Raw genomic sequence first — 50789 nt, forward strand, 5'->3', positions numbered from 1 at the left:
AGCAATGGTAGGACTATGTTTAAAACCCTGTGGTAAGCCAGTCCATGTAAATGGCAGTCCCTGCCAGCCGAAAGCAAATCTCTCCCTATCTGTCCCTGATACGGGGAGCCTAAAAACCGTATCCTTCATGGCAAGGCTTGTTCGTTCAGACAACGGACTGCATCCATCAGACGGGGAGCAGTGGCAGTGAGCAGTTCATTGGCGGTGTTGAGGGCTCTGTAACCTACGGCTAGTCACCACTCGCCATGAGGTTTCTCTACCGGCCACGCAGGAGAACTGTAGCGGGAAGGAGGCTTGAGCACGCTTCCCCGTTCTTCCAGCTCTTTTATCAGTTCAGGAACAGCCCGGATGGCATCGGAAGGCGACTTGTATTGTAGGGTAAAGGGGCAGGACCTGGACCTCGTGCTGATGACCTGTTGGCAACAGGTCACGGTCAGGGATGCGTTGATGCGAGGTAAACGGTGGGGCAGAGCGCGTGGTGCCCCTATTTCCCACTTTCCCCACGAGTCCCCACCCACGACTGACCCTTGAACGCATCCATACCTAACCTATGACGGGGACCTAGAAGTAAGGCCGGACTGTCCGTCCATTAGCTAGAATTACTTTAGCCCTGAGCAGGGTGGGGTAGTGACGTGCCATTGCCACCTACAAGAGAAACGATTTGCTCGCTAAGTCTTCCATCACCTCTCCTGCTCAGTGGTGACTGAGGGTGCTCCCCAGTTTCCCCTTTCTGCTTTCGTCTTTTGCGCAGAGACAGGCTGGCGTTGGCTTTAGCTGAGGTTCTCCCTGGTTTTCTCCCGTGGGCTGTGCAGTGGTAACTAGCATAAGACAGACATGGACCTGCTTGAGCGGGTCCAGAGCAGGGCCACAAAGATGATGAGGGGGCTGGAGCAGGAGTCAGTAGCTCAGGTGTGGAAAGTTAGGTCACCTGCATGCTGTCAACCAGTCTGTGACAAAAGGGGAAGAAAGACTGCAGTCCTGCTGTTCTCTCAACAGGAGGATGGCATCAACCCCAAAGTCGGTCTAGCCTAGGGTCCCTTGCCTGTGGGTGAAGCCCAAGATGGCACGGAAGAGCAAGGCGAGCATGGGATAATTCCCCCGCGTGCTCTCCCGTGCCCCTGCGATCTACAGCACCGATTTTGTGAGCAGCGGAGGGGCCTGGGGACCTCTTGGCTGGCTCCTTGCAGCTCTCCACACGCTCTTTCCAGGCCACGTGCAACACCCCTCGCGGGGCGGACGGACCAGCGTACGGCCCCTCGGGGCTTTCTTACCGGGAGAGCTCTCCCTGGCACACAGAGGAAGCCCTCGCTGAAGCGCTGGAGGAAACACCATCATCCACGCCCCTCGGGAGCAGCGTTAAAACCCTCTCCCCCTCAACACTTTTACACCTTGTTGGCGATAGTGGCTGCCGTCTAAGCCAAGGCCTGAGAACTAACAACAGGCCCAGCCTCCCTTCAGTCCCAAAAGCCACGTGCTTCCTGTTGTACCCCCAGCCTGCCTTATCGGTACCAATGAGCGGCCTTGGGGTTGGTCCCACGCAGACACTTGTGCGACAGCTCTCTTTAATAAAGCTCCCTCTTTATTTGGTGAGAAATGGCTGATCCCCGAAGCTGTCGGTGGGGGTTCTGTCAGCACATCCCCAACCCCTACCCTGGCGGGGCCACCTTCAGCCCTCGCTGGCGCTCCGGACCAGCGGGCTTGTGGGGCGCGGGGGTCGTTTTGGCTGGGGCTGAGGCTGGAGGGCGCTGGGCTGGTTCCGCCGCAGCAGGGCTTCCGTAGCTGGGCTCGGCGGGCACGGGGGCCGTTTTGGTTGGGGCTGAGGCTGGAGGGTGCCAGGCTGGTTCCGCCGCAGCAGGGCTTCCGTGGCCGGGCTCGGGGGGCGCGGTGGCCGTTTCGCTTGGGGCTGAGGCTGGAGGGCACCAGGCTGGCTCCGCCGCAGCAGGGCTTCCGTGGCCGGGGTCAGGGGGCACGGGGGCTGTTTCAGTTGCGGCTGAGGCTGGAGGGTGCTGGGCTGGTTCCGCCGCTGCAGGGCTTCCAGGGATGGGCTCGGGGGGCGCGGGGGCCGTGGGGACAGCGGGCGCGCCGGTTTTCAGGCAGGAGCGGCGGCTGCTGGCGTTGGGTCCGGCTCGCAGGGGTGCCGGGGCGGCTGGTCCGGCTGTCCGGGCGCGAGGGCCACACGCCGCTTTCCGGCTGGGCTCCTGAAGCTGCAGAGAGGCGCCTGTGGAGAGAGGAGGCTGCTGAGGCCCTCGGCTGCAGATGGGACACAGGGCCTCTCCTCCGCAGCACGGCCCAGAGCTGGCACGGCTCCCCAGCACGGGCTGAGCTGCCGGCACACCCTGGCCGAGGTGGGCACCTGCCCCTCATGGCACCACCGAGCAGGGGCGTTCCTCTGGGCAGGTTCAGCGGTCAGGAGCAGGCGCTAGTGCGCGTCTCGCTTTCTGGGGCAATCTCAGGCCCCGCTCCTTCTGTTCCTGACCTTGCTGTGCCTATGCCTGTCGCTCCTGGGGGCTGCTCTTGTCCAGGCAGGGGCAGCTGGAGCTAACACTGCCTGCAGTCAGAGCGGGCTCCCGAGAAGGCGGCCCAGGAGTTAAGAGGCCAATTAAAGCACCTGACAGCAGCAGAAAGCTCAGCAGAGATCTTTGGCCAACCACAAACTCGGCACTCCACAGCAGCCTGACTAGAAATGCTTCGTGGCTCCGAGCAAGCCACCGAAGGGAGCAGTGTGGGGGCAAAAATCCACGACTCACTGTTTGCTCTTCCGCCGCTGGATCACGACACAGCACAACAGTATCGCAAGTGGCAGGGAAACCACGGTTGCTGCTGTGCCTATCATACAGCGCCTTCGCACGTCTTGGGGACAGAAAAGACTTGTGACGCTCTGGGGCTTGTAACCACTCGTGGTTGTCTTGCCGACCACATCTGGAGGAGCAATTCGGGACGTTAGTCCGTCCTGTGCACCACAGCTAAGCTTGCAGCACACGTTTGCTATGGCCAGGAAGTTCTCTGTTTCCCCCCCGTGCTGGTGCCTGGAGGCACGCTCCCACCCTTTGGGACAGGTTGTCCCACCGAACAAAACTCAGAAGGGCCAGAAGGAGAGCACGGGGGGAGCGCAGCTGCTTGACCAGTCGCTCCTTCGAGGCACACGGACAAAACCCATCCCTGCAGCAGGCAGTGCCGCCCCCAACTCTCCGTCCCCCCGGGCCAGCTCCCACACCCCGAGGGGACGGAGTCAGGCCTTCTCGAGAGACACCTGAGCCTTGCTCTCCCCTTCTGCCTTTTCTCCAGCATGGGCACCGCTTGCAGGTGCTCCCAGGGTTCGGGACGTGTCTGCCACCTAGGGACCCCAGCAAGACTGCTCAGTACCTGAGTCTGTTCGAATAAATTCATATACGTGGCCGTGGCTCTCTTCTCCGGGCTTTGACCGCACTGGCAAAAAGCAGAGACGACAGGTAAAGCCTCAGCACGGCTCAGGCACAGAGGATGCAGGAGGACGGGGAGGTTCCCTCTAAGCCCCTGCCCAATCTGGGAGTCAGGGCATCGCTCTGGAGCTCAGCTCACGGGAGGGATCCCGCTCTCTGCTGCTCTTGTGCCTTGGGCCTCTAGGGACTCACGGCAAGCTCTGGGATGCCGCTACAGCGGGAGGTACGTTCGTGCGAGAGTCACATTTCCCATCGTCTGCGCAACGTGGTCCAGGTGCCTCGACCCCAAAACACTTTCAGCTTTGGCTGCTGACGTGCCGTGCAAGAGCGGGCGCTGGGGCAAGAGCCTGCTGACGCGCAGCGATCCTGACGGGTGACACCGGCTGACCACGGGACAGCAATTACCGGCTTCCAGCATTAGGAGAGGGCAGCCAGCGTTGCCTGGGACCTCGCTCCTGCCTGGAACCGGCCCGGGGCAAGCAGTGCTGCGTGTGAGCTGAACACGAGTTCAGCACACGCCAGGCCCCCAAATGTGCCTACGGACGTCTGCACAAGCCACCTCTGAGCCGTACCGGTAAAACGGGGGCCGCAGCTGCCCCTGGCACTCGGCTTGAACCACAACTGGCAGCGGAGGCTCTGCACCATCTCTGTGGCTCGCCAGCACCTGCAGGGCGTGAAACCCGGCATCGCTGCTGCGAGGCTCTGATCGATCCCTTCCCGCTGCGCAGGCTACAGCGTGTCCAGCCGTGTATGTACGACCTCCGGGTACCGAGTCTCACGGCTAAGGCCGAGTGAAATATACCCACCGTGTCCTCTCTCCAGTTGCTCCAGCATTTGTCTTGGGAATTCAAATGGCTCCGGGGACTTTTTTCCTTCTTCAGCTTGGTACTTTGCTCTTGGAGGACCTTAACGGAAAGGATTTGGCTCAATTTCACATGAATAAATTAGAGAAAAACCAGCGCGCAGCCTGTGAGGTCAGCAGAGACAGACTACTCACCCCTGCGACGCCAGCCGGGCTGTGGCGCGGCATCCAGCCGAGGAGCTGCAAAAGTCCTCCCTACGGGCACATCTGTAACTAAACACCCAGAGGAGCTTCCGTCATCTACTGTGATCTACATCGGCAGAACTGAGGCGCAGAAGCGGTGAGGGGATCGCGCAGGGAGAGGGTGCACACGTAGAAGCGGCCGGCTTCTGGCTGCCCCTCGGGCTGTGAGCTGGCAGCTCTCCAAGGGAGGAAAAAGCCACGACGTACCCATGCCATCTCCCGGAGGCTCAGTCCTGGAACCCAGCCGGGAAGCTGGAGCACCTTCGCCTACGGGCACGGCTGCGAAGAAGCACAGGACGGAACAGCTCCCGTGACACAGTTCAAGATACTTCTTCCGATCGGAATTTGATTTGACTCACTGAGTGCAATTCAAAGACGGGATTACTCCACGGCACTCGTGTCTCCCTTCCACTCCGGAGCGCGGTGCAACGCACCACGCGCGGAGCTGCCGGGACAAAGGACTCCCTGGAGCTCACACCGGCTCTAAACTCAACCCCAACAAGGCCGCTGGCTTGGCAGCCGGCACCGGCAGCAGCTCAGGCTCCGAGGGGCCGGCAAAGACAGCTTTGCAAGGCAAAGCGCCCGGGGCACATCACTGAGCCCGACCCGTTCCCTCTCTGCTCTCCTCCATGTCTGCGCATCGGCCACGGAAGGAGCAACTTGCCTTTCACATGGAAGGAAGATTAAAGGTAAATGCTCCTTCCTCCCACTGACTTACCTGTGGGATTGCTCTCAGGCTCAAGGACAGGAAGAGGCCAAGACGTCGGGAAGCCGTCGACCTTGAGAGGATCTTAAGGAAAATGGCACGTGAATAAGCTCTTGCCTCATTGTCAATGGCTGTTCTTCCAAGAAGAGGGACACGGAGAACTCACCTGCAGGATGCCCCAAGGGCTCCAAACCAACATCCAGCCAAGAAGCTGGAGAACCGTTGGCACCACCCTCATCTAGAAGCAAGCACAGGTGAGAAACGTTTCCATTGCACGCTGGGATCCACTTCTGCCTTGGTGAACTGCAGGCACTGGAAGGGGGTCAGGGAACAACGTGGGAGCCAGACGTAGGTGGAGATTGCCAAAGCTGCAGAGGGGCCCGGTGTCCTCTTGGCTGGCTCCTTGCAGCTCTCCACACGCTCTTTCCAGGCCATGTGCAACGCCCCTCGCGGAGCGGATGGACCAACGTACGGCCCCTCGGGGCTTTCTTACTGGGAGAGCTCTCACGCACACAGAGGAAGCCCACGCTAAAGCACGGGGAGGGAAACACCATCATCCACGCTTCTCGGGAAGAAGAGCCCGCTGGCCCGTGAAAGGCTGGCTGCACCAGCGCCGCCTGCTTACCTGCTCCCCGCGCTCGCCACGGAGCAGCCCAGGCAGCCCTGGCATGCAGGGCCACCAGGAGGAGGAGGACGAGGAGGAGGCGGCGGGCGGGGGCCATGGCCCCCTGCGCTCGCACCGTGCTGCTGCTGCTGCTGCTGCTGCTGCAGTGGGGGCCGGGGGCTGAGCGGTCGGTGCTTATGGCCGGTGCGGCACTGTGGGGCTCTGTGACCTCAGAGCCCCGCTGTGACCTCACGGCCGGGCCGAGGCTGTGTGGGGACAGCTCTCAGGGCGCTCGTTGAGAGCCGCTGGAGCACAGCCGGGGGAGCTGCCCTCCCGGGGAGGGGAGCACGTCCCGTCGGGCGGCTCTGTCCGAGGGCTGGGACGCAGTCCCACCCGGGGCTGAGCCCACAGCTCTGCCCTGTTTTCCGGGCACTGTCACAGGGGCAGCGAGGAGCTCACAGTCCCCCAGAACAACAGGAAACCCCGGCCAAGGGATTTCTGACCTCCTCTGTGCTGTTAGCAACAGCTCCTGAGGCTGAAGAGTGAGTGATTTCAGTCTCGAGGCAAGTGCAAGACGCCCTCCTGGAGGCAGCTTCCAGGCTGGAGCCCAGTTTGGCGCCTTGGGGGACCCCAGGGCTACCGAGTCACTGTTGTTTTATGGGAAAGATGAAGCCTTTACTTTTCCACTTCTTCTTCATGTGAAATGTAAGGGAATACTTTCTGTCAGGGTCCTCAAAGAGCAAAGTCAATCAATAAAACAGAAAAGAAATTCTCTGAAATTCTCTGACATGCAAAAGGAAACCTCGAGAGAGCACACGGTGGGCATATGCTGCCTGTCCAACCTAGTGGCCTTCTATGATGGAGTGAGTACATCAGTGGACAAGGGAAGAGCTAGGGAAGTCACCTCTCTGGGCTTCTGTAAGGCCTTTGACACGGTCCCCCCACAACATCCTTCTCTCTAAATTGGAGAGATACGGCTCTGATGGAGGGACTGTTCGGTAGATAAGGAGTTGGTTGGATGGTCGCCTCCGGTGGGTAGTGGTCAACGGCTCAATGTCCAGATGGAGATCAGTGACGAGCGGGGTCCCTCAGGGATCCGTACTGGGACCAGTACTGTCCCAATATCTTCATCAATGACATAGCACGACCGCGTGCACCCTCAGCAAGTTTGCAGACGACACCAAGCTGAGTGGTGCGGTTGACACGCCTGAGGGATGCGATGGCACCCAGAGGGACCTGGACAAGCTCGAGAAGTGGGCCCATGTGAACCTCGTGAGGTTCAGCAAGGCCAAGTGCCAGGTCCTGCACCTGGGTTGGGGCAAGCCCTGTGTCGTGGTTTAGCCCCAGCCGGCAGCTAAGCACCACGCAGCCGCTCGCTCACTTCCCCCCCGGTGGGATGGGGGAGAGAATCGGAAGAGCAAAAGTAAGAAAACTCGTGGGTTGAGATAAGAACAGTTTAATAATTGGAACAAAATAATAATAATTAATAATAATAATAATAATAATAATAATAATAATAATGAAGAATTATACTGAGAAGGAAAACAACGGGAGAGAGAGAGGAACAAAACCCAAGGGAGGGAAAAAAGGAAAAAAAAAAAAATTATACAACCGCTCACCACCCGCCGACCGACGCCCAGCCAGTCCCCGAGCAGTGATCCCTACCCCCCGGCCAACTCCCCAGTTTATATACTGGGCATGACATCCTATGGTACGGAATAGCCCTTTGGTCAGTTCGGATCAACTATCCTGGCTGTGCCCCCTCCCATTTCTTGGGCACCTGGCAGAGCATGGGGAGCTGAAGGGAAAGAAAAAAAAAAAAAGTCCTTGACCAATGTAAATACTGCTTAGCGACAGCCAAAACATCAGCGTGTTATCAATATTATTCTCATACTAAAATCCAAAGCACTGCACTATAGCAGCTACTAGGAAGAAAATTAACTCTATCCCAGCCGAAACCAGGACACCCTGGTATCAATACAGGCTGGGGGATGAAGGGATTGAGAGCAGCCCTGTGCCAAAGGACTTGGGAGTCCCGGTGGATGAAAAGCTGGACATGAGCCGGCAATGTGCGCTCGCAGCCCAGAAAGCCAACCGTACCCTGGGCTGCATCCAAAGCAGCGTCACCAGCAGGTCGAGGGAGGTGATCCTGCTCCTCTACTCCGCTCTGGTGAGACCCCACCTGGAGTACTGCGGCCAGCGCTGGAGTCCTCAGCACAGGAAAGACATGGACCTGTGGGAGCGGGTCCAGAGGAGAGCCACAAAAATGATCAGAGGGATGGAACACCTCTCCTGTGAAGAAAGGCTGGGAGAGTTGGGGTTGTTCAGCCTGGAGAAGAGAGGGCTCCGGGGAGACCTTCTTGCGGCCTTTTGATCCTTAAAGGGGGCCTACAAGAAAGATGGGGACAGAGTTTTTAGTTATCGCCCCTGTTGCGATAGGACAAGGGGCAATGGATTTAACCTAAAGGAGGTAGATTCAGACTAGATAGAAGGAAGACGTGTTTTATGCTGCGGGTGGTGAGGTTTATGCTGCGGGTGGTGGGCCCAGGTTGCCCAGAGAGGTGGGAGATGCCCCATCCCTGGAAACATTCAAGGCCAGGTTGGACAGGGCTCTGAGCAACCTGATCCAGTTGAAGGTGGGCCCTGCTCATTGCAGGGGGGCTGGACTAGGTGGCCTTTAAAGGTCCCTTCCAGCCCAACCCATTCTATGATTCCATGATTCTATACTTCACTCTGCCTTAGGCGTGAGACTCGGCAACCGGAGGTTTTAGATACACGTCTGGACACGCTGTAGCCTGCACAGCGGGAAGGGATCGATCAGAGCCTCGCTGCAGCGACGCTGGGCTTCACACCTTTTGTCATGGTTACTGCATCGCAGTAACCTCTTGTGGTAATGTGAATGTTTCTAGCTCTGTAGCCAGTGGAGCATGAGCAATGGTAGGACTATGTTTAAAACCCTGTGGTAAGCCAGTCCATGTAAATGGCAGTCCCTGCCAGCCGAAAGCAAATCTCTCCCTATCTGTCCCTGATACGGGGAGCCTAAAAACCGTATCCTTCATGGCAAGGCTTGTTCGTTCAGACAACGGACTGCATCCATCAGACGGGGAGCAGTGGCAGTGAGCAGTTCATTGGCGGTGTTGAGGGCTCTGTAACCTACGGCTAGTCACCACTCGCCATGAGGTTTCTCTACCGGCCACGCAGGAGAACTGTAGCGGGAAGGAGGCTTGAGCACGCTTCCCCGTTCTTCCAGCTCTTTTATCAGTTCAGGAACAGCCCGGATGGCATCGGAAGGCGACTTGTATTGTAGGGTAAAGGGGCAGGACCTGGACCTCGTGCTGATGACCTGTTGGCAACAGGTCACGGTCAGGGATGCGTTGATGCGAGGTAAACGGTGGGGCAGAGCGCGTGGTGCCCCTATTTCCCACTTTCCCCACGAGTCCCCACCCACGACTGACCCTTGAACGCATCCATACCTAACCTATGACGGGGACCTAGAAGTAAGGCCGGACTGTCCGTCCATTAGCTAGAATTACTTTAGCCCTGAGCAGGGTGGGGTAGTGACGTGCCATTGCCACCTACAAGAGAAACGATTTGCTCGCTAAGTCTTCCATCACCTCTCCTGCTCAGTGGTGACTGAGGGTGCTCCCCAGTTTCCCCTTTCTGCTTTCGTCTTTGCGCAGAGACAGGCTGGCGTTGGCTTTAGCTGAGGTTCTCCCTGGTTTTCTCCCGTGGGCTGTGCAGTGGTAACTAGCATAAGACAGACATGGACCTGCTTGAGCGGGTCCAGAGCAGGGCCACAAAGATGATGAGGGGGCTGGAGCAGGAGTCAGTAGCTCAGGTGTGGAAAGTTAGGTCACCTGCATGCTGTCAACCAGTCTGTGACAAAAGGGGGAAGAAAGACTGCAGTCCTGCTGTTCTCTCAACAGGAGGATGGCATCAACCCCAAAGTCGGTCTAGCCTAGGGTCCCTTGCCTGTGGGTGAAGCCCAAGATGGCACGGAAGAGCAAGGCGAGCATGGGATAATTCCCCCGCGTGCTCTCCCGTGCCCCTGCGATCTACAGCACCGATTTTGTGAGCAGCGGAGGGGCCTGGGGACCTCTTGGCTGGCTCCTTGCAGCTCTCCACACGCTCTTTCCAGGCCACGTGCAACGCCCCTCGCGGGGCGGACGGACCAGCGTACGGCCCCTCGGGGCTTTCTTACCGGGAGAGCTCTCCCTGGCACACAGAGGAAGCCCTCGCTGAAGCGCTGGAGGGAAACACCATCATCCACGCCCCTCGGGGAGCAGCGTTAAAACCCTCTCCCCCTCAACACTTTTACACCTTGTTGGCGATAGTGGCTGCCGTCTAAGCCAAGGCCTGAGAACTAACAACAGGCCCAGCCTCCCTTCAGTCCCAAAAGCCACGTGCTTCCTGTTGTACCCCCCAGCCTGCCTTATCGGTACCAATGAGCGGCCTTGGGGTTGGTCCCACGCAGACACTTGTGCGACAGCTCTCTTTAATAAAGCTCCCTCTTTATTTGGTGAGAAATGGCTGATCCCCGAAGCTGTCGGTGGGGGTTCTGTCAGCACATCCCCAACCCCTACCCTGGCGGGGCCACCTTCAGCCCTCGCTGGCGCTCCGGACCAGCGGGCTTGTGGGGCGCGGGGGTCGTTTTGGCTGGGGCTGAGGCTGGAGGGCGCTGGGCTGGTTCCGCCGCAGCAGGGCTTCCGTAGCTGGGCTCGGCGGGCACGGGGGCCGTTTTGGTTGGGGCTGAGGCTGGAGGGTGCCAGGCTGGTTCCGCCGCAGCAGGGCTTCCGTGGCCGGGCTCGGGGGGCGCGGTGGCCGTTTCGCTTGGGGCTGAGGCTGGAGGGCACCAGGCTGGCTCCGCCGCAGCAGGGCTTCCGTGGCCGGGGTCAGGGGGCACGGGGGCTGTTTCAGTTGCGGCTGAGGCTGGAGGGTGCTGGGCTGGTTCCGCCGCTGCAGGGCTTCCAGGGATGGGCTCGGGGGGCGCGGGGGCCGTGGGGACAGCGGGCGCTCCGGTTTTTCAGGCAGGAGCGGCGGCTGCTGGCGTTGGGTCCGGCTCGCAGGGGTGCCGGGGCGGCTGGTCCGGCTGTCCGGGCGCGAGGGCCACACGCCGCTTTCCGGCTGGGCTCCTGAAGCTGCAGAGAGGCGCCTGTGGAGAGAGGAGGCTGCTGAGGCCCTCGGCTGCAGATGGGACACAGGGCCTCTCCTCCGCAGCACGGCCCAGAGCTGGCACGGCTCCCCAGCACGGGCTGAGCTGCCGGCACACCCTGGCCGAGGTGGGCACCTGCCCCTCATGGCACCACCGAGCAGGGGCGTTCCTCTGGGCAGGTTCAGCGGTCAGGAGCAGGCGCTAGTGCGCGTCTCGCTTTCTGGGGCAATCTCAGGCCCCGCTCCTTCTGTTCCTGACCTTGCTGTGCCTATGCCTGTCGCTCCTGGGGGCTGCTCTTGTCCAGGCAGGGGCAGCTGGAGCTAACACTGCCTGCAGTCAGAGCGGGCTCCCGAGAAGGCGGCCCAGGAGTTAAGAGGCCAATTAAAGCACCTGACAGCAGCAGAAAGCTCAGCAGAGATCTTTGGCCAACCACAAACTCGGCACTCCACAGCAGCCTGACTAGAAATGCTTCGTGGCTCCGAGCAAGCCACCGAAGGGAGCAGTGTGGGGGCAAAAATCCACGACTCACTGTTTGCTCTTCCGCCGCTGGATCACGACACAGCACAACAGTATCGCAAGTGGCAGGGAAACCACGGTTGCTGCTGTGCCTATCATACAGCGCCTTCGCACGTCTTGGGGACAGAAAAGACTTGTGACGCTCTGGGGCTTGTAACCACTCGTGGTTGTCTTGCCGACCACATCTGGAGGAGCAATTCGGGACGTTAGTCCGTCCTGTGCACCACAGCTAAGCTTGCAGCACACGTTTGCTATGGCCAGGAAGTTCTCTGTTTCCCCCCCGTGCTGGTGCCTGGAGGCACGCTCCCACCCTTTGGGACAGGTTGTCCCACCGAACAAAACTCAGAAGGGCCAGAAGGAGAGCACGGGGGGGGAGCGCAGCTGCTTGACCAGTCGCTCCTTCGAGGCACACGGACAAAACCCATCCCTGCAGCAGGCAGTGCCGCCCCCAACTCTCCCTCCCCCCGGGCCAGCTCCCACACCCCGAGGGGACGGAGTCAGGCCTTCTCGAGAGACACCTGAGCCTTGCTCTCCCCTTCTGCCTTTTCTCCAGCATGGGCACCGCTTGCAGGTGCTCCCAGGGTTCGGGACGTGTCTGCCACCTAGGGACCCCAGCAAGACTGCTCAGTACCTGAGTCTGTTCGAATAAATTCATATACGTGGCCGTGGCTCTCTTCTCCGGGCTTTGACCGCACTGGCAAAAAGCAGAGACGACAGGTAAAGCCTCAGCACGGCTCAGGCACAGAGGATGCAGGAGGACGGGGAGGTTCCCTCTAAGCCCCTGCCCAATCTGGGAGTCAGGGCATCGCTCTGGAGCTCAGCTCACGGGAGGGATCCCGCTCTCTGCTGCTCTTGTGCCTTGGGCCTCTAGGGACTCACGGCAAGCTCTGGGATGCCGCTACAGCGGGAGGTACGTTCGTGCGAGAGTCACATTTCCCATCGTCTGCGCAACGTGGTCCAGGTGCCTCGACCCCAAAACACTTTCAGCTTTGGCTGCTGACGTGCCGTGCAAGAGCGGGCGCTGGGGCAAGAGCCCGCTGACGCGCAGCGATCCTGATGGGTGACACCGGCTGACCACGGGACAGCAATTACCGGCTTCCAGCATTAGGAGAGGGCAGCCAGCGTTGCCTGGGACCTCGCTCCTGCCTGGAACCGGCCCGGGGCAAGCAGTGCTGCGTGTGAGCTGAACACGAGTTCAGCACACGCCAGGCCCCCAAATGTGCCTACGGACGTCTGCACAAGCCACCTCTGAGCCGTACCGGTAAAACGGGGGCCGCAGCTGCCCCTGGCACTCGGCTTGAACCACAACTGGCAGCGGAGGCTCTGCACCATCTCTGTGGCTCGCCAGCACCTGCAGGGCGTGAAACCCGGCATCGCTGCTGCGAGGCTCTGATCGATCCCTTCCCGCTGCGCAGGCTACAGCGTGTCCAGCCGTGTATGTACGACCTCCGGGTACCGAGTCTCACGGCTAAGGCCGAGTGAAATATACCCACCGTGTCCTCTCTCCAGTTGCTCCAGCATTTGTCTTGGGAATTCAAATGGCTCCGGGGACTTTTTTCCTTCTTCAGCTTGGTACTTTGCTCTTGGAGGACCTTAACGGAAAGGATTTGGCTCAATTTCACATGAATAAATTAGAGAAAAACCAGCGCGCAGCCTGTGAGGTCAGCAGAGACAGACTACTCACCCCTGCGACGCCAGCCGGGCTGTGGCGCGGCATCCAGCCGAGGAGCTGCAAAAGTCCTCCCTACGGGCACATCTGTAACTAAACACCCAGAGGAGCTTCCGTCATCTACTGTGATCTACATCGGCAGAACTGAGGCGCAGAAGCGGTGAGGGGATCGCGCAGGGAGAGGGTGCACACGTAGAAGCGGCCGGCTTCTGGCTGCCCCTCGGGCTGTGAGCTGGCAGCTCTCCAAGGGAGGAAAAAGCCACGACGTACCCATGCCATCTCCCGGAGGCTCAGTCCTGGAACCCAGCCGGGAAGCTGGAGCACCTTCGCCTACGGGCACGGCTGCGAAGAAGCACAGGACGGAACAGCTCCCGTGACACAGTTCAAGATACTTCTTCCGATCGGAATTTGATTTGACTCACTGAGTGCAATTCAAAGACGGGATTACTCCACGGCACTCGTGTCTCCCTTCCACTCCGGAGCGCGGTGCAACGCACCACGCGCGGAGCTGCCGGGACAAAGGACTCCCTGGAGCTCACACCGGCTCTAAACTCAACCCCAACAAGGCCGCTGGCTTGGCAGCCGGCACCGGCAGCAGCTCAGGCTCCGAGGGGCCGGCAAAGACAGCTTTGCAAGGCAAAGCGCCCGGGGCACATCACTGAGCCCGACCCGTTCCCTCTCTGCTCTCCTCCATGTCTGCGCATCGGCCACGGAAGGAGCAACTTGCCTTTCACATGGAAGGAAGATTAAAAGGTAAATGCTCCTTCCTCCCACTGACTTACCTGTGGGATTGCTCTCAGGCTCAAGGACAGGAAGAGGCCAAGACGTCGGGAAGCCGTCGACCTTGAGAGGATCTTAAGGAAAATGGCACGTGAATAAGCTCTTGCCTCATTGTCAATGGCTGTTCTTCCAAGAAGAGGGACACGGAGAACTCACCTGCAGGATGCCCCAAGGGCTCCAAACCAACATCCAGCCAAGAAGCTGGAGAACCGTTGGCACCACCCTCATCTAGAAGCAAGCACAGGTGAGAAACGTTTCCATTGCACGCTGGGATCCACTTCTGCCTTGGTGAACTGCAGGCACTGGAAGGGGGTCAGGGAACAACGTGGGAGCCAGACGTAGGTGGAGATTGCCAAAGCTGCAGAGGGGCCCGGTGTCCTCTTGGCTGGCTCCTTGCAGCTCTCCACACGCTCTTTCCAGGCCATGTGCAACGCCCCTCGCGGAGCGGATGGACCAACGTACGGCCCCTCGGGGCTTTCTTACTGGGAGAGCTCTCACGCACACAGAGGAAGCCCACGCTAAAGCACGGGGAGGGGAAAACCCATCATCCACGCTTCTCGGGAAGAAGAGCCCGCTGGCCCGTGAAAGGCTGGCTGCACCAGCGCCGCCTGCTTACCTGCTCCCCGCGCTCGCCACGGAGCAGCCCAGGCAGCCCTGGCATGCAGGGCCACCAGGAGGAGGAGGACGAGGAGGAGGCGGCGGGCGGGGGCCATGGCCCCCTGCGCTCGCACCGTGCTGCTGCTGCTGCTGCTGCTGCTGCTGCAGTGGGGGCCGGGGGCTGAGCGGTCGGTGCTTATGGCCGGTGCGGCACTGTGGGGCTCTGTGACCTCAGAGCCCCGCTGTGACCTCACGGCCGGGCCGAGGCTGTGTGGGGACAGCTCTCAGGGCGCTCGTTGAGAGCCGCTGGAGCACAGCCGGGGGAGCTGCCCTCCCGGGGAGGGGAGCACGTCCCGTCGGGCGGCTCTGTCCGAGGGCTGGGACGCAGTCCCACCCGGGGCTGAGCCCACAGCTCTGCCCTGTTTTCCGGGCACTGTCACAGGGGCAGCGAGGAGCTCACAGTCCCCCAGAACAACAGGAAACCCCGGCCAAGGGATTTCTGACCTCCTCTGTGCTGTTAGCAACAGCTCCTGAGGCTGAAGAGTGAGTGATTTCAGTCTCGAGACAAGTGCAAGACGCCCTCCTGGAGGCAGCTTCCAGGCTGGAGCCCAGTTTGGCGCCTTGGGGGACCCCAGGGCTACCGAGTCACTGTTGTTTTATGGGAAAGATGAAGCCTTTACTTTTCCACTTCTTCTTCATGTGAAATGTAAGGGAATACTTTCTGTCAGGGTCCTCAAAGAGCAAAGTCAATCAATAAAACAGAAAAGAAATTCTCTGAAATTCTCTGACATGCAAAAGGAAACCTCGAGAGAGCACACGGTGGGCATATGCTGCCTGTCCAACCTAGTGGCCTTCTATGATGGAGTGAGTACATCAGTGGACAAGGGAAGAGCTAGGGAAGTCACCTCTCTGGGCTTCTGTAAGGCCTTTGACACGGTCCCCCCACAACATCCTTCTCTCTAAATTGGAGAGATACGGCTCTGATGGAGGGACTGTTCGGTAGATAAGGAGTTGGTTGGATGGTCGCCTCCGGTGGGTAGTGGTCAACGGCTCAATGTCCAGATGGAGATCAGTGACGAGCGGGGTCCCTCAGGGATCCGTACTGGGACCAGTACTGTCCCAATATCTTCATCAATGACATAGCACGACCGCGTGCACCCTCAGCAAGTTTGCAGACGACACCAAGCTGAGTGGTGCGGTTGACACGCCTGAGGGATGCGATGGCACCCAGAGGGACCTGGACAAGCTCGAGAAGTGGGCCCATGTGAACCTCGTGAGGTTCAGCAAGGCCAAGTGCCAGGTCCTGCACCTGGGTTGGGGCAAGCCCTGTGTCGTGGTTTAGCCCCAGCCGGCAGCTAAGCACCACGCAGCCGCTCGCTCACTTCCCCCCCGGTGGGATGGGGGAGAGAATCGGAAGAGCAAAAGTAAGAAAACTCGTGGGTTGAGATAAGAACAGTTTAATAATTGGAACAAAATAATAATAATTAATAATAATAATAATAATAATAATAATAATAATGAAGAATTATACTGAGAAGGAAAACAACGGGAGAGAGAGAGGAACAAAACCCAAGGGAGGGAAAAAAGGAAAAAAAAAAAAATTATACAACCGCTCACCACCCGCCGACCGACGCCCAGCCAGTCCCCGAGCAGCGATCGCTACCCCCCGGCCAACTCCCCCAGTTTATATACTGGGCATGACATCCTATGGTACGGAATAGCCCTTTGGTCAGTTCGGATCAACTATCCTGGCTGTGCCCCCTCCCATTTCTTGGGCACCTGGCAGAGCATGGGGAGCTGAAGGGAAAGAAAAAAAAAAAGTCCTTGACCAATGTAAATACTGCTTAGCGACAGCCAAAACATCAGCGTGTTATCAATATTATTCTCATACTAAAATCCAAAGCACTGCACTATAGCAGCTACTAGGAAGAAAATTAACTCTATCCCAGCCGAAACCAGGACACCCTGGTATCAATACAGGCTGGGGGATGAAGGGATTGAGAGCAGCCCTGTGCCAAAGGACTTGGGAGTCCCGGTGGATGAAAAGCTGGACATGAGCCGGCAATGTGCGCTCGCAGCCCAGAAAGCCAACCGTACCCTGGGCTGCATCCAAAGCAGCGTCACCAGCAGGTCGAGGGAGGTGATCCTGCTCCTCTACTCCGCTCTGGTGAGACCCCACCTGGAGTACTGCGGCCAGCGCTGGAGTCCTCAGCACAGGAAAGACATGGACCTGTGGGAGCGGGTCCAGAGGAGAGCCACAAAAATGATCAGAGGGATGGAACACCTCTCCTGTGAAGAAAGGCTGGGAGAGTTGGGGTTGTTCAGCCTGGAGAAGAGAGGGCTCCGGGGAGACCTTCTTGCGGCCTTTTGATCCTTAAAGGGGGCCTACAAGAAAGATGGGGACAGAGTTTTTAGTTATCGCCCCTGTTGCGATAGGACAAGGGGCAATGGATTTAACCTAAAGGAGGTAGATTCAGACTAGATAGAAGGAAGACGTGTTTTATGCTGCGGGTGGTGAGGTTTATGCTGCGGGTGGTGGGCCCAGGTTGCCCAGAGAGGTGGGAGATGCCCCATCCCTGGAAACATTCAAGGCCAGGTTGGACAGGGCTCTGAGCAACCTGATCCAGTTGAAGGTGGGCCCTGCTCATTGCAGGGGGGCTGGACTAGGTGGCCTTTAAAGGTCCCTTCCAGCCCAACCCATTCTATGATTCCATGATTCTATACTTCACTCTGCCTTAGGCGTGAGACTCGGCAACCGGAGGTTTTAGATACACGTCTGGACACGCTGTAGCCTGCACAGCGGGAAGGGATCGATCAGAGCCTCGCTGCAGCGACGCTGGGCTTCACACCTTTGTCATGGTTACTGCATCGCAGTAACCTCTTGTGGTAATGTGAATGTTTCTAGCTCTGTAGCCAGTGGAGCATGAGCAATGGTAGGACTATGTTTAAAACCCTGTGGTAAGCCAGTCCATGTAAATGGCAGTCCCTGCCAGCCGAAAGCAAATCTCTCCCTATCTGTCCCTGATACGGGGAGCCTAAAAACCGTATCCTTCATGGCAAGGCTTGTTCGTTCAGACAACGGACTGCATCCATCAGACGGGGAGCAGTGGCAGTGAGCAGTTCATTGGCGGTGTTGAGGGCTCTGTAACCTACGGCTAGTCACCACTCGCCATGAGGTTTCTCTACCGGCCACGCAGGAGAACTGTAGCGGGAAGGAGGCTTGAGCACGCTTCCCCGTTCTTCCAGCTCTTTTATCAGTTCAGGAACAGCCCGGATGGCATCGGAAGGCGACTTGTATTGTAGGGTAAAGGGGCAGGACCTGGACCTCGTGCTGATGACCTGTTGGCAACAGGTCACGGTCAGGGATGCGTTGATGCGAGGTAAACGGTGGGGCAGAGCGCGTGGTGCCCCTATTTCCCACTTTCCCCACGAGTCCCCACCCACGACTGACCCTTGAACGCATCCATACCTAACCTATGACGGGGACCTAGAAGTAAGGCCGGACTGTCCGTCCATTAGCTAGAATTACTTTAGCCCTGAGCAGGGTGGGGTAGTGACGTGCCATTGCCACCTACAAGAGAAACGATTTGCTCGCTAAGTCTTCCATCACCTCTCCTGCTCAGTGGTGACTGAGGGTGCTCCCCAGTTTCCCCTTTCTGCTTTCGTCTTTTGCGCAGAGACAGGCTGGCGTTGGCTTTAGCTGAGGTTCTCCCCTGGTTTTCTCCCGTGGGCTGTGCAGTGGTAACTAGCATAAGACAGACATGGACCTGCTTGAGCGGGTCCAGAGCAGGGCCACAAAGATGATGAGGGGGCTGGAGCAGGAGTCAGTAGCTCAGGTGTGGAAAGTTAGGTCACCTGCATGCTGTCAACCAGTCTGTGACAAAAGGGGGGGAAGAAAGACTGCAGTCCTGCTGTTCTCTCAACAGGAGGATGGCATCAACCCCAAAGTCGGTCTAGCCTAGGGTCCCTTGCCTGTGGGTGAAGCCCAAGATGGCACGGAAGAGCAAGGCGAGCATGGGATAATTCCCCCGCGTGCTCTCCCGTGCCCCTGCGATCTACAGCACCGATTTTGTGAGCAGCGGAGGGGCCTGGGGACCTCTTGGCTGGCTCCTTGCAGCTCTCCACACGCTCTTTCCAGGCCACGTGCAACGCCCCTCGCGGGGCGGACGGACCAGCGTACGGCCCCTCGGGGCTTTCTTACCGGGAGAGCTCTCCCTGGCACACAGAGGAAGCCCTCGCTGAAGCGCTGGAGGGAAACACCATCATCCACGCCCCTCGGGGAGCAGCGTTAAAACCCTCTCCCCCTCAACACTTTTACACCTTGTTGGCGATAGTGGCTGCCGTCTAAGCCAAGGCCTGAGAACTAACAACAGGCCCAGCCTCCCTTCAGTCCCAAAAGCCACGTGCTTCCTGTTGTACCCCCAGCCTGCCTTATCGGTACCAATGAGCGGCCTTGGGGTTGGTCCCACGCAGACACTTGTGCGACAGCTCTCTTTAATAAAGCTCCCTCTTTATTTGGTGAGAAATGGCTGATCCCCGAAGCTGTCGGTGGGGGTTCTGTCAGCACATCCCCAACCCCTACCCTGGCGGGGCCACCTTCAGCCCTCGCTGGCGCTCCGGACCAGCGGGCTTGTGGGGCGCGGGGGTCGTTTTGGCTGGGGCTGAGGCTGGAGGGCGCTGGGCTGGTTCCGCCGCAGCAGGGCTTCCGTAGCTGGGCTCGGCGGGCACGGGGGCCGTTTTGGTTGGGGCTGAGGCTGGAGGGTGCCAGGCTGGTTCCGCCGCAGCAGGGCTTCCGTGGCCGGGCTCGGGGGGCGCGGTGGCCGTTTCGCTTGGGGCTGAGGCTGGAGGGCACCAGGCTGGCTCCGCCGCAGCAGGGCTTCCGTGGCCGGGGTCAGGGGGCACGGGGGCTGTTTCAGTTGCGGCTGAGGCTGGAGGGTGCTGGGCTGGTTCCGCCGCTGCAGGGCTTCCAGGGATGGGCTCGGGGGGCGCGGGGGCCGTGGGGACAGCGGGCGCGCCGGTTTTTCAGGCAGGAGCGGCGGCTGCTGGCGTTGGGTCCGGCTCGCAGGGGTGCCGGGGCGGCTGGTCCGGCTGTCCGGGCGCGAGGGCCACACGCCGCTTTCCGGCTGGGCTCCTGAAGCTGCAGAGAGGCGCCTGTGGAGAGAGGAGGCTGCTGAGGCCCTCGGCTGCAGATGGGACACAGGGCCTCTCCTCCGCAGCACGGCCCAGAGCTGGCACGGCTCCCCAGCACGGGCTGAGCTGCCGGCACACCCTGGCCGAGGTGGGCACCTGCCCCTCATGGCACCACCGAGCAGGGGCGTTCCTCTGGGCAGGTTCAGCGGTCAGGAGCAGGCGCTAGTGCGCGTCTCGCTTTCTGGGGCAATCTCAGGCCCCGCTCCTTCTGTTCCTGACCTTGCTGTGCCTATGCCTGTCGCTCCTGGGGGCTGCTCTTGTCCAGGCAGGGGCAGCTGGAGCTAACACTGCCTGCAGTCAGAGCGGGCTCCCGAGAAGGCGGCCCAGGAGTTAAGAGGCCAATTAAAGCACCTGACAGCAGCAGAAAGCTCAGCAGAGATCTTTGGCCAACCACAAACTCGGCACTCCACAGCAGCCTGACTAGAAATGCTTCGTGGCTCCGAGCAAGCCACCGAAGGGAGCAGTGTGGGGGCAAAAATCCACGACTCACTGTTTGCTCTTCCGCCGCTGGATCACGACACAGCACAACAGTATCGCAAGTGGCAGGGAAACCACGGTTGCTGCTGTGCCTATCATACAGCGCCTTCGCACGTCTTGGGGACAGAAAAGACTTGTGACGCTCTGGGGCTTGTAACCACTCGTGGTTGTCTTGCCGACCACATCTGGAGGAGCAATTCGGGACGTTAGTCCGTCCTGTGCACCACAGCTAAGCTTGCAGCACACGTTTGCTATGGCCAGGAAGTTCTCTGTTTGGGCCGCGTGCTGGTGGCTGGAGGCACGCTCCCACCCTTTGGGACAGGTTGTCCCACCGAACAAAACTCAGAAGGGCCAGAAGGAGAGCACGGGGGGAGCGCAGCTGCTTGACCAGTCGCTCCTTCGAGGCACACGGACAAAACCCATCCCTGCAGCAGGCAGTGCCGCCCAACTCTCCCTCCCCCCGGGCCAGCTCCCACACCCCGAGGGGACGGAGTCAGGCCTTCTCGAGAGACACCTGAGCCTTGCTCTCCCCTTCTGCCTTTTCTCCAGCATGGGCACCGCTTGCAGGTGCTCCCAGGGTTCGGGACGTGTCTGCCACCTAGGGACCCCAGCAAGACTGCTCAGTACCTGAGTCTGTTCGAATAAATTCATATACGTGGCCGTGGCTCTCTTCTCCGGGCTTTGACCGCACTGGCAAAAAGCAGAGACGACAGGTAAAGCCTCAGCACGGCTCAGGCACAGAGGATGCAGGAGGACGGGGAGGTTCCCTCTAAGCCCCTGCCCAATCTGGGAGTCAGGGCATCGCTCTGGAGCTCAGCTCACGGGAGGGATCCCGCTCTCTGCTGCTCTTGTGCCTTGGGCCTCTAGGGACTCACGGCAAGCTCTGGGATGCCGCTACAGCGGGAGGTACGTTCGTGCGAGAGTCACATTTCCCATCGTCTGCGCAACGTGGTCCAGGTGCCTCGACCCCAAAACACTTTCAGCTTTGGCTGCTGACGTGCCGTGCAAGAGCGGGCGCTGGGGCAAGAGCCTGCTGACGCGCAGCGATCCTGACGGGTGACACCGGCTGACCACGGGACAGCAATTACCGGCTTCCAGCATTAGGAGAGGGCAGCCAGCGTTGCCTGGGACCTCGCTCCTGCCTGGAACCGGCCCGGGGCAAGCAGTGCTGCGTGTGAGCTGAACACGAGTTCAGCACACGCCAGGCCCCCAAATGTGCCTACGGACGTCTGCACAAGCCACCTCTGAGCCGTACCGGTAAAACGGGGCCGCAGCTGCCCCTGGCACTCGGCTTGAACCACAACTGGCAGCGGAGGCTCTGCACCATCTCTGTGGCTCGCCAGCACCTGCAGGGCGTGAAACCCGGCATCGCTGCTGCGAGGCTCTGATCGATCCTTCCCGCTGCGCAGGCTACAGCGTGTCCAGCCGTGTATGTACGACCTCCGGGTACCGAGTCTCACGGCTAAGGCCGAGTGAAATATACCCACCGTGTCCTCTCTCCAGTTGCTCCAGCATTTGTCTTGGGAATTCAAATGGCTCCGGGGACTTGTTCCTTCTTCAGCTTGGTACTTTGCTCTTGGAGGACCTTAACGGAAAGGATTTGGCTCAATTTCACATGAATAAATTAGAGAAAAACCAGCGCGCAGCCTGTGAGGTCAGCAGAGACAGACTACTCACCCCTGCGACGCCAGCCGGGCTGTGGCGCGGCATCCAGCCGAGGAGCTGCAAAAGTCCTCCCTACGGGCACATCTGTAACTAAACACCCAGAGGAGCTTCCGTCATCTACTGTGATCTACATCGGCAGAACTGAGGCGCAGAAGCGGTGAGGGGATCGCGCAGGGAGAGGGTGCACACGTAGAAGCGGCCGGCTTCTGGCTGCCCCTCGGGCTGTGAGCTGGCAGCTCTCCAAGGGAGGAAAAAGCCACGACGTACCCATGCCATCTCCCGGAGGCTCAGTCCTGGAACCCAGCCGGGAAGCTGGAGCACCTTCGCCTACGGGCACGGCTGCGAAGAAGCACAGGACGGAACAGCTCCCGTGACACAGTTCAAGATACTTCTTCCGATCGGAATTTGATTTGACTCACTGAGTGCAATTCAAAGACGGGATTACTCCACGGCACTCGTGTCTCCCTTCCACTCCGGAGCGCGGTGCAACGCACCACGCGCGGAGCTGCCGGGACAAAGGACTCCCTGGAGCTCACACCGGCTCTAAACTCAACCCCAACAAGGCCGCTGGCTTGGCAGCCGGCACCGGCAGCAGCTCAGGCTCCGAGGGGCCGGCAAAGACAGCTTTGCAAGGCAAAGCGCCCGGGGCACATCACTGAGCCCGACCCGTTCCCTCTCTGCTCTCCTCCATGTCTGCGCATCGGCCACGGAAGGAGCAACTTGCCTTTCACATGGAAGGAAGATTAAAAGGTAAATGCTCCTTCCTCCCACTGACTTACCTGTGGGATTGCTCTCAGGCTCAAGGACAGGAAGAGGCCAAGACGTCGGGAAGCCGTCGACCTTGAGAGGATCTTAAGGAAAATGGCACGTGAATAAGCTCTTGCCTCATTGTCAATGGCTGTTCTTCCAAGAAGAGGGACACGGAGAACTCACCTGCAGGATGCCCCAAGGGCTCCAAACCAACATCCAGCCAAGAAGCTGGAGAACCGTTGGCACCACCCTCATCTAGAAGCAAGCACAGGTGAGAAACGTTTCCATTGCACGCTGGGATCCACTTCTGCCTTGGTGAACTGCAGGCACTGGAAGGGGGTCAGGGAACAACGTGGGAGCCAGACGTAGGTGGAGATTGCCAAAGCTGCAGAGGGGCCCGGTGTCCTCTTGGCTGGCTCCTTGCAGCTCTCCACACGCTCTTTCCAGGCCATGTGCAACGCCCCTCGCGGAGCGGATGGACCAACGTACGGCCCCTCGGGCTTTCTTACTGGGAGAGCTCTCACGCACACAGAGGAAGCCCACGCTAAAGCACGGGGAGGGGAAAACCCATCATCCACGCTTCTCGGGAAGAAGAGCCCGCTGGCCCGTGAAAGGCTGGCTGCACCAGCGCCGCCTGCTTACCTGCTCCCCGCGCTCGCCACGGAGCAGCCCAGGCAGCCCTGGCATGCAGGGCCACCAGGAGGAGGAGGACGAGGAGGAGGCGGCGGGCGGGGGCCATGGCCCCCTGCGCTCGCACCGTGCTGCTGCTGCTGCTGCTGCTGCAGTGGGGGCCGGGGGCTGAGCGGTCGGTGCTTATGGCCGGTGCGGCACTGTGGGGCTCTGTGACCTCAGAGCCCCGCTGTGACCTCACGGCCGGGCCGAGGCTGTGTGGGGACAGCTCTCAGGGCGCTCGTTGAGAGCCGCTGGAGCACAGCCGGGGGAGCTGCCCTCCCGGGGAGGGGAGCACGTCCCGTCGGGCGGCTCTGTCCGAGGGCTGGGACGCAGTCCCACCCGGGGCTGAGCCCACAGCTCTGCCCTGTTTTCCGGGCACTGTCACAGGGGCAGCGAGGAGCTCACAGTCCCCCAGAACAACAGGAAACCCCGGCCAAGGGATTTCTGACCTCCTCTGTGCTGTTAGCAACAGCTCCTAAGGCTGAAGAGTGAGCGATTTCAGTCTCGAGACAAGTGCAAGACGCCCTCCTGGAGGCAGCTTCCAGGCTGGAGCCCAGTTTGGCGCCTTGGGGGACCCCAGGGCTACCGAGTCACTGTTGTTTTATGGGAAAGATGAAGCCTTTACTTTTCCACTTCTTCTTCATGTGAAATGTAAGGGAATACTTTCTGTCAGGGTCCTCAAAGAGCAAAGTCAATCAATAAAACAGAAAAGAAATTCTCTGAAATTCTCTGACATGCAAAAGGAAACCTCGAGAGAGCACACGGTGGGCATATGCTGCCTGTCCAACCTAGTGGCCTTCTATGATGGAGTGAGTACATCAGTGGACAAGGGAAGAGCTAGGGAAGTCACCTCTCTGGGCTTCTGTAAGGCCTTTGACACGGTCCCCCCACAACATCCTTCTCTCTAAATTGGAGAGATACGGCTCTGATGGAGGGACTGTTCGGTAGATAAGGAGTTGGTTGGATGGTCGCCTCCGGTGGGTAGTGGTCAACGGCTCAATGTCCAGATGGAGATCAGTGACGAGCGGGGTCCCTCAGGGATCCGTACTGGGACCAGTACTGTCCCAATATCTTCATCAATGACATAGCACGACCGCGTGCACCCTCAGCAAGTTTGCAGACGACACCAAGCTGAGTGGTGCGGTTGACACGCCTGAGGGACGCGATGGCACCCAGAGGGACCTGGACAAGCTCGAGAAGTGGGCCCATGTGAACCTCGTGAGGTTCAGCAAGGCCAAGTGCCAGGTCCTGCACCTGGGTTGGGGCAAGCCCTGTGTCGTGGTTTAGCCCCAGCCGGCAGCTAAGCACCACGCAGCCGCTCGCTCACTTCCCCCCCGGTGGGATGGGGGAGAGAATCGGAAGAGCAAAAGTAAGAAAACTCGTGGGTTGAGATAAGAACAGTTTAATAATTGGAACAAAATAATAATAATTAATAATAATAATAATAATAATAATAATAATAATAATGAAGAATTATACTGAGAAGGAAAACAACGGGAGAGAGAGAGGAACAAAACCCAAGGGAGGGAAAAAAGGAAAAAAAAAAAAATTATACAACCGCTCACCACCCGCCGACCGACGCCCAGCCAGTCCCCGAGCAGCGATCGCTACCCCCCGGCCAACTCCCCCAGTTTATATACTGGGCATGACATCCTATGGTACGGAATAGCCCTTTGGTCAGTTCGGATCAACTATCCTGGCTGTGCCCCCTCCCATTTCTTGGGCACCTGGCAGAGCATGGGGAGCTGAAGGGAAAGAAAAAAAAAAAAGTCCTTGACCAATGTAAATACTGCTTAGCGACAGCCAAAACATCAGCGTGTTATCAATATTATTCTCATACTAAAATCCAAAGCACTGCACTATAGCAGCTACTAGGAAGAAAATTAACTCTATCCCAGCCGAAACCAGGACACCCTGGTATCAATACAGGCTGGGGGATGAAGGGATTGAGAGCAGCCCTGTGCCAAAGGACTTGGGAGTCCCGGTGGATGAAAAGCTGGACATGAGCCGGCAATGTGCGCTCGCAGCCCAGAAAGCCAACCGTACCCTGGGCTGCATCCAAAGCAGCGTCACCAGCAGGTCGAGGGAGGTGATCCTGCTCCTCTACTCCGCTCTGGTGAGACCCCACCTGGAGTACTGCGGCCAGCGCTGGAGTCCTCAGCACAGGAAAGACATGGACCTGTGGGAGCGGGTCCAGAGGAGAGCCACAAAAATGATCAGAGGGATGGAACACCTCTCCTGTGAAGAAAGGCTGGGAGAGTTGGGGTTGTTCAGCCTGGAGAAGAGAGGGCTCCGGGGAGACCTTCTTGCGGCCTTTTGATCCTTAAAGGGGGCCTACAAGAAAGATGGGGACAGAGTTTTTAGTTATCGCCCCTGTTGCGATAGGACAAGGGGCAATGGATTTAACCTAAAGGAGGTAGATTCAGACTAGATAGAAGGAAGACGTGTTTTATGCTGCGGGTGGTGAGGTTTATGCTGCGGGTGGTGGGCCCAGGTTGCCCAGAGAGGTGGGAGATGCCCCATCCCTGGAAACATTCAAGGCCAGGTTGGACAGGGCTCTGAGCAACCTGATCCAGTTGAAGGTGGGCCCTGCTCATTGCAGGGGGGCTGGACTAGGTGGCCTTTAAAGGTCCCTTCCAGCCCAACCCATTCTATGATTCCATGATTCTATACTTCACTCTGCCTTAGGCGTGAGACTCGGCAACCGGAGGTTTTAGATACACGTCTGGACACGCTGTAGCCTGCACAGCGGGAAGGGATCGATCAGAGCCTCGCTGCAGCGACGCTGGGCTTCACACCTTTTGTCATGGTTACTGCATCGCAGTAACCTCTTGTGGTAATGTGAATGTTTCTAGCTCTGTAGCCAGTGGAGCATGAGCAATGGTAGGACTATGTTTAAAACCCTGTGGTAAGCCAGTCCATGTAAATGGCAGTCCCTGCCAGCCGAAAGCAAATCTCTCCCTATCTGTCCCTGATACGGGGAGCCTAAAAACCGTATCCTTCATGGCAAGGCTTGTTCGTTCAGACAACGGACTGCATCCATCAGACGGGGAGCAGTGGCAGTGAGCAGTTCATTGGCGGTGTTGAGGGCTCTGTAACCTACGGCTAGTCACCACTCGCCATGAGGTTTCTCTACCGGCCACGCAGGAGAACTGTAGCGGGAAGGAGGCTTGAGCACGCTTCCCCGTTCTTCCAGCTCTTTTATCAGTTCAGGAACAGCCCGGATGGCATCGGAAGGCGACTTGTATTGTAGGGTAAAGGGGCAGGACCTGGACCTCGTGCTGATGACCTGTTGGCAACAGGTCACGGTCAGGGATGCGTTGATGCGAGGTAAACGGTGGGGCAGAGCGCGTGGTGCCCCTATTTCCCACTTTCCCCACGAGTCCCCACCCACGACTGACCCTTGAACGCATCCATACCTAACCTATGACGGGGACCTAGAAGTAAGGCCGGACTGTCCGTCCATTAGCTAGAATTACTTTAGCCCTGAGCAGGGTGGGGTAGTGACGTGCCATTGCCACCTACAAGAGAAACGATTTGCTCGCTAAGTCTTCCATCACCTCTCCTGCTCAGTGGTGACTGAGGGTGCTCCCCAGTTTCCCCTTTCTGCTTTCGTCTTTGCGCAGAGACAGGCTGGCGTTGGCTTTAGCTGAGGTTCTCCCCTGGTTTTCTCCCGTGGGCTGTGCAGTGGTAACTAGCATAAGACAGACATGGACCTGCTTGAGCGGGTCCAGAGCAGGGCCACAAAGATGATGAGGGGGCTGGAGCAGGAGTCAGTAGCTCAGGTGTGGAAAGTTAGGTCACCTGCATGCTGTCAACCAGTCTGTGACAAAGGGGGAAGAAAGACTGCAGTCCTGCTGTTCTCTCAACAGGAGGATGGCATCAACCCCAAAGTCGGTCTAGCCTAGGGTCCCTTGCCTGTGGGTGAAGCCCAAGATGGCACGGAAGAGCAAGGCGAGCATGGGATAATTCCCCCGCGTGCTCTCCCGTGCCCCTGCGATCTACAGCACCGATTTTGTGAGCAGCGGAGGGGCCTGGGGACCTCTTGGCTGGCTCCTTGCAGCTCTCCACACGCTCTTTCCAGGCCACGTGCAACGCCCCTCGCGGGGCGGACGGACCAGCGTACGGCCCCTCGGGGCTTTCTTACCGGGAGAGCTCTCCCTGGCACACAGAGGAAGCCCTCGCTGAAGCGCCGGGGGGAAACACCATCATCCACGCCCCTCGGGGAGCAGCGTTAAAACCCTCTCCCCCTCAACACTTTTACACCTTGTTGGCGATAGTGGCTGCCGTCTAAGCCAAGGCCTGAGAACTAACAACAGGCCCAGCCTCCCTTCAGTCCCAAAAGCCACGTGCTTCCTGTTGTACCCCCCAGCCTGCCTTATCGGTACCAATGAGCGGCCTTGGGGTTGGTCCCACGCAGACACTTGTGCGACAGCTCTCTTTAATAAAGCTCCCTCTTTATTTGGCGAGAAATGGCTGATCCCCGAAGCTGTCGGTGGGGGTTCTGTCAGCACATCCCCAACCCCTACCCTGGCGGGGCCGCCTTCAGCCCTCGCTGGCGCTCCGGACCAGCGGGCTTGTGGGGCGCGGGGCCGTTTTGGCTGGGGCTGAGGCTGGAGGGCGCTGGGCTGGTTCCGCCGCAGCAGGGCTTCCGTAGCTGGGCTCGGCGGGCACGGGGGCCGTTTTGGTTGGGGCTGAGGCTGGAGGGTGCCAGGCTGGTTCCGCCGCAGCAGGGCTTCCGTGGCCGGGCTCGGGGGGCGCGGTGGCCGTTTCGCTTGGGGCTGAGGCTGGAGGGCACCAGGCTGGCTCCGCCGCAGCAGGGCTTCCGTGGCCGGGGTCAGGGGGCACGGGGGCTGTTTCAGTTGCGGCTGAGGCTGGAGGGTGCTGGGCTGGTTCCGCCGCTGCAGGGCTTCGAGGGATGGGCTCGGGGGGCGCGGGGGCCGTGGGGACAGCGGGCGCTCCGGTTTTTCAGGCAGGAGCGGCGGCTGCTGGCGTTGGGTCCGGCTCGCAGGGGTGCCGGGGCGGCTGGTCCGGCTGTCCGGGCGCGAGGGCCACACGCCGCTTTCCGGCTGGGCTCCTGAAGCTGCAGAGAGGCGCCTGTGGAGAGAGGAGGCTGCTGAGGCCCTCGGCTGCAGATGGGACACAGGGCCTCTCCTCCGCAGCACGGCCCAGAGCTGGCACGGCTCCCCAGCACGGGCTGAGCTGCCGGCACACCCTGGCCGAGGTGGGCACCTGCCCCTCATGGCACCACCGAGCAGGGGCGTTCCTCTGGGCAGGTTCAGCGGTCAGGAGCAGGCGCTAGTGCGCGTCTCGCTTTCTGGGGCAATCTCAGGCCCCGCTCCTTCTGTTCCTGACCTTGCTGTGCCTATGCCTGTCGCTCCTGGGGGCTGCTCTTGTCCAGGCAGGGGCAGCTGGAGCTAACACTGCCTGCAGTCAGAGCGGGCTCCCGAGAAGGCGGCCCAGGAGTTAAGAGGCCAATTAAAGCACCTGACAGCAGCAGAAAGCTCAGCAGAGATCTTTGGCCAACCACAAACTCGGCACTCCACAGCAGCCTGACTAGAAATGCTTCGTGGCTCCGAGCAAGCCACCGAAGGGAGCAGTGTGGGGGCAAAATCCACGACTCACTGTTTGCTCTTCCGCCGCTGGATCACGACACAGCACAACAGTATCGCAAGTGGCAGGGAAACCACGGTTGCTGCTGTGCCTATCATACAGCGCCTTCGCACGTCTTGGGGACAGAAAAGACTTGTGACGCTCTGGGGCTTGTAACCACTCGTGGTTGTCTTGCCGACCACATCTGGAGGAGCAATTCGGGACGTTAGTCCGTCCTGTGCACCACAGCTAAGCTTGCAGCACACGTTTGCTATGGCCAGGAAGTTCTCTGTTTCCCCCCCGTGCTGGTGCCTGGAGGCACGCTCCCACCCTTTGGGACAGGTTGTCCCACCGAACAAAACTCAGAAGGGCCAGAAGGAGAGCACGGGGGGGGAGCGCAGCTGCTTGACCAGTCGCTCCTTCGAGGCACACGGACAAAACCCATCCCTGCAGCAGGCAGTGCCGCCCCCAACTCTCCCTCCCCCCGGGCCAGCTCCCACACCCCGAGGGGACGGAGTCAGGCCTTCTCGAGAGACACCTGAGCCTTGCTCTCCCCTTCTGCCTTTTCTCCAGCATGGGCACCGCTTGCAGGTGCTCCCAGGGTTCGGGACGTGTCTGCCACCTAGGGACCCCAGCAAGACTGCTCAGTACCTGAGTCTGTTCGAATAAATTCATATACGTGGCCGTGGCTCTCTTCTCCGGGCTTTGACCGCACTGGCAAAAAGCAGAGACGACAGGTAAAGCCTCAGCACGGCTCAGGCACAGAGGATGCAGGAGGACGGGGAGGTTCCCTCTAAGCCCCTGCCCAATCTGGGAGTCAGGGCATCGCTCTGGAGCTCAGCTCACGGGAGGGATCCCGCTCTCTGCTGCTCTTGTGCCTTGGGCCTCTAGGGACTCACGGCAAGCTCTGGGATGCTGCTACAGCGGGAGGTACGGTCGTGCGAGAGTCACATTTCCCATCATCTGTGGAACGTGGTCCAGGTGCCTCGACCCCAAAACACTTTCAGCTTTGGCTGCTGACGTGCCGTGCAAGAGCGGGCGCTGGGGCAAGAGCCCGCTGACGCGCAGCGATCCTGATGGGTGACACCGGCTGACCACGGGACAGCAATTACCGGCTTCCAGCATTAGGAGAGGGCAGCCAGCGTTGCCTGGGACCTCGCTCCTGCCTGGAACCGGCCCGGGGCAAGCAGTGCTGCGTGTGAGCTGAACACGAGTTCAGCACACGCCAGGCCCCCAAATGTGCCTACGGACGTCTGCACAAGCCACCTCTGAGCCGTACCGGTAAAAGGGCGCCGCAGCTGCCCCTGGCACTCGGCTTGAACCACAACTGGCAGCAGAGGCTCTGCACCATCTCTGTGGCTCGCCAGCACCTGCGGGGCGTGAAACCCGGCATCGCTGCTGCGAGGCTCTGATCGATCCCTTCCCGCTGCGCAGGCTACAGCGTGTCCAGACGTGTATGTACGACCTCCGGGTACCGAGTCTCACGGCTAAGGCCGAGTGAAATATACCCACCGTGTCCTCTCTCCAGTTGCTCCAGCATTTGTCTTGGGACTTCAAATGGCTCCGGGGACTTTTTTCCTTCTTCAGCTTGGTACTTTGCTCTTGGAGGACCTTAACGGAAAGGATTTGGCTCAATTTCACATGAATAAATTAGAGAAAAACCAGCGCGCAGCCTGTGAGGTCAGCAGAGACAGACTACTCACCCCTGCGACGCCAGCCGGGCTGTGGCGCGGCATCCAGCCGAGGAGCTGCAAAAGTCCTCCCTACGGGCACATCTGTAACTAAACACCCAGAGGAGCTTCCGTCACCTACTGTGATCTACATCGGCAGAACTGAGGCGCAGAAGCGGTGAGGGGATCGCGCAGGGAGAGGGTGCACACGTAGAAGCGGCCGGCTTCTGGCTGCCCCTCGGGCTGTGAGCTGGCAGCTCTCCAAGGGAGGAAAAAGCCACGACGTACCCATGCCATCTCCCGGAGGCTCAGTCCTGGAACCCAGCCGGGAAGCTGGAGCACCTTCGCCTACGGGCACGGCTGCAAAGAAGCACAGGACGGAACAGCTCCCGTGACACAGTTCAAGATACTTCTTCCGATCGGAATTTGATTTGACTTCCGATTTGAATTGCACTCACTGAGTGCAATTCAAAGACGGGATTACTCCACGGCACTCGTGTCTCCCTTCCACTCCGGAGCGCGGTGCAACGCACCACGCGCGGAGCTGCCGGGACAAAGGACTCCCTGGAGCTCACACCGGCTCTAAACTCAACCCCAACAAGGCCGCTGGCTTGGCAGCCGGCACCGGCAGCAGCTCAGGCTCCGAGGGGCCGGCAAAGACAGCTTTGCAAGGCAAAGCGCCCCGGGGCACATCACTGAGCCCGACCCGTTCCCTCTCTGCTCTCCTCCATGTCTGCGCATCGGCCACGGAAGGAGCAACTTGCCTTTCACATGGAAGGAAGATTAAAAGGTAAATGCTCCTTCCTCCCACTGACTTACCTGTGGGATTGCTCTCAGGCTCGAGGACAGGAAGAGGCCAAGACGTCGGGAAGCCGTCGACCTTGAGAGGATCTTAAGGAAAATGGCACGTGAATAAGCTCTTGCCTCATTGTCAATGTCTATTCTTCCAAGAAAAGGGACACGGAGAACTCACCTGCAGGATGCCCCAAGGGCTCCAAACCAACATCCAGCCAAGAAGCTGGAGAACCGTTGCCACCACCCTCATCTAGAAGCAAGCACAGGTGAGAAACGTTTCCGTTGCACGCTGGGATCCACTTCTGCCTTGGTGAACTGCAGGCACTGGAAGGGGGTCAGCGAACAACGTGGGAGCCAGACGTAGGTGGAGATTGCCAAAGCTGCAGAGGGGCCCGGTGACCTCTTGGCTGGCTCCTTGCAGCTCTCCACACACTCTTTCCAGGCCACGTGCAACACCCCTCGCGGAGCGGATGGACCAACGTACGGCCCCTCGGGGCTTTCTTACTGGGAGAGCTCTCACGCACACAGAGGAAGCCCACGCTAAAGCACGGGGAGGGGAAAACCCATCATCCACGCTTCTCGGGGAGAAGAGCCCGCTGGCCCGTGAAAGGCTGGCTGCACCAGCGCCGCCCGCTTACCTGCTCCCCGCGCTCGCCACGGAGCAGCCCAGGCAGCCCTGGCATGCAGGGCCACCAGGAGGAGGAGGACGAGGAGGAGGCGGCAGGCGGGGGCCATGGCCCTCTGCGCTCGCACCATGCTGCTGCTGCTGCTGCTGCTGCTGCTGCTGCAGTGGGGGCCGGGGGCTGAGCGGTCGGTGCTTATGGCCGGTGCGGCACTGTGGGGCTCTGTGACCTCAGAGCCCCACTGTGACCTCACGGCCGGGCCGAGGCTGTGTGGGGACAGCTCTCAGGGCGCTCGTTGAGAGCCGCTGGAGCACAGCCAGGGGAGCTGCCCTCCCGGGGAGGGGAGCACGTCCCATCGGGCGGCTCTGTCCGAGGGCTGGGACGCAGTCCCACCCGGGGCTGAGCCCACAGCTCTGCCCTGTTTTCCGGGCACTGTCACAGGGGCAGCGAGGAGCTCACAGTCCCCCAGAACAACAGGAAACCCCGGCCAAGGGATTTCTGACCTCCTCGGGTGCTGTTAGCAACAGCTCCTGAGGCTGAAGAGTGAGTGATTTCAGTCTCGAGACAAGTGCAAGACGCCCTCCTGGAGGCAGCTTCCAGGCTGGAGCCCAGTTTGGCGCCTTGGGGGACCCCAGGGCTACCGAGTCACTTTTGTTTTATGGGAAAGATGAAGCCTTTACTTTTCCATTTCTTCTTCATGTGAAATGTAAGGGAATACTTTCTGTCAGGGTCCTCAAAGAGCAAAGTCAATCAATAAAACAGAAAAGAAATTCTCTGAAATTCTCTGACATGCAAAAGGAAACCTCGAGAGAGCACACGGTGGGCATATGCTGCCTGTCCAACCTAGTGGCCTTCTATGATGGAGTGAGTACATCAGTGGACAAGGGAAGAGCTAGGGAAGTCACCTCTCTGTAAGGCCTTTGACACGGTCCCCCCACAACATCCTTCTCTCTAAATTGGAGAGATACGGCTCTGATGGAGGGACTGTTCGGTAGATAAGGAGTTGGTTGGATGGTCGCCTCTGGTGGGTAGTGGTCAACGGCTCAATGTCCAGATGGAGATCAGTGACGAGCGGGGTCCCTCAGGGATCCGTACTGGGACCAGTACTGTCCCAATATCTTCATCAATGACATAGCACGATCGCGTGCACCCTCAGCAAGTTTGCAGACGACACCAAGCTGAGTGGTGCGGTTGACACGCCTGAGGGACGCGATGGCACCCAGAGGGACCTGGACAAGCTTGAGAAGTGGGCCCATGTGAACCTCGTGAGGTTCAGCAAGGCCAAGTGCCAGGTCCTGCACCTGGGTTGGGGCAAGCCCTGTGTCGTGGTTTAGCCCCAGCCGGCAGCTAAGCACCACGCAGCCGCTCGCTCACTTCCCCCCCGGTGGGATGGGGGAGAGAATCGGAAGAGCAAAAGTAAGAAAACTCGTGGGTTGAGATAAGAACAGTTTAATAATTGGAACAAAATAACAACAACAACAACAACAATAATAATAATAATAATAATAATAATAATAATAATAATGATGATGATGAATTATAATGAGAAGGAAAACAACGGGAGAGAGAGAGGAACAAAACCCAAGGGAGGGAAAAAAGAAAAAAAAAATAAATTATACAACCGCTCACCACCCGCTGACCGACGCCCAGCCAGTCCCCGAGCAGCGATCGCTACCCCCTGGCCAACTCCCCCAGTTTATATACTGGGCATGACATCCTATGGTACGGAATAGCCCTTTGGTCAGTTCGGATCAACTATCCTGGCTGTGCCCCCTCCCATTTCTTGGGCACCTGGCAGAGCATGGGGAGCTGAAGGGAAAGAAAAAAAAAAAAGTCCTTGACCAATGTAAATACTGCTTAGCGACAGCCAAAACATCAGCGTGTTATCAATATTATTCTCATACTAAAATCCAAAGCACTGCACTATAGCAGCTACTAGGAAGAAAATTAACTCTATCCCAGCCGAAACCAGGACACCCTGGTATCAATACAGGCTGGGGGATGAAGGGATTGAGAGCAGCCCTGTGCCAAAGGACTTGGGAGTCCCGGTGGATGAAAAGCTGGACATGAGCCGGCAATGTGCGCTCGCAGCCCAGAAAGCCAACCGTACCCTGGGCTGCATCCAAAGCAGCGTCGCCAGCAGGTCGAGGGAGGTGATCCTGCTCCTCTACTCCGCTCTGGTGAGACCCCACCTGGAGTACTGCGGCCAGCGCTGGAGTCCTCAGCACAGGAAAGACATGGACCTGTGGGAGCGGGTCCAGAGGAGAGCCACAAAAATGATCAGAGGGATGGAACACCTCTCCTGTGAAGAAAGGCTGGGAGAGTTGGGGTTGTTCAGCCTGGAGAAGAGAGGGCTCCGGGGAGACCTTCTTGCGGCCTTTTGATCCTTAAAGGGGGCCTACAAGAAAGATGGGGACAGAGTTTTTAGTTATCGCCCCTGTTGCGATAGGACAAGGGGCAATGGATTTAACCTAAAGGAGGTAGATTCAGACTAGATAGAAGGAAGACGTGTTTTATGCTGCGGGTGGTGAGGTTTATGCTGCGGGTGGTGGGCCCAGGTTGCCCAGAGAGGTGGGAGATGCCCCATCCCTGGAAACATTCAAGGCCAGGTTGGACAGGGCTCTGAGCAACCTGATCCAGTTGAAGGTGGGCCCTGCTCATTGCAGGGGGGCTGGACTAGGTGGCCTTTAAAGGTCCCTTCCAGCCCAACCCATTCTATGATTCCATGATTCTATACTTCACTCTGCCTTAGGCGTGAGACTCGGCAACCGGAGGTTTTAGATACACGTCTGGACACGCTGTAGCCTGCACAGCGGGAAGGGATCGATCAGAGCCTCGCTGCAGCGACGCTGGGCTTCACACCTTTTGTCATGGTTACTGCATCGCAGTAACCTCTTGTGGTAATGTGAATGTTTCTAGCTCTGTAGCCAGTGGAGCATGAGCAATGGTAGGACTATGTTTAAAACCCTGTGGTAAGCCAGTCCATGTAAATGGCAGTCCCTGCCAGCCGAAAGCAAACCTCTTCCTATCTGTCCCTGATACGGGGAGCCTAAAAACCGTATCCTTCATGGCAAGGCTTGTTCGTTCAGACAACGGACTGCATCCATCAGACGGGGAGCAGTGGCAGTGAGCAGTTCATTGGCGGTGTTGAGGGCTCTGTAACCTACGGCTAGTCACCACTCGCCATGAGGTTTCTCTACCGGCCACGCAGGAGAACTGTAGCGGGAAGGAGGCTTGAGCACGCTTCCCCGTTCTTCCAGCTCTTTTATCAGTTCAGGAACAGCCCGGGTGGCATCGGAAGGTGACTTGTATTGTAGGGTAAAGGGGCAGGACCTGGACCTCGTGCTGATGACCTGTTGGCAACAGGTCACGGTCAGGGATGCGTTGATGCGAGGTAAACGGTGGGGCAGAGCGCGTGGTGCCCCTATTTCCCACTTTCCCCACGAGTCCCCACCCACGACTGACCCTTGAACGCATCCATACCTAACCTACGACGGGGACCTAGAAGTAAGGCCGGACTGTCCGTCCATTAGCTAGAATTACTTTAGCCCTGAGCAGGGTGGGGTAGTGACGTGCCATTGCCACCTACAAGAGAAACGATTTGCTCGCTAAGTCTTCCATCACCTCTCCTGCTCAGTGGTGACTGAGGGTGCTCCCCAGTTTCCCCTTTCTGCTTTCGTCTTTTGCGCAGAGACAGGCTGGCGTTGGCTTTAGCTGAGGTTCTCCCCTGGTTTTCTCCCGTGGGCTGTGCAGTGGTAACTAGCATAAGACAGACATGGACCTGCTTGAGCGGGTCCAGAGCAGGGCCACAAAGATGATGAGGGGGCTGGAGCAGGAGTCAGTAGCTCAGGTGTGGAAAGTTAGGTCACCTGCATGCTGTCCACCAGTCTGTGACAAAAGGGGGGGAAGAAAGACTGCAGTCCTGCTGTTCTCTCAACAGGAGGATGGCATCAACCCCAAAGTCGGTCTAGCCTAGGGTCCCTTGCCTGTGGGTGAAGCCCAAGATGGCACGGAAGAGCAAGGCGAGCATGGGATAATTCCCCCGCGTGCTCTCCCGTGCCCCTGCGATCTACAGCACCGATTTTGTGAGCAGCGGAGGGGCCTGGGGACCTCTTGGCTGGCTCCTTGCAGCTCTCCACACACTCTTTCCAGGCCACGTGCAACACCCCTCGCGGAGCGGATGGACCAACGTACGGCCCCTCGGGGCTTTCTTACCGGGAGAGCTCTCCCTGGCACACAGAGGAAGCCCTCGCTGAAGCGCCGGAGGGAAACACCATCATCCACGCCCCTCAGGGAGCAGCGTTAAAACCCTCTCCCCCTCAACACTTTTACACCTTGTTGGCAATAGTGGCTGCCATCTAAGCCAAGGCCTGAGAACTAACAACAGGCCCAGCCTCCCTTCAGTCCCAAAAGCCACGTGCTTCCTGTTGTACCCCCCAGCCTGCCTTATCGGTACTAATGAGCGGCCTTGGGGTTGGTCCCACGCAGACATTTGTGCGACAGCTCTCTTTAATAAAGCTCCCTCTTTATTTGGCGAGAAATGGCTGATCCCCGAAGCTGTCGGTGGGGGTTCTGTCAGCACATCCCCAACCCCTACCCTGGCGGGGCCGCCTTCAGCCCTCGCTGGCGCTCCGGACCAGCGGGCTTGTGGGGCGCGGGGGCCGTTTTGCTTGGGGCTGAGGCTGGAGGGCGCCAGGCTGGTTCCGCCGCTGCAGGGCTTCCGTGGTTGGGCTCAGCGCGCACGGGGGCCGTTCTGGTTGGGGCTAAGGCTGGAGGGCACCGGGCTGGCTCCGCCGCTGCAGGGCTTCCGTGGTTGGGCTCGGGGGGCGCGGTGGCCGTTTCGCTTGGGGCTGAGGCTGGAGGGCACCAGGCGGGCTCCGCCGCAGCAGGGCTTCCGTGGCCGGGGTCAGGGGGCACGGGGGCTGTTTCGGTTGCGGCTGAGGCTGGAGGGCGCTGGTCTGGTTCCGCCGCTGCAGGGCTTCGAGGGATGGGCTCGGGGGGCGCGGGGGCCGTGGGGACAGCGGGCGCTCCGGTTTTTCAGGCAGGAGCGGCGGCTGCTGGCGTTGGGTCCGGCTCGCAGGGGTGCCGGGGCGGCTGGTCCGGCTGTCCGGGCGCGAGGGCCACACGCCGCTTTCCGGCTGGGCTCCTGAAGCTGCAGAGAGGCGCCTGTGGAGAGAGGAGGCTGCTGAGGCCCTCGGCTGCAGATGGGACACAGGGCCTCTCCTCCGCAGCACGGCCCAGAGCTGGCACGGCTCCCCAGCACGGGCTGAGCTGCCGGCACACCCTGGCCGAGGTGGGCACCTGCCCCTCATGGCACCACCGAGCAGGGGCGTTCCTCTGGGCAGGTTCAGCGGTCAGGAGCAGGCGCTAGTGCGCGTCTCGCTTTCTGGGGCAATCTCAGGCCCCGCTCCTTCTGTTCCTGACCTTGCTGTGCCTATGCCTGTCGCTCCTGGGGGCTGCTCTTGTCCAGGCAGGGGCAGCTGGAGCTAACACTGCCTGCAGTCAGAGCGGGCTCCCGAGAAGGCGGCCCAGGAGTTAAGAGGCCAATTAAAGCACCTGACAGCAGCAGAAAGCTCAGCAGAGATCTTTGGCCAACCACAAACTCGGCACTCCACAGCAGCCTGACTAGAAATGCTTCGTGGCTCCGAGCAAGCCACCGAAGGGAGCAGTGTGGGGGCAAAAATCCACGACTCACTGTTTGCTCTTCCGCCGCTGGATCACGACACAGCACAACAGTATCGCAAGTGGCAGGGAAACCACGGTTGCTGCTGTGCCTATCATACAGCGCCTTCGCACGTCTTGGGGACAGAAAAGACTTGTGACGCTCTGGGGCTTGTAACCACTCGTGGTTGTCTTGCCGACCACATCTGGAGGAGCAATTCGGGACGTTAGTCCGTCCTGTGCACCACAGCTAAGCTTGCAGCACACGTTTGCTATGGCCAGGAAGTTCTCTGTTTCCCCCCCGTGCTGGTGCCTGGAGGCACGCTCCCACCCTTTGGGACAGGTTGTCCCACCGAACAAAACTCAGAAGGGCCAGAAGGAGAGCACGGGGGGGGAGCGCAGCTGCTTGACCAGTCGCTCCTTCGAGGCACACGGACAAAACCCATCCCTGCAGCAGGCAGTGCCGCCCCCAACTCTCCCTCCCCCCGGGCCAGCTCCCACACCCCGAGGGGACGGAGTCAGGCCTTCTCGAGAGACACCTGAGCCTTGCTCTCCCCTTCTGCCTTTTCTCCAGCATGGGCACCGCTTGCAGGTGCTCCCAGGGTTCGGGACGTGTCTGCCACCTAGGGACCCCAGCAAGACTGCTCAGTACCTGAGTCTGTTCGAATAAATTCATATACGTGGCCGTGGCTCTCTTCTCCGGGCTTTGACCGCACTGGCAAAAAGCAGAGACGACAGGTAAAGCCTCAGCACGGCTCAGGCACAGAGGATGCAGGAGGACGGGGAGGTTCCCTCTAAGCCCCTGCCCAATCTGGGAGTCAGGGCATCGCTCTGGAGCTCAGCTCACGGGAGGGATCCCGCTCTGTGCTGCTCTTGTGCCTTGGGCCTCTAGGGACTCACGGCAAGCTCTGGGATGCTGCTACAGCGGGAGGTACGGTCGTGCGAGAGTCACATTTCCCATCATCTGCGGAACGTGGTCCAGGTGCCTCGACCCCAAAACACTTTCAGCTTTGGCTGCTGACGTGCCGTGCAAGAGCGGGCGCTGGGGCAAGAGCCCGCTGACGCGCAGCGATCCTGATGGGTGACACCGGCTGACCACGGGACAGCAATTACCGGCTTCCAGCATTAGGAGAGGGCAGCCAGCGTTGCCTGGGACCTCGCTCCTGCCTGGAACCGGCCCGGGGCAAGCAGTGCTGCGTGTGAGCTGAACACGAGTTCAGCACACGCCAGGCCCCCAAATGTGCCTACGGACGTCTGCACAAGCCACCTCTGAGCCGTACCGGTAAAACGGGGGCCGCAGCTGCCCCTGGCACTCGGCTTGAACCACAACTGGCAGCAGAGGCTCTGCACCATCTCTGTGGCTCGCCAGCACCTGCGGGGCGTGAAACCCGGCATCGCTGCTGCGAGGCTCTGATCGATCCCTTCCCGCTGCGCAGGCTACAGCGTGTCCAGACGTGTATGTACGACCTCCGGGTACCGAGTCTCACGGCTAAGGCCGAGTGAAATATACCCACCGTGTCCTCTCTCCAGTTGCTCCAGCATTTGTCTTGGGACTTCAAATGGCTCCGGGGACTTTTTTCCTTCTTCAGCTTGGTACTTTGCTCTTGGAGGACCTTAACGGAAAGGATTTGGCTCAATTTCACATGAATAAATTAGAGAAAACCAGCGCGCAGCCTGTGAGGTCAGCAGAGACAGACTACTCACCCCTGCGACGCCAGCCGGGCTGTGGCGCGGCATCCAGCCGAGGAGCTGCAAAAGTCCTCCCTACGGGCACATCTGTAACTAAACACCCAGAGGAGCTTCCGTCACCTACTGTGATCTACATCGGCAGAACTGAGGCGCAGAAGCGGTGAGGGGATCGCGCAGGGAGAGGGTGCACACGTAGAAGCGGCCGGCTTCTGGCTGCCCCTCGGGCTGTGAGCTGGCAGCTCTCCAAGGGAGGAAAAAGCCACGACGTACCCATGCCATCTCCCGGAGGCTCAGTCCTGGAACCCAGCCGGGAAGCTGGAGCACCTTCGCCTACGGGCACGGCTGCAAAGAAGCACAGGACGGAACAGCTCCCGTGACACAGTTCAAGATACTTCTTCCGATCGGAATTTGATTTGACTTCCGATTTGAATTGCACTCACTGAGTGCAATTCAAAGACGGGATTACTCCACGGCACTCGTGTCTCCCTTCCACTCCGGAGCGCGGTGCAACGCACCACGCGCGGAGCTGCCGGGACAAAGGACTCCCTGGAGCTCACACCGGCTCTAAACTCAACCCCAACAAGGCCGCTGGCTTGGCAGCCGGCACCGGCAGCAGCTCAGGCTCCGAGGGGCCGGCAAAGACAGCTTTGCAAGGCAAAGCGCCCGGGGCACATCACTGAGCCCGACCCGTTCCCTCTCTGCTCTCCTCCATGTCTGCGCATCGGCCACGGAAGGAGCAACTTGCCTTTCACATGGAAGGAAGATTAAAAGGTAAATGCTCCTTCCTCCCACTGACTTACCTGTGGGATTGCTCTCAGGCTCGAGGACAGGAAGAGGCCAAGACGTCGGGAAGCCGTCGACCTTGAGAGGATCTTAAGGAAAATGGCACGTGAATAAGCTCTTGCCTCATTGTCAATGTCTATTCTTCCAAGAAAAGGGACACGGAGAACTCACCTGCAGGATGCCCCAAGGGCTCCAAACCAACATCCAGCCAAGAAGCTGGAGAACCGTTGCCACCACCCTCATCTAGAAGCAAGCACAGGTGAGAAACGTTTCCGTTGCACGCTGGGATCCACTTCTGCCTTGGTGAACTGCAGGCACTGGAAGGGGGTCAGCGAACAACGTGGGAGCCAGACGTAGGTGGAGATTGCCAAAGCTGCAGAGGGGCCCGGTGACCTCTTGGCTGGCTCCTTGCAGCTCTCCACACACTCTTTCCAGGCCACGTGCAACACCCCTCGCGGAGCGGATGGACCAACGTACGGCCCCTCGGGGCTTTCTTACCGGGAGAGCTCTCCCTGGCACACAGAGGAAGCCCTCGCTGAAGCGCCGGAGGGAAACACCATCATCCACGCTTCTCGGGGAGAAGAGCCCGCTGGCCCGTGAAAGGCTGGCTGCACCAGCGCCGCCCGCTTACCTGCTCCCCGCGCTCGCCACGGAGCAGCCCAGGCAGCCCTGGCATGCAGGGCCACCAGGAGGAGGAGGACGAGGAGGAGGCGGCAGGCGGGGGCCATGGCCCTCTGCGCTCGCACCATGCTGCTGCTGCTGCTGCTGCTGCTGCTGCTGCAGTGGGGGCCGGGGGCTGAGCGGTCGGTGCTTATGGCCGGTGCGGCACTGTGGGGCTCTGTGACCTCAGAGCCCCACTGTGACCTCACGGCCGGGCCGAGGCTGTGTGGGGACAGCTCTCAGGGCGCTCGTTGAGAGCCGCTGGAGCACAGCCAGGGGAGCTGCCCTCCCGGGGAGGGGAGCACGTCCCATCGGGCGGCTCTGTCCGAGGGCTGGGACGCAGTCCCACCCGGGGCTGAGCCCACAGCTCTGCCCTGTTTTCCGGGCACTGTCACAGGGGCAGCGAGGAGCTCACAGTCCCCCAGAACAACAGGAAACCCCGGCCAAGGGATTTCTGACCTCCTCGGGTGCTGTTAGCAACAGCTCCTGAGGCTGAAGAGTGAGTGATTTCAGTCTCGAGACAAGTGCAAGACGCCCTCCTGGAGGCAGCTTCCAGGCTGGAGCCCAGTTTGGCGCCTTGGGGGACCCCAGGGCTACCGAGTCACTTTTGTTTTATGGGAAAGATGAAGCCTTTACTTTTCCATTTCTTCTTCATGTGAAATGTAAGGGAATACTTTCTGTCAGGGTCCTCAAAGAGCAAAGTCAATCAATAAAACAGAAAAGAAATTCTCTGAAATTCTCTGACATGCAAAAGGAAACCTCGAGAGAGCACACGGTGGGCATATGCTGCCTGTCCAACCTAGTGGCCTTCTATGATGGAGTGAGTACATCAGTGGACAAGGGAAGAGCTAGGGAAGTCACCTCTCTGTAAGGCCTTTGACACGGTCCCCCCACAACATCCTTCTCTCTAAATTGGAGAGATACGGCTCTGATGGAGGGACTGTTCGGTAGATAAGGAGTTGGTTGGATGGTCGCCTCTGGTGGGTAGTGGTCAACGGCTCAATGTCCAGATGGAGATCAGTGACGAGCGGGGTCCCTCAGGGATCCGTACTGGGACCAGTACTGTCCCAATATCTTCATCAATGACATAGCACGATCGCGTGCACCCTCAGCAAGTTTGCAGACGACACCAAGCTGAGTGGTGCGGTTGACACGCCTGAGGGACGCGATGGCACCCAGAGGGACCTGGACAAGCTTGAGAAGTGGGCCCATGTGAACCTCGTGAGGTTCAGCAAGGCCAAGTGCCAGGTCCTGCACCTGGGTTGGGGCAAGCCCTGTGTCGTGGTTTAGCCCCAGCCGGCAGCTAAGCACCACGCAGCCGCTCGCTCACTTCCCCCCCGGTGGGATGGGGGAGAGAATCGGAAGAGCAAAAGTAAGAAAACTCGTGGGTTGAGATAAGAACAGTTTAATAATTGGAACAAAATAACAACAACAACAACAACAATAATAATAATAATAATAATAATAATAATAATAATAATGATGAAGAATTATAATGAGAAGGAAAACAACGGGAGAGAGAGAGGAACAAAACCCAAGGGAGGGAAAAAAGAAAAAAAAAATAAATTATACAACCGCTCACCACCCGCTGACCGACGCCCAGCCAGTCCCCGAGCAGCGATCGCAACCCCTGGCCAACTCCCCAGTTTATATACTGGGCATGACATCCTATGGTACGGAATAGCCCTTTGGTCAGTTCGGATCAACTATCCTGGCTGTGCCCCCTCCCATTTCTTGGGCACCTGGCAGAGCATGGGGAGCTGAAGGGAAAGAAAAAAAAAAAAGTCCTTGACCAATGTAAATACTGCTTAGCGACAGCCAAAACATCAGCGTGTTATCAATATTATTCTCATACTAAAATCCAAAGCACTGCACTATAGCAGCTACTAGGAAGAAAATTAACTCTATCCCAGCCGAAACCAGGACACCCTGGTATCAATACAGGCTGGGGGATGAAGGGATTGAGAGCAGCCCTGTGCCAAAGGACTTGGGAGTCCCGGTGGATGAAAAGCTGGACATGAGCCGGCAATGTGCGCTCGCAGCCCAGAAAGCCAACCGTACCCTGGGCTGCATCCAAAGCAGCGTCGCCAGCAGGTCGAGGGAGGTGATCCTGCTCCTCTACTCCGCTCTGGTGAGACCCCACCTGGAGTACTGCGGCCAGCGCTGGAGTCCTCAGCACAGGAAAGACATGGACCTGTGGGAGCGGGTCCAGAGGAGAGCCACAAAAATGATCAGAGGGATGGAACACCTCTCCTGTGAAGAAAGGCTGGGAGAGTTGGGGTTGTTCAGCCTGGAGAAGAGAGGGCTCCGGGGAGACCTTCTTGCGGCCTTTTGATCCTTAAAGGGGGCCTACAAGAAAGATGGGGACAGAGTTTTTAGTTATCGCCCCTGTTGCGATAGGACAAGGGGCAATGGATTTAACCTAAAGGAGGTAGATTCAGACTAGATAGAAGGAAGACGTGTTTTATGCTGCGGGTGGTGGGCCCAGGTTGCCCAGAGAGGTGGGAGATGCCCCATCCCTGGAAACATTCAAGGCCAGGTTGGACAGGGCTCTGAGCAACCTGATCCAGTTGAAGGTGGGCCCTGCTCATTGCAGGGGGGCTGGACTAGGTGGCCTTTAAAGGTCCCTTCCAGCCCAACCCATTCTATGATTCCATGATTCTATACTTCACTCTGCCTTAGGCGTGAGACTCGGCAACCGGAGGTTTTAGATACACGTCTGGACACGCTGTAGCCTGCACAGCGGGAAGGGATCGATCAGAGCCTCGCTGCAGCGACGCTGGGCTTCACACCTTTTGTCATGGTTACTGCATCGCAGTAACCTCTTGTGGTAATGTGAATGTTTCTAGCTCTGTAGCCAGTGGAGCATGAGCAATGGTAGGACTATGTTTAAAACCCTGTGGTAAGCCAGTCCATGTAAATGGCAGTCCCTGCCAGCCGAAAGCAAACCTCTTCCTATCTGTCCCTGATACGGGAGCCTAAAAACCGTATCCTTCATGGCAAGGCTTGTTCGTTCAGACAACGGACTGCATCCATCAGACGGGGAGCAGTGGCAGTGAGCAGTTCATTGGCGGTGTTGAGGGCTCTGTAACCTACGGCTAGTCACCACTCGCCATGAGGTTTCTCTACCGGCCACGCAGGAGAACTGTAGCGGGAAGGAGGCTTGAGCACGCTTCCCCGTTCTTCCAGCTCTTTTATCAGTTCAGGAACAGCCCGGGTGGCATCGGAAGGTGACTTGTATTGTAGGGTAAAGGGGCAGGACCTGGACCTCGTGCTGATGACCTGTTGGCAACAGGTCACGGTCAGGGATGCGTTGATGCGAGGTAAACGGTGGGGCAGAGCGCGTGGTGCCCCTATTTCCCACTTTCCCCACGAGTCCCCACCCACGACTGACCCTTGAACGCATCCATACCTAACCTATGACGGGGACCTAGAAGTAAGGCCGGACTGTCCGTCCATTAGCTAGAATTACTTTAGCCCTGAGCAGGGTGGGGTAGTGACGTGCCATTGCCACCTACAAGAGAAACGATTTGCTCGCTAAGTCTTCCATCACCTCTCCTGCTCAGTGGTGACTGAGGGTGCTCCCCAGTTTCCCCTTTCTGCTTTCGTCTTTTGCGCAGAGACAGGCTGGCGTTGGCTTTAGCTGAGGTTCTCCCCTGGTTTTCTCCCGTGGGCTGTGCAGTGGTAACTAGCATAAGACAGACATGGACCTGCTTGAGCGGGTCCAGAGCAGGGCCACAAAGATGATGAGGGGGCTGGAGCAGGAGTCAGTAGCTCAGGTGTGGAAAGTTAGGTCACCTGCATGCTGTCCACCAGTCTGTGACAAAAGGGGGGGAAGAAAGACTGCAGTCCTGCTGTTCTCTCAACAGGAGGATGGCATCAACCCCAAAGTCGGTCTAGCCTAGGGTCCCTTGCCTGTGGGTGAAGCCCAAGATGGCACGGAAGAGCAAGGCGAGCATGGGATAATTCCCCCGCGTGCTCTCCCGTGCCCCTGCGATCTACAGCACCGATTTTGTGAGCAGCGGAGGGGCCTGGGGACCTCTTGGCTGGCTCCTTGCAGCTCTCCACACGCTCTTTCCAGGCCACGTGCAACGCTCCTCGCGGGGCGGATGGACCAGCGTATGGCCCCTCGGGGCTTTCTTACCGGGAGAGCTCTCCCTGGCACACAGAGGAAGCCCTCGCTGAAGCGCCGGAGGGAAACACCATCATCCACGCCCCTCGGGGAGCAGCGTTAAAACCCTCTCCCCCTCAACACTTTTACACCTTGTTGGCAATAGTGGCTGCCATCTAAGCCAAGGCCTGAGAACTAACAACAGGCCCAGCCTCCCTTCAGTCCCAAAAGCCACGTGCTTCCTGTTGTACGACCCAGCCTGCCTTATCGGTACTAATGAGCGGCCTTGGGGTTGGTCCCACGCAGACATTTGTGCGACAGCTCTCTTTAATAAAGCTCCCTCTTTATTTGGCGAGAAATGGCTGATCCCCGAAGCTGTCGGTGGGGGTTCTGTCAGCACATCCCCAACCCCTACCCTGGCGGGGCCGCCTTCAGCCCTCGCTGGCGCTCCGGACCAGCGGGCTTGTGGGGCGCGGGGGCCGTTTTGGTTTGGGCTGAGGCTGGAGGGCACCGGGCTGGTTCCGCCGCTGCAGGGCTTCCGTGGTTGGGCTCAGCGCGCACGGGGGCCGTTCTGGTTGGGGCTAAGGCTGGAGGGAGCCGGGCTGGTTCCGCCGCAGCAGGGCTTCCGTGGCCGGGCTCGGGGGGCGCGGTGGCCGTTTCGCTTGGGGCTGAGGCTGGAGGGCACCAGGCTGGCTCCGCCGCAGCAGGGCTTCCGTGGCCGGGGTCAGGGGGCACGGGGGCTGTTCAGGCTGCGGCTGAGGCTGGAGGGCGCTGGTCTGGCTCCGCCGCTGCAGGGCTTCCGTGGTTGGGCTCGGGGGGCGCGGTGGCCGTGGGGACAGCGGGCGCTCCGGTTTTTCAGGCAGGAGCGGCGGCTGCTGGCGTTGGGTCCGGCTCGCAGGGGTGCCGGGGCGGCTGGTCCGGCTGTCCGGGCGCGAGGGCCACACGCCGCTTTCCGGCTGGGCTCCTGAAGCTGCAGAGAGGCGCCTGTGGAGAGAGGAGGCTGCTGAGGCCCTCGGCTGCAGATGGGACACAGGGCCTCTCCTCCGCAGCACGGCCCAGAGCTGGCACGGCTCCCCAGCACGGGCTGAGCTGCCGGCACACCCTGGCCGAGGTGGGCACCTGCCCCTCATGGCACCACCGAGCAGGGGCGTTCCTCTGGGCAGGTTCAGCGGTCAGGAGCAGGCGCTAGTGCGCGTCTCGCTTTCTGGGGCAATCTCAGGCCCCGCCTCCTTCTGTTCCTGACCTTGCTGTGCCTATGCCTGTCGCTCCTGGGGGCTGCTCTTGTCCAGGCAGGGGCAGCTGGAGCCAACACTGCCTGCAGTCAGAGCGGGCTCCTGAGAAGGCGGCCCAGGAGTTAAGAGGCCAATTAAAGCACCTGACAGCAGCAGAAAGCTCAGCAGAGATCTTTGGCCAACCACAAACTCGGCACTCCACAGCAGCCTGACTAGAAATGCTTCGTGGCTCCGAGCAAGCCACCGAAGGGAGCAGTGTGGGGGCAAAAATCCACGACTCACTGTTTGCTCTTCCGCCGCTGGATCACGACACAGCACAACAGTATCGCAAGTGGCAGGGAAACCACGGTTGCTGCTGTGCCTATCATACAGCGCCTTCGCACGTCTTGGGACAGAAAAGACTTGTGACGCTCTGGGGCTTGTAACCACTCGTGGTTGTCTTGCCGACCACATCTGGAGGAGCAATTCGGGACGTTAGTCCGTCCTGTGCACCACAGCTAAGCTTGCAGCACACGTTTGCTATGGCCAGGAAGTTCTCTGTTTCCCCGTGCTGGTGCTCTGGAGGCACGCTCCCACCCTTTGGGACAGGTTGTCCCACCGAACAAAACTCAGAAGGGCCAGAAGGAGAGCACGGGGGGGAGCGCAGCTGCTTGACCAGTCGCTCCTTCGAGGCACACGGACAAAACCCATCCCTGCAGCAGGCAGTGCCGCCCCCAACTCTCCCTCCCCCCGGGCCAGCTCCCACACTCCCGAGGGGACGGAGTCAGGCCTCGAGAGACACCTGAGCCTTGCTCTCCCCTTCTGCCTTTTCTCCAGCATGGGCACCGCTTGCAGGTGCTCCCAGGGTTCGGGACGTGTCTGCCACCTAGGGACCCCAGCAAGACTGCTCAGTACCTGAGTCTGTTCGAATAAATTCATATACGTGGCCGTGGCTCTCTTCTCCGGGCTTTGACCGCACTGGCAAAAAGCAGAGACGACAGGTAAAGCCTCAGCACGGCTCAGGCACAGAGGATGCAGGAGGACGGGGAGGTTCCTCTAAGCCCCTGCCCAATCTGGGAGTCAGGGCATTGCTCTGGAGCTCAGCTCACGGGAGGGATCCCGCCTCTGCTGCTCTTGTGCCTTGGGCCTCTAGGGACTCACGGCAAGCTCTGGGATGCCGCTACAGCGGAGGTACGTTTCTCGTGCGAGAGTCACATTTCCCATCATCTGTGGAACGTGGTCCAGGTGCCTCGACCCCAAAACACTTTCAGCTTTGGCTGCTGACGTGCCGTGCAAGAGCGGGCGCTGGGGCAAGAGCCTGCTGACGCGCAGCGATCCTGGGACGGGTGACACCGGCTGGACCACGGGACAGCAATTACCGGCTTCCAGCATTAGGGAGAGGGCAGCCAGCGTTGCCTGGGACCTCGCTCCTGCCTGGAACCGGCCCGGGGCAAGCAGTGCTGCGTGTGAGCTGAACACGAGTTCAGCACACGCCAGGCCCCCAAATGTGCCTACGGACGTCTGCACAAGCCACCTCTGAGCGGCACCGGTAAACGGGGGCCGCAGCTGCTCCCTGGCACTCGGCTTGAACCACAACTGGCAGCGGAGGCTCTGCACCATCTCTGTGGCTCGCCAGCACCTGCAGGGCGTGAAACCCGGCATCGCTGCTGCGAGGCTCTGATCGATCCCTCCCGCTGCGCAGGCTACAGCGTGTCCAGACGTGTATGTACGACCTCCGGGTACCGAGTCTCACGGCTAAGGCCGAGTGAAATATACCCACCGTGTCCTCTCTCCAGTTGCTCCAGCATTTGTCTTGGGAATTCAAATGGCTCCGGGGACTTTTTTCCTTCTTCAGCTTGGTACTTTGCTCTTGGAGGACCTTAACGGAAAGGATTTGGCTCAATTTCACATGAATAAATTAGAGAAAACCAGCGCGCAGCCTGTGAGGTCAGCAGAGACAGACTACTCACCCCTGCGACGCCAGCCGGGCTGTGGCGCGGCATCCAGCCGAGGAGCTGCAAAAGTCCTCCCTACGGGCACATCTGTAACTAAACACCCAGAGGAGCTTCCGTCATCTACTGTGATCTACATCGGCAGAACTGAGGCGCAGAAGCGGTGAGGGGATCGCGCAGGGAGAGGGTGCACACGTAGAAGCGGCCGGCTTCTGGCTGCCCCTCGGGCTGTGAGCTGGCAGCTCTCCAAGGGAGGAAAAAGCCACGACGCACTCCATGCCATCTCCCGGAGGCTCAGTCCTGGAACCCAGCCGGGAAGCTGGAGCACCTTCGCCACGGGCACGGCTGCGAAAGAAGCACAGGACGGAACAGCTCCTGTGACACAGTTCAAGATACTTCTTCCGATCGGAATTTGATTTGACTCCGTTTGAATTGCTGAGTGCAATTCCAAAGACGGGATTACTCCACGGCACTGCGTGTCTCCCTTCCACTCCGGAGCGCGGTGCAACGCACCACGCGCGGAGCTGCCGGGACAAAGGACTCCTGGAGCTCACACCGGCTCTAAACTCAACCCCAACAAGGCCGCTGGCTTGGCAGCCGGCACCGGCAGCAGCTCAGGCCCGAGGGGCCGGTAAAGACAGCTTTGCAAGGCAAAGCGCCCCGGGGCACATCACTGAGCCCGACCCGTTCTCTCTCTGCTCTCCTCCATGTCTGCGCATCGGCCACGGGAAGGAGCAACTTGCCTTTCACATGGAAGGAAGATTAAAAGGTAAATGCTCCTTCCTCCCACTGACTTACCTGTGGGATTGCTCTCAGGCTCAAGGACAGGAAGAGGCCAAGACGTCGGGAAGCCGTCGACCTTGAGAGGATCTTAAGGAAAATGGCACGTGAATAAGCTCTTGCCTCATTGTCAATGGCTGTTCTTCCAAGAAGAGGGACACGGAGAACTCACCTGCAGGATGCCCCAAGGGCTCCAAACCAACATCCAGCCAAGAAGCTGGAGAACCGTTGGCACCACCCTCATCTAGAAGCAAGCACAGGTGAGAAACGTTTCCATTGCACGCTGGGATCCACTTCTGCCTTGGTGAACTGCAGGCACTGGAAGGGGGTCAGGGAACAACGTGGGAGCCAGACGTAGGTGGAGATTGCCAAAGCTGCAGAGGGGCCCGGTGACCTCTTGGCTGGCTCCTTGCAGCTCTCCACACGCTCTTTCCAGGCCATGTGCAACACCCCTCGCGGAGCGGATGGACCAACGTACGGCCCCTCGGGGCTTTCTTACTGGGAGAGCTCTCACGCACACAGAGGAAGCCCACGCTAAAGCACGGGGAGGGGAAACCCATCATCCACGCCTTCTCGGGAAAGAAGAGCCCGTCTGGCCCGTGAAAGGCTGGGCTGCACCAGCGCTCGCTCTGCTTACTCTGCTCCCCGCGCCGCCACGGGAGCAGCCCAGGCAGCCCTGGCATGCAGGGCCACCAGGAGGAGGAGGACGAGGAGGAGGGCGCGGCGGGCGGGGGCCATGGCTCCTCCTGCGCCGCACCGGGTGCTGCTGCTGCTGCTGCTGCTGCAGTGGGGGCCGGGGGCTGAGCGGTCGGTGCCATGGTCAGTGCGGCACCGTGGGGCTCTGTGACCTCAGAGCCCCGCTCAGACCTCACGGCCGGGCCGAGGCTGTGTGGGGACAGCTCTCAGGGCGCTCGTTGAGAGCCGCTGGAGCACAGCTGGGGAGCTGCCCTCCCGGGGAGGGGAGCACGCCCCACGGGCGGCTTCTGTCCGAGGGCTGGGACGCAGTCCCACCCGGGGCTGAGCCTACAGCTCTGCCTCTGTTTTCTCCGGCACTGTCACAGGGGCAGCGAGGAGCCCACAGTCCCTCAGAACAACAGGAAACCCCGGCCAAGGGATTTCTGACCTCCTCTGTGCTGTTGTGCAACAGCTCCTAAGGCTGAAGAGTGAGCGATTTCAGTCTCGAGACAAGTGCAAGACGCCCTCCTGGAGGCAGCTTCCAGGCTGCTGGAGCTCAGTTTGGCGCCTTGGGGGACCCTAGGGCTACCGGAAATCACTGTTGTTTTATGGGAAAGATGAAGCCTTTACTTTTCCACTTCTTCTTCATGTGAAATGTAAGGGAATACTTTCTGTCAGGGTCCTCAAAGAGCAAAGTCAATCAATAAAACAGAAAAGAAATTCTCTGAAATTCTCTGACATGCAAAAGGAAACCTCGTAGAGAGCACACGGTGGGCATATGCTGCCTGTCCAACTCAGTGGCCTCTCTATGATGGAGTGAGTACATCTGTGTGGGACAAGGGAAGAGCTTGTAGTCACCTCTCTGGGCTTCTGTAAGGCGTTTTGAGGTAATGGTCCTCTTCACAACATCCTTCTCTCTAAACTGGAGAGATACGGCTCTGATGGGAGGGACCGTTCCGGTAGATAAGGAGCTGGCTGGATGGTCGCAAGCCCGTGGGTAGTGGTCAACGGCTCAATGTCCAGATGGAGATCAGTGACGAGCGGGGTCCCTCAGGGATCCGTGACTGGGACCAGTACTGTCCCAATACTATCTTCATCAAATGACATAGCACGACCGCGTGCACCCTCAGCAAGTCGGCAGACGACACCAAGCTGAGAGTGGTGCGGCTGACACGCCTGAGGGATGCGTTGGCGGCACCCAGAGGGACCTGGACAAGCTCGAGAAGTGGGCCCATGTGAACCTCATGAGGCTCAGCAAGGCCAAGTGCCAGGTCCTGCATCTGGGTTGGGGCAAGCCCTGTGTCGTGGTTTAGCCCCAGCTGGCAGCTAAGCACCACGCAGCCGC

At 59.2% G+C, this 50789-nt stretch overlaps 3 protein-coding genes across 3 annotated transcripts; all 3 read right to left on the reverse strand.

Moving 5' to 3' along the window:
- Nucleotides 1–10238: 10238 nt before the first annotated feature.
- LOC140658218 (uncharacterized) lies at nt 10239–18964 on the reverse strand. The gene is made up of 9 exons (XM_072876356.1): nt 18930–18964; nt 14048–14119; nt 13894–13965; nt 13382–13453; nt 13127–13204; nt 12936–13034; nt 12074–12136; nt 11456–11627; nt 10239–10926 (listed from the first exon to the last, which is right to left on the reverse strand). The coding sequence occupies exons 4-9, from the start codon at nt 13383–13385 to the stop codon at nt 10374–10376; spliced, it is 969 nt and encodes a 322-aa protein (XP_072732457.1). The 5' UTR covers nt 13386–13453; nt 13894–13965; nt 14048–14119; nt 18930–18964; the 3' UTR covers nt 10239–10373.
- Nucleotides 18961–21676, reverse strand: LOC140658217 (uncharacterized). Its single transcript, XM_072876355.1, has 4 exons — nt 21643–21676; nt 20783–20845; nt 20169–20340; nt 18961–19639 (listed from the first exon to the last, which is right to left on the reverse strand). Exons 1-4 carry the CDS (start codon nt 21668–21670, stop codon nt 19087–19089), a joined length of 816 nt encoding a protein of 271 aa, XP_072732456.1. The 5' UTR covers nt 21671–21676; the 3' UTR covers nt 18961–19086.
- Nucleotides 21677–28205: 6529 nt separating this feature from the next.
- Nucleotides 28206–40614, reverse strand: LOC140658151 (uncharacterized). Its single transcript, XM_072876180.1, has 15 exons — nt 40554–40614; nt 40227–40298; nt 40073–40144; nt 39543–39614; nt 39288–39365; nt 39098–39196; nt 38236–38298; nt 37618–37789; nt 36520–37088; nt 31478–31549; nt 31324–31395; nt 30793–30864; nt 30538–30615; nt 30347–30435; nt 28206–28339 (listed from the first exon to the last, which is right to left on the reverse strand). The coding sequence occupies exons 4-9, from the start codon at nt 39544–39546 to the stop codon at nt 36686–36688; spliced, it is 819 nt and encodes a 272-aa protein (XP_072732281.1). The 5' UTR covers nt 39547–39614; nt 40073–40144; nt 40227–40298; nt 40554–40614; the 3' UTR covers nt 28206–28339; nt 30347–30435; nt 30538–30615; nt 30793–30864; nt 31324–31395; nt 31478–31549; nt 36520–36685.
- Nucleotides 40615–50789: the final 10175 nt, after the last annotated feature.

This window comes from Ciconia boyciana, chromosome 11 (genome assembly GCF_034638445.1).
Source record: "Ciconia boyciana chromosome 11, ASM3463844v1, whole genome shotgun sequence".
In the NCBI taxonomy this organism is placed as follows: Eukaryota; Metazoa; Chordata; class Aves; order Ciconiiformes; family Ciconiidae; genus Ciconia; species Ciconia boyciana.

Coding starts and splice junctions, on each gene's coding strand:
- LOC140658218 (XM_072876356.1), bottom strand. Junction 13,035..13,126: donor GCCCGGCTGGCGTCGCAGGG/GTGAGTAGTCTG, acceptor CTTTCCGTTAAG/GTCCTCCAAGAGCAAAGTAC. Junction 10,927..11,455: donor CAGCGGCGGAAGAGCAAACA/GTGAGTCGTGGA, acceptor CTCTCTCCACAG/GCGCCTCTCTGCAGCTTCAG.
- LOC140658151 (XM_072876180.1), bottom strand. Junction 39,197..39,287: donor GCCCGGCTGGCGTCGCAGGG/GTGAGTAGTCTG, acceptor CTTTCCGTTAAG/GTCCTCCAAGAGCAAAGTAC. Junction 37,089..37,617: donor CAGCGGCGGAAGAGCAAACA/GTGAGTCGTGGA, acceptor CTCTCTCCACAG/GCGCCTCTCTGCAGCTTCAG.
- LOC140658217 (XM_072876355.1), bottom strand. CDS start 21,670: ATGCTGGAGCAACTGGAGAGAGGACACG. Junction 20,846..21,642: donor GCAACTGGAGAGAGGACACG/GTGGGTATATTT, acceptor GCTTTTTGCCAG/TGCGGTCAAAGCCCGGAGAA. Junction 19,640..20,168: donor CAGCGGCGGAAGAGCAAACA/GTGAGTCGTGGA, acceptor CTCTCTCCACAG/GCGCCTCTCTGCAGCTTCAG.